The following is a 55,754-nucleotide window of genomic DNA, read 5'->3' as shown; positions in this document are numbered from 1 at the left end:
CCATCTGTGGCATTGTCAGCTCCGAGCACTAATCCTATTACCAATACTAACACCAATAAGACTCTCAAGTATCTGGGTGCCATTGTCTCACTGCGTACTGTTTGAATGCCGAGCCATGCTTATATACGCGGGCTCTTGAAAAGCAAATCCGATATATTGTTCGTGGAAGTCATCGACAAACGTCACATTATTATTAATGAGATGTTAATTTGATCATCTGAGACGAAATATTGTCATACTCACTATTTCTTTTGTTTCTGAAAGCGCAAGGCTCACTGACGACACATTCACTCTGAGGACGTTGACTGAAACGTTTGAAACACAAACAAACAAATAATGTCACACATGTTTTGCGCAGACACCTTTTTGTATTTGTTCAACTGTAAACTTCTAGAAAAAAATTTAAATAATTCGTACAAGAACAGCTTTGCGCAGTAAATACTACAGAGCAAAAATAGGAAATGCGTAATATAAACTAGAAAAGTCTTTTCCCGTACCACGTTTGGGTATTGCGACTGGGAAATTGAATCTTCACCTGATGTAAATAATTATCATGGTGTACCATCTAAGATGCGTTGTGCGCTCAATTGCATACATACTTCTTTTGCCTCAACAAGCAGGCGAATATACAGCCCTTGTTGGTAAGCGGTACCTAAATTGCACTGCTCGCTTCGGCTCTCGGAGCAGTTGCTACGTATATAATGGGTATTCGAATAAAGCATTTGACACGAAATTTATAAGACATATTTACTGTCGGTATGTCAAATATTGACTCCACTCCACTTTTGCTACAATACAATCATGTGATCTCATTTAAATGATGGGAACAGGCATTTTGCATTACAATTGAGACTTCGATGTCATGTCTCAAGATGAGTAGCGGAACCTATGGTGAAATGAATGAGCTACGGTCAAGCCATCTGGGCTATGGCCTCGTCTGCCCATCTACAGGAATGAAAGAACTGCTACTATAAATTGTTACGCCGAGCCTTCCGTACCTAGAGTCATCTATAGTATACAGCCCACTAAAACATAGCACAATAACGTTATCTATTAGGAAATGGAGGAAAAATATAGAGCGATCGAGATGCTACCAGAAATCGTATTGACTAAGGAGCGTTCAGGAAGGCTTAACTACATTTCAGAAACTTGCGTGGGACACACATTTAAGCGGGAATGAGCGAGGCAATTGAACCCTTCAAACAAACAAGCGATACGAAATAAAGTGAAAAGCGATCCAAAATGAAGTATTATTATTTGTTTATTTTTTATAGCAGTTTATACATATATTGTTTATAGATGCCTGGATAGATGCCTGCTCACGGCTCACCTGGAATTAAGTGGTTACTGGAGCCCATGGACTTCAACAACATAAGAAAAATAGGCAGGAAGGTGATACCTACCCATCTGGACTCACCGTACGTATTCTTTTTTCTTATTTCATTCGATGATTGGTACCCGCCTGCGGGATTCGAACGCCGAAGCAGTTGCATCGCGATTCCAATCCGGTGGTAAATTCTGCAAAGAACTGCTCTTGCTAGGGGTGGCGTTAGCAAGTTGTCTCAGAGTGAGCCCGTCGCCTATCCGTTCAGGCGTAGTGGGAATAGCCTCTTAGGCTACCAGTGAAAATGTAGGGGAATAAAAGCCAGTCGTCTTATCTGTTAGGCCACGATGACTTCAAAAACTGTTATTGACTATTACTGACTATTAAAATTTGTGTGAAACATAATGAAGTTGTGGCGGGTAGCCATCATACAACGCAAGATATTTGACAGATGCCTGAATCTCGCTTACGACATTTTCAAGATAAGCTTGCATATATACAAGTTCCGAACAACAACATTTGGAGAGCTGTGTACTCTGCCGCAAGCAGGGACACACGGCCAACTACCGTGGATGCCCCAAGGCTCCACGGAAGCGCCCGGCAAACGCGCCCCCTAAAACCGCTGGCCCAAAGACTTCGGCGCCCCGCGCGCCGAAACCGGCTTTCGTACCGGCTCCGGTGCCCACCGTCTCCGCGTGGGCGAAACCGTTGCCGTTCACGAAGGCAGGAACGACACCGGCACCCCAACCGCGGTACGCGCCGCAATCTCTACTCGCGCCGCGCCCCGCCCCCGCGCCCGCGCCCGGTCCCGCGCCTCGCCCCGGCCCCGCGCACTCAAACGATTTTACAATTATTCGCGACTACATCGCCGCGATAAACATCGACCGCATGCGTGCGTTCGCCGACGCCATGCGCAGAGCGGTCACGGCCGAAGACCGCCTAAACGCGACGTTCGAGTACATCGACGTCATCGAGTCCGTCCAGCGCACGCTGGTTTGATTACCGGTAATCAATGGCGTGCAACGCGAGATTAAAACCCCATTCTTTGAAGTTAGCATTCTACAATGCTAACGGACTCGCGCGTCAGCGCGACCAGGTTTATGAGTTTCTACGTGACAATCTCATCGACATCCTTCTGGTGCAGGAGACCTTCCTAAAGCCCTCGCGTCGCGACCCCAAAGTCGCGAATTACGTCATGGTTAGGAATGACAGACTCTCCACCCGCAAGGGCGGGACTGTCATTTACTATAGGAGGACCCTGCACTGCGTCCCTCTCGATACTCCCTCGCTCTTACATATCGAGGCGTCAGTGTGCCGCATCGCGCTGACGGGACACCAGCCGATCGTCATCGCATCCGTATATCTCCCTCCTGACAAACCCCTCCTGAGCAGTGACCTCGAGACACTGCTCGGTATGGGGGACGCGGTCATTCTGGCAGGCGATTTAAATTGCCACCACACTAGGTGGAACTGCCATCGCACGAATGTGAACGGTAGGCGTCTCGACGCGTTCATAGACGACCTCACATTCGAAATATTCAACCCCCCGACCCCCACGTGCTATCCGTACAACGCCGCGCGTCGTCCGAGCACAATAGATCTGGCACTGCTGAGGAACGTAACTCTGCGCTTGCGCTCCATAGAGGCAATGTCAGAACTCGACTCAGACCACCGACCTGTCGTCATGCAGCTCGGTCGCCCACTCAACCGCGAACCAGATACGAGGACCATGGTGGATTGGAAGAAGCTGGGCACGTGCTTAGCCGACACCGCTCCACCAATCCTCCCTTGCGGCCCGGATTCAACTCCATCCCCCGAGGACACCGTCGAATCCATAAATATCTTCACTGATCACGTCTCGACGGCGATCACAAGATCTTCAAAGCAAGTTGATGTGGAGGACTGCTTCCACCGCATCAGACTTTCCCCCGATCTTAGGGACCTCGTTAGAGTTAGGAACGCGGCAATCCGGGCCTACGATCGATATCCCACGGATTCAAACCGGACTCGGATGCGTCGCTTACAGCGGGAGGTCAAATCCCGCTTGAGCGACGCCCGAAACGAAAACTGGGATAGTTATTTAAAAGAACTCGCGCCCACTCACCAAGCATACTGGCGACTAGCTAGGACCCTCAAGTCCGAAACTATCGTCACTATGCCGCCTCTCGTACGCCCCTCAGGCCAATCACCGGCTTACGATGACGATGACAAGGCAGAGTTGCTGGCCGATGCACTGCAAGAGCAGTGCACCACCAGCACTCAACACGCGGACCCCGAACACACCGAGTTCGTCGACAGGGAGGTCGAGCGCAGAGCTTCCCTGCCGCCCTCGGACGCGTTACCCCCCATTACCACTTCCGAGGTCAAGGAGGCGATCGAGAGCCTGCAACCACGGAAAGCTCCCGGCTCCGACGGCATCCGCAACCGCGCGCTTAAACTGTTACCAGCCCAACTGATAACGATGTTGGCCACCATATTAAATGCTGCTATGACGAACTGCATCTTTCCCGCGGCGTGGAAAGAAGCGGACGTTATCGGCATACACAAGCCGGGCAAACCGAAGAACGAAACCGCGAGTTACCGCCCCATCAGTCTCCTCCCGGCGATAGGCAAACTATACGAACGGCTCCTTCGTAAACGCCTCTGGGACTTCGTATCCGCGAATAAAATTCTTATAGACGAGCAGTTTGGATTCCGCGCCAGACACTCGTGCGTCCATCAAGTGCACCGCCTCACGGAGCACATCTTACTAGGGCTGAACAGGCGGAAACCCATTCCGACAGGAGCCCTCTTCTTCGATATAGCGAAGGCGTTCGACAAAGTCTGGCACAACGGTTTGATATACAAACTGTATAACATGGGAGTGCCAGACAGACTCGTGCTCATCATACGAGACTACTTGTCGAACCGTTCGTTCCGATATCGAGTCGAGGGAACGCGTTCCCGGCCCCGTCACGTCACAGCCGGAGTCCCGCAAGGCTCCGCCCTCTCCCCGTTACTATTTAGTTTGTATATCAACGATATACCCCGGTCTCCGGAGACCCATCTGGCGCTCTTCGCCGATGACACCGCCATCTACTACTCGTGTAGGAAGAAGGCGTTGCTTCATCGACGACTTCAGACCGCGGCTACCACCATGGGACAGTGGTTCCGGAAGTGGCGCATCGACATCAACCCCACGAAAAGCACAGCGGTGCTCTTCAAAAGGGGTCGCCCACCGAACACCACGCTGAGCATCCCCCTCCCGACTAGGCGCGTCAATAACCCCGCCCCCGCCGTTCGCCCAATCACGATGTTCGACCAGCCCATACCGTGGGCCCCGAAGGTCAAATATTTAGGCGTCACCCTCGACAGTAGGATGACATTCCGCCCCCACATCAAGACGGTACGCGACCGTGCCGCCTTCATTCTAGGACGTCTCTACCCGATGATATGTAGGCGAAGTAAAATGTCCCTTAGAAATAAGGTGACACTCTACAAAACTTGCATACGCCCCGTCATGACCTATGCAAGTGTAGTGTTCGCTCACGCGGCCCGCATACACTTAAAATCATTCCAAGTCATTCAATCCCGTTTTTGCAGGATAGCCGTCGGAGCCCCGTGGTTCGTCAGGAACGTCGACCTCCATGACGACCTGGACTTAGAGTCCACCAGTAAGTATATGCAGTCGGCGTCTACGCGCCACTTCGATAAAGCGGCAGGACACGAGAACCCTCTCATCGTGGCCGCCGGTAACTACATTCCCGATCCTGCGGACAGAATGGAAAGCAGTCGACGTCGCCCAAAACACGTCATCTCGGATCCTCCCGATCCACTAACGGTGCTTCTAGGTACTTCAAGCACCGGTCACCGTTCTCGTCGAACCCGTCGCTTGCGACGAAGGGCTCGACGAGTAAACTAACTCTCAGACACAGCCCACTGAGTTTCTCGCCGGATCTTCTCAGTGGGTCGCGTTTCCGATCCGGTGGTAGATTCTGCGAAGCACGGCTCTTGCTAGGGTTCGTGTTAGCAACGTCATCAGGTTTGAGCCCCGTGAGCTCACCTACAAAAGTTAGGGTTACGCTGACATAGCCTCTCAAGGCTCTCAGCTTAGGTAGAAAAAAAAAAAAAAAAACAACATTTGGACCATTCCGATAGAGGCACCCGTCACGTGCGGACGTGCTCATCGTCCACTCGATCGCCCGGTCTTTGTTCGCCCGGCTTTTGTTAGCCCGGCCATTGTTCGCGCGGCCTGTGTTGGTGATACATCTGCCGACCAAGTGTGTTTCCTGGAAGCTTTTATTTGTTTTGTTTTAGTTATTTTTGTGTTCGTGGAATATTTGCCGACAAAGTGTTTTCCTGCAAGTATTTATTTGTTTTGTTTCTTTTTGTAATTTCTGTTTTGTTGTGCTTTTTCTTTGTCCTATAGTAATCGCGCCGCATTGCCACCTGTGTTCAATAGAACCGCTCAGGTCCGAGAAGTTGGGGCCTGTTTTCAAGACCCGGGGCCGCCCCACCTGGGTACTCAGCGATCATGGACGCTGTATTCGCGGAATTCCTCCGACTTCGCCACCCACAGCTCGCCTCAGAGTTTCTGGCCTTCAAGGCCAATCACACTGCGAGCCCTCTCGAGGACTCCGCCGCGCTCGCTGCTCCTGCGTCGCCTGTACCTGCGTGCAGAGCTTCTGCATTGAGCACCGCAGCCTCTATCGTGCCTGCCGCTCCCGTGTCGCCTATACTGGCGAGAAAAGCTGCTGCGTCGTCCGCCGTGACCATCGTTTCAGCTGAGCGATCATCCGCGGCCTCCGTCGCGCCCTCTAAAACACCTACACTTGCTCGTAGGTCGCCTGCACCCGCCTCCTCGTGCTCCGACTCTGACTCGGACATGGAGGTCGACCTCGCCCCCGCCTCATCGACGGATGGATTCACCCTGGTACAGAAGGGTAAGAAGCGTGCCGCGGAGTCTCGAGCTCCCGCGGCCGCTAAAATTAGCAAAGCCGTGAACGCGTCGCGCCCCCGCCCTCAGACTCCCGTTATCCTTCAGGAGAAGGCAGCTTGGGATCGAGTTTGCCTGGCCCTTAAGGCCAAAAATATAAATTTCACGAATGCCCGTAACCTCGCGAACGGCATTCAAATTAAGGTTCAAACACCCGACGACCATAGGGCCCTCTCTTCTTACCTCCGTAAGGAACGTATAAGTTTCCATACTTATACGCTCCAGGAGGAGCGCGAACTCCGCGTTGTAATACGCGGAATCCCTAAAGAGTTAGATGTAGAGCTCGTCAAGGCCGATCTGTTAGAACAGGGCTTTCCAGTGAATTCTGTGCACCGTATGCACACCGGTCGCGGTAGGGAGCCATATAATATGGTTCTAGTCACCCTCCAGCCTACCCCCGAGGGTAAGAAAATCTTCAACACACAGACCGTCTGTAGGCTCTCCGGTATCGCCATCGAAGCCCCCCATAAAAAAGGCACTCCTAGCCAGTGCCATAACTGTCAATTGTACGGGCACTCTTCCCGTAACTGTCACGCGCGCCCCCGATGTGTTAAGTGTTTGGGCGATCACGCCACGGCCCTCTGCGCTCGCGACCAAAAAACCGCGACGGAACCGCCTAGCTGCGTCCTGTGTCGAACACAGGGTCACCCCGCGAATTACCGTGGTTGCCCCCGAGCCCCTAAAATAAATCGCCGCGTCGCCCGCCAAAACCGCCTCCGAGCTTCCGGCCCAGACATCAAAGCCTCGGCACCCTCTGCGTCGCAGGCTAAGCCAGCGTTCGTTCCGGCGGCGGTGCCCAGTGTCTCGGCCTGGGCAAAACCGCTGCCGTACACGAACACGGCTATAACTCCCTCCTCCGCGACTCGTCCCTCTCCCGCGACTTGCCCTCCGACCGCGTCCGAAAATCTCGCTTTAGCGATCGACTTCTTTCAGTCGATCAACTTTGAACGCGTTAACGCTTTGGGCGACGCCATTCGCGCTGCCTCCACTGCACAACACTTTATCGCCGTTGTGCAGGAATACGCCGACGTATACGCGTCATTAAATACGTACGTCCTCCCCTCACTCCGCCGGTAATCAATGGCGTATATAAGTAGAATAAAGCCCCTATCCGTAACGATAGGATTTTTTAACGCTTACGGTCTCGCAAATCAACGTGATCAGGTTTCTGACTTTTTGCGTGACCATCAAATTGATATCTTTTTAGTGCAGGAGACCCTACTTAAGCCCGCGCGCCGTGACCCTAAAATCGCGAACTATAACATGGTCAGGAACGACAGGCTCTCTGCCCGTGGTGGTGGTACCGTCATTTACTATAGAAGAGCCCTGCATTGCGTCCCGCTCGATCCTCCCGCGCTCGTTAATATCGAAGCATCAGTGTGCCGAATGTCACTGACGGGACACGCGCCGATCGTTATCGCGTCCGTTTATCTTCCACCGGATAAGATCGTTCTAAGCAGTGATATCGAGGCGCTGCTCGGTATGGGGAGCTCTGTCATTCTGGCGGGCGACCTAAATTGTAAACACATCAGGTGGAACTCACACACCACAACCCCGAATGGCAGGCGGCTTGACGCGTTAGTCGATGATCTCGCCTTCGATATCGTCGCTCCGCTAACCCCGACTCACTACCCGCTAAATATCGCGCATCGCCCGGATATACTCGACATAGCGTTATTAAAAAACGTAACTCTGCGCTTACACTCGATCGAAGTAGTTTCAGAGTTAGATTCAGACCACCGTCCCGTCGTTATGAAGCTCGGTCGCGCTCCCGATTCCGTTCCCGTCACGAGGACTGTGGTGGATTGGCACACGCTGGGCATCAGCCTGGCTGAATCTGATCCACCATCGCTCCCGTTTAACCCGGACTCTATCCCGTCTCCTCAGGATACCGCTGAAGCCATAGACATCTTAACGTCACACATCACCTCGACATTAGATAGGTCATCGAAACAAGTTGTAGCGGAGGACTTCCTTCACCGCTTCAAATTGTCCGACGATATTAGGGAACTCCTTAGAGCTAAGAACGCCTCGATACGCGCATACGACAGGTATCCTACCGCGGAAAATCGTATTCGAATGCGTGCCCTGCAACGCGACGTAAAGTCTCGCATCGCCGAAGTCCGAGATGCCAGATGGTCTGATTTCTTAGAAGGACTCGCGCCCTCCCAAAGGTCTTACTACCGCTTAGCTCGTACTCTCAAATCGGATACGGTAGTAACTATGCCCCCCCTCGTAGGCCCCTCAGGCCGACTCGCGGCGTTCGATGATGACGAAAAAGCAGAGCTGCTGGCCGATACATTGCAAACCCAGTGCACGCCCAGCACTCAATCCGTGGACCCTGTTCATGTAGAATTAGTAGACAGTGAGGTAGAACGCAGAGTCTCCTTGCCACCATCGGATGCGTTACCACCCGTCACCCCGATAGAAGTTAAAGACTTGATCAAAGACCTACGTCCTCGCAAGGCTCCCGGTTCCGACGGTATATCTAACCGCGTTATTAAACTTCTACCCGTCCAACTCATCGTGATGTTGGCATCTATTTTCAATGCCGCTATGGCGAACTGTATCTTTCCCGCGGTGTGGAAAGAAGCGGACGTTATCGGCATACATAAACCCGGTAAACCAAAAAATCATCCGACGAGCTACCGCCCGATTAGCCTCCTCATGTCTCTAGGCAAACTGTATGAGCGTCTGCTCTACAAACGCCTCAGAGACTTCGTCTCATCCAAGGGCATTCTCATCGATGAACAATTCGGATTCCGTACAAATCACTCATGCGTTCAACAGGTGCACCGCCTCACGGAGCACATTCTTGTGGGGCTTAATCGACCAAAACCGTTATACACGGGAGCTCTCTTCTTCGACGTCGCAAAAGCGTTCGACAAAGTCTGGCACAACGGTTTGATTTTCAAACTATTCAACATGAGCGTGCCGGATAGTCTCGTGCTCATCATACGGGACTTCTTGTCGAACCGCTCTTCTCGATATCGAGTCGAGGGAACCCGCTCCTCCCCACGACCTCTCACAGCTGGAGTCCCGCAAGGCTCTGTCCTTTCACCCCTCCTATTTAGCTTATTCGTTAACGATATTCCCCGGTCGCCGCCGACCCATTTAGCTTTATTCGCCGACGACACGACTGTTTACTATTCCAGTAGAAACAAGTCCCTAATCGCGAAGAAGCTTCAGAGCGCAGCCCTAGCCCTAGGACAGTGGTTCCGAAAATGGCGCATAGACATCAACCCAGCGAAAAGTACTGCGGTGCTATTTCAGAGGGGAAGCTCCACACGGATTTCCTCCCGTATTAGGAGGAGGAATCTCACACCCCCGATTACTCTCTTTAGTCAATCCATACCCTGGGCCAAGAAGGTCAAGTACCTGGGCGTTACCCTGGATGCATCGATGACATTCCGCCCGCATATAAAATCAGTCCGTGACCGTGCCGCGTTTATTCTTGGTAGACTCTACCCCATGATCTGTAAGCGGAGTAAAATGTCCCTTCGGAACAAGGTGACACTTTACAAAACTTGCATAAGGCCCGTCATGACTTACGCGAGTGTGGTGTTCGCTCACGCGGCCCGCACACACATAGACACCCTCCAATCCCTACAATCCCGCTTTTGCAGGTTAGCTGTCGGGGCTCCGTGGTTCGTGAGGAACGTTGACCTACACGACGACCTGGGCCTCGAATCAATTCGGAAATACATGAAGTCAGCGTCGGAACGATACTTCGATAAGGCTATGCGTCATGATAATCGCCTTATCGTTGCCGCCGCTGACTACTCCCCGAATCCTGATCATGCAGGAGCCAGTCACCGTCGACGCCCTAGACACGTCCTTACGGATCCATCAGATCCAATAACCTTTGCATTAGATGCCTTCAGCTCTAATACTAGGAGCAGGATTAGGGACCCCGGTAACCGTACTCGTCGAACTCGACAAAGAGGTCGACGTGCAACCTAACCTATGCATCAGCCCGCTGAGTTTCTCGCCGGATCTTCTCAGCGGGTCGCGATTCCGATCCGGTAGTAGATTCATTCGCGAAACAATTGCTCTTGAGTTGTTAGGTCTCCTTCGGAGGCGCTCGGGCAGTTGTTAGCAAATCCCACCCCTCTTGGCTGAGCCTTTGCTCGCCCACCTGTCCTGGTGAAACTGGAAAGGCCTTCGGGCCACCAGTAAACTTTCAATGATAAAAACAAAAAAAAAAAACATTTGGACCGTCGGTCTACCGAGCAATATCACCCGCTCGGTGGAAGATCTATCCTTCGTCGTTATATCTCTCCACAAAGTTAATGATAATGAAAGGATTATCAGAGCGTTTTAGTGTGAATTAATGCTTTATCACCTCTAAATATTGACTTTTAGTTTCTACAACTAACAATATCAATATCTTTGATCAAATAATAATCAATAATTTTATACGGAACCTTAGCTGGTGGTAACAAAGCAAACAATTCCGTTTGAAACAAATATAATAATTTTACATTAGCTTTATATGTGGCGATATTGTAAAAATGTATGAATACGAGTTGATAAGAGCTCACTTTATAAAGTCCTTTTGATGGTATTGTCAACCGGCACTTTACTGAAAAGCCAGTAAAGATTGATAGGTACTTCCGCTACCCCGCTTCGGTTTCCTTGAAAAGACATAAGGGCCTCTCGACCCTTTTATCCTACAATGAAATGATTTTAATATCGTTAACATTAAAATAGATTCACGTTCATTTTAAAAAAGATAACGGGTTGCCAAGGCGTGAAGACGGATTCTGAATAATAGTACGGTCGTCATGCGACAACCATATACTTCTCTAACACCGAGAATTAGGACTAGTTTTGGAGTTTTCGTCGTGGCCTAAACTTTAGGCCCTAAAGGATGAGACGTCTAGTGCATTCGTATCTAGCGATGCAACGGTGTTCGAATCCCACAGGCTAGGCGGGTACCAATTTTTCTAATGAAATACCTACTTAATAATTGTTCACAATTGACTTCCACGATGAAGGAATAACATCGTGTAATAAAAATCAAACCCACAAAATTATAATTTGCGTAATGACTGTTGGTAGGACCTCTTATGAGTCCGCATGGGTAGGTACCATCACCCTGCCTATTTCTGCCGTGAAGCAGTAATACTCTTCGGTTTGAAGGGTGGGGCAGCCATTGTTACTATACTTAGACCTTTTTTACGTTGTAGATGTCTATGGGCTCCAGTAACCACTTAACGTCAGGTGGGCTGCGAGCTCGTCCACCAATCTAGGCAATAAAAAAGTTTTAATGAGTCATTCAAGATTTAAGTAACCCTGCATACGGCTAATCGACATGATGTATTCGGAATAAAACCCTCAGCTGTAAAAAGTGCACCGTTCGTTAGTAAAAACTGGGCTGCCAGATTTCGTTATATAATTCCGCATTAAATAAGATTGTAATAGGGCCCGTCTTTTTTTAGTACTTTCAATATGCAAATTAGCTTACGGTAATCCTATATTACCGACTGCCGATGGAGCAGACGCTTTCTAGACTGGAAGCCTCGTACCGGTGAGCGCATCGTTAGGCGTCGCCCCGCCCGGTGGACCGATGACTTGCGGCGATATGTGGAAAACGATTGGATGCGGATGGCGGAGGACCGTTCATTGCGGCGGACTATGGGACAGGCCTACGTCTAGCAGATGATGATGATTATGAATCTTATATTAAGTAGCCAAACCGATACACATTACAAAGCTAATACCATTTGGAGACACGAGATTCAAGTCTCAATCTTTTATTATGTAATGGTTATTCCGAACTTCAATCTGGAACGTATGATTGCTTCGCGGAGCAATAGGCAAATAAAACTCATCCATACGAACTGCCGGTAAAATAGCCGTGTGTCACTATTTACACGACTCAAATGACACACATTAAAACAAGATACTTAAAAGAAATTAATCTAATAGCCTATTCAATAAAAAAATAAAACGTAACAAAAAAAATTAACACATTAACATAATTTACAATCGACTGACTTATTGGGTGTTCTTTCGTAACTAACATAATTCCAGTTAATCGAAACATAAACACTTCGACAATCCTCTTAACAATTCGTATAAGTTCGGATAATTTGTAATTGGCATATTTTCGCTTGGTACTATGAAACCAGAAGCGGCAACATCATTACCACAGTTACTAACTACATGAATTATGCATCTAAATGAAAATATATAAAATATTGAAATTTTGGTTAAAAATTTTGTTAATTTTGAGAACTTACCTTATTCTCTCCACGTTATTGATTGTAAAACTCCGTAATTTGGGTAAGCTGGAGTGCACTATTGAAACAGATACTAATATGTATATTTTATCTTTAATATTTGTAAGTCTTCGTGTAATTAATTACTTTTATGTATTATATTATAAATATACATATAGTCTTTACTGCTCTATGATATTTTTTGTATTGAGAATATCAGAGCGCTTTATTTAAATAACTTTATTTCTTTTATTCGTGTAAACCCCAACATGATAGCTTCACCTTGATTATGTACATTTATTCGTCTCAGGATTCGCTTCGCTTCGCTTTGCCTATAATGTTTCTTCTGTCTGGTATATGAAACTGACAAGGAAATATTCCGGGTTAGGGTTTGATACCGGATGGTACCGGTCAATATTCTGTTAAACTTTGCTGAAGAGATTATTCACTTCCTCCAGCCAGAGAATAATACCTTTTGTCATCGCTGGATCCACCCGCAACCCACCCCGAGGACTTTATCATGTTACTTTAGTTAGGTCCGAGAGTGACTAAATGTTAAAGGACCTTACTTTCTGAGGACTACTAAGTAAAAATCCGGGCTTCTTTAGTTTCAATAAATTTTTATTTTTTAAATAACTTCATACATATTTAATTTCTTATAATTATCGTAGTTTATTTTATAATCAAAAAATCCCTATTAGATCTACTGAACCGAGTTCACAACGTAACAGCTTTTTATGGTGCCCATGCACAACCCTAAAAGTACGCTACAAGCGAAAATCCTAATAATTATTGTGAGCTGAACAGTCTGAACCGTCCGAGTCCGGAATATATCGTCACGGTAGACAATATTACGTAAGAGTGCATTTCACATAAATTTTCCTGCTTATATCACATTACATGCTCGTTGCGGAAAAATAGCACGCGAGGCTCTACCCTACACGCCTTGCATCTACCACTTGAAGCCTAGTCTAGTTACAACGCTGCTAGCAGTGTTTCACTAGCAATCGAAAGCTATCCCTCTACCCGATGATATGTAGGCGAAGTAAAATGTCCCTTAGAAATAAGGTGACACTCTACAAAACTTGCATACGCCCCGTCATGACCTATGCAAGTGTAGTGTTCGCTCACGCGGCCCGCATACACTTAAAATCCTTTCAAATTATTCAATCCCGTTTTTGCAGGATAGCCGTCGGAGCCCCGTGGTTCGTCAGGAACGTCGACCTCCATGACGACCTGGACTTAGAGTCCATCAGTAAGTATCTTCAGTCGGCGTCCATGCGCCACTTCGATAAAGCGGCACGACACGAGAACCCTCTCATCGTGGCCGCCGGTAACTACATTCCCGATCCTGCGGACAGAATGGAAAGCAGTCGACGTCGCCCTAAACACGTCATCTCGGATCCTCCTGATCCACTAACGGTGCTTTTAGGTACTTCAAGCACCGGTCACCGTTCTCGTCGAACCCGTCGCTTGCGACGAAGGGCTCGACGAGTAAATTAACTCTCAGACACAGCCCACTGAGTTTCTCGCCGGATCTTCTCAGTGGGTCGCGTTTCCGATCCGGTGGTAGATTCTGCGAAGCACGACTCTTGCTAGGGTTCGTGTTAGCAACATCGTCAGGTTTGAGCCCCGTGAGCTCACCTACTAAAGTTAGGTTACGCTGAAATAGCCGCTAGGGCTATCAGCTTAGGTAGGAAAAAAAAAAAAAAAAAAAGCAATCGAAAGCGAAAATACTCGTAGTTAACGAACGCCATCCACATCAACGCATCAATTTTCATAGACCACGAATCTCATTAAATTATTAAGTTTTTTTTTTTTGTATTGCTTAGTTGGCTTTACTAGCTCCCAGGCCACGTGGTGTTAAGTGGTTACTGGAGCCCATAGACATCTACGACGTAAATGCGCCACCCACCATGAGATATAAACTCTAAGGTCTCAAGTATAGTTACAGCGGCTGCCCCACCCTTCAAACCGAAACGCATTACTGCTTCACGGCAGAAATAGGCAAAGTGGTGATACCTACCCGCGCGGACTCACAAGAGGTCCTACCACCAGTAATTACGCAAATTATAATTTTGCGGGTTTCATTTTTATTACACGATGTTATTCCTTCACCGTGGAAGTCAATCGTGAACATTTGTTGAGTACGTATTTCATTAGAAAAATTGGTACCCGGCTGCGGGATTCGAACACCGGTGCATCGCTCAACACGAGTGCACCGGACGTCTTATCCCTTAGGCCACGACGACTTATAGTTAGAGCGGCTGCCCCACCCTTCAAACCGAAACGCATTACTGCTTCACGGCAGAAATAGGCAGGGTGGTGATACCTACCCGCGCGGACTCACAAGAGGTCCTACCACCAGTATATATGCAACTAAGAACACAAAAACATTGGCAAAAATTTTCGGCAGTGATTTTTTTTATTTCACAATGTCCCGTATTCAACCTCCATTACTGACTAGGTACCTATTTGTCCTCGTTTACCGGATACAGCTGTAAATGTAGACTCTTAAAAATAACTTTTGTTATAACGATTGTCAGTGGCGGTCTAAAAGTACTACAAAACTATTCTCAAAGATAGCATTTTATGATCCGAATTTACAGCATTCTCGAATAGCAATGAAATTGAATTATCAGATTTCGGGTAAAAACAGAAGTGAAGCGCCTTTCAATGTTTTTTCAGCTACACCTGCAGAGTAAACACAATATTGAATTATATTATATGCGTACTTTTATATGGAATCCAAGTCACACTGGCTAAATTAGCTAAGTGAAAATAAAACGTCATCTCTGTTTTAATATTGTCACAATTTGTTAAAGCATCTGCTTTATTATATCATCAAGTATAAAACAATCATTTTTCATTATTTATAACAAAATAATAATAGAATTGTTCGTTTTTTACCTTTCATTTTGTAACTATGAACAATTTAAATGCCGTATATTCAGATATCACAACACTATGATAAAAACTGAGCCATGACACAAATCCAAAATTTGCCGTCCATCTGTAGTATATTCTGTGACGTTATCGAAATGACAAAACTGGGAGGCTTAAGCTAAGACATGTTGACGGAGATCTACACAATTTAAACACGGAAATGCGGTGGGCTTATTCCGGTAAGGATGTCGCTTTCAAATTCCTTGCAACACCCCACTTTAGACAAGTTTTTTTTTTTTAAATGCAGATGTACAACAATTTTAAGGTTAATAAAAAATTGTAAAATTACTTTTTTTAAACTTTATCTCTCTTGATAATATTGTGTGTGTTTCAGTTCTAGGACCGTAAGTTGAATAATATTATAAATCCCTAATATAGCACCATTTGCTTCTAATATTTAAAATATTATATTTGAATGTTTATTTGTTTGTGAGCTCATCCTCTACGCGTTCACGCGTCTTCTACTCCATTAAGCTGAAATTTTGTGTAGTTGTCGTTGACATTGTCAAAGACGAGGTGTCACGTGAATTATTTTAACGAGTATAACTATTTCATATTTTCAGCGATAAGCGTGAACTATACTTTAAATCGCGTGGGGGTAAGCCCGTGCTCAGAAGTGGAACGTAAGCCTTCTTTTCCAAGGATCAAGCTGTTTTCATACATGGTTTCGTAAAAATCTGTTCAGTGGTTTGGTTGTGAAAAAGCAACAGACAGATGAGTCGACTATTATCAAAGCCGGCAATCTGACCTTTGGACAATGATTGGTAAATCAGAAAAACGAATTATTGACTTTGTATTCCATTGGCAGTCACAAAACTCTTCGGAACGACATCTTAGATAAATAACAGGTTAACTATTAACCTTTATTTAATGCAGGTTTTGAACCGTATTCTTTGAAGGAGGCGATTATATTCAAATCAATCTGTATTCAAATCAAATCAAATCAAAAAATTTTTTATTCAACATAAATGAAAGTACATACTTGTTGAACGTCAAAAGAACTACCGCCAATTCACAAGAACTAGCCTCCGTCCTGAGAAGAATTGGCAAGAAACTCAGCGGGCATGTTTTTTTTTTTTTTTTAATAAATTATTATTTATTAATTTTTTAATATTACATTATTTTTTTTAAATATGAGTTTTTTACAATGAGTATTATAACGTAACAATTACTACAATATTGAAATGCCCGGAGCGAGCAACTCATTCCCACTTTGTGCAATCTTCTAGATAATCATTGACTTTATAGTATGCTTTATTGCACAGATGTTCTTTAACAGTTTTCTTAAACCTATGTATATGTAGGTTCTGAACATCTTGTGGGATTTTGTTGTACAGGCGCACAGACAAACACCCGAATGAATTTCGTATCTTATGTAACCTAGTCATCGGCACAACAAGCTTGTGTTTGTTCCTAGTATTTCTATTATGTATGTCTGACTTTTTAGGAAACTCCTCAATATGTTTACGAACATACATCAAATTTTCAAAAATGTACTGGGATGGCATAGTGAGAACTTTAATTTCTTTAAATTTCTCCCTCAGGGATTCCCTTGAGTGCATGTTATAAATAGCGCGTATAGCTCTTTTCTGCAGAATAAATATCGTTTCTACATCGGCCGCATTGCCCCATAGCAAAATGCCATAGGACATGACACTGTGGAAGTAACTAAAGTAAACTAAACGAGCCGTGTCCGCGTTTGTTATCATTCTAATTTTTTTTACTGCGTATGCTGCAGAGCTGAGCTTACTCGCCAATTTATGAATATGAGGTCCCCATTGCAGTTTGGAGTCCACTGTTATACCAAGAAATACGGTTGACTCAACAAGCTCCAATGATTCCTCAGAAACAATTACATCACTATCCACTTGTCTCACATTTAAAGATGGTTTAATACATTTTAAAGTAAATTTAATACATTTAGTTTTCTTACTATTCAATAATAGGTTATTGATACGGAACCAATGAACCACACACGAAATCGCATCATTCACTTCGTCATAGACTTGTAATTGTCGTTTAATTTTAAATAATAAAGATGTATCATCTGCGAATAATACGACCTCGTGTCGGGACTCAATAAAACTAGGTAAATCGTTTATATATATTAGAAATAAAAAAGGACCCAAAATGGAACCCTGAGGTACACCCATTTTCAACAAGGTACCTGAAGATCTATTGACATATCAATAAAAATGTTTTGTCCAAATGCACAGATTGCCACCTTTGATAATAGACGACTCAGATAAAAGTGATTTTTGTATTAATAATATGATTTTCTATATAACTTCTAATAGTATAAAATTAAACACCAAAAATTTTAAATGTCGATTTTATTTAAGAAAAGCTATCTTTTGCTATTATAATTAGCGCGGGTCTACCTGTGAAAACTTCATAAAAATCCGCTTAGTAGTTCCACAGATTCTTAAAACATACCTCAGTGTATCAAGAAGAAAGTCCTTGACTAATGTGTGTTGCCAGTGATGACATATGCTATATGTCATATGGCACTGACACTAGGTCTCTCAGAATAGGCCTTGGGATGCTCGGAGTTTTCCTGCGAGATCAAATCAGGCATAAGGAAATTCGCAGGAAAACCATGGTAGCCTACGTAATCCAAAAGATTGAAACGTTGAAGTAGCATTGGGCAGGGCACATGCTTGTAGAAGTTCTCAAGTGGGGACCGCGTACTGGAAAACGTAGCGTGGGAAGGTCTCCCACAAGGTAGACCGACAACATATTGAAGGTCACGGAAATCAGCTGGATCCAGACAGCGCAGGACCAGTCGTTGTGGTGAGGTTTGGAGGAGGCCTGTGCACTAGTGCACGTCTGAGGGTTGAAAGAGAGAGAGAGAGAGAGAGAGAGAGAGAAAGAGAGAGAAAAAGAGAGTTTTGTGTCAGTACAAATAATTAATTACTTTAGGAAGACAAAAGAGCATACGGCTTCAGCGAAACCCTAGTGCCGAATCAACAATTTCTAGAGGTTGCTAGAAGGCGATTTCACTGCATTATAAGGATTTTTTTTGTTCCACAAACCGAACAATACGTTACGGATTTTCAAATTTTTATGCATTTGTTAAAGTTTATATTCCAAAAGCGTTTTATATATTCCAAAAGCGTTAAAATTTGGTAGAAAACGGATTGTAAATAAGGCAGGAACTACATAGTATGCTTCAACGTTCGTTCCACAGTTCTGGTATGGATATATAAATAGGGTCGTAATACAATTTGAGCAGTTTCGAGATGCTCCGGGAAATTCAGCGCGCCTTATCCTTTCACGTAGAAAATTAAATGTCTCACGGTAATATCCGAGGGTCCCGTGGCTGGTTTTGGCAGTTGATCTACTGTTGTTGTGCTTGTCTTACGCTGATGCCAGATAAATACTGTTATATGAATAATTATTAGGCATCTTTCGATCCAAACGAAGCTCGTTTTATTCGAAATGACTCTCGGTAATTCTATAAAGTAATCCATAATTTATATGTATTAAGATTAAGATGTTAAGTTAATTTAATTTGATTTTTTTTCGTATTTTTTTCAGAAAGGAATTCCTTCCGTTGCCGCGTTGGTTGGTGGTTAAAAAGAATTTTGATTTAACACGAAGTTATAATCTTTGACATGAAATATCAGCATTCGTTTTTTTTACTCACCTCGGCGAGGTATGATGCAGTGCGGATGCTGCATTTGCATAAAAGCGTCCATTATCCACAGCTTCAGCCGAATAAAAATCAATAGCCAACAGGCAAATACGCACCCGTTTGTCTACCCGCATAAATACAATAGATATAATTTGTTGTATAAAAAAGCGAGCAGGCTTGTGTTATTTTTTCTAGAATATTGGTTCTAGAATTGTTTGTTTAGTAGCTCGTAACATCACATGACTTAAATAGGAACGTATCCAATTTTAGTTCTCGGAAATCGAAGATAAATTGAGATTCAGTAGACGATATACAGATGTATATTCATTATTACAAATATATACGTCATCGAGATAATGTTTCGTAGGTATAATTTTATTGAATGATAAAATGGTCAATTATACATGCCTAAATTATACTTTTTTCATTATACAAAGAGCTATAGATAGCTTATTAAGATGCCACAAAATTGGTGCTTGATAAAGAGGAATACAATATACCTTATTCTGACAATAAACATGATTTCTTAACGTAATGTTGTTTTGTTTTTATAATGAGAACGACATGACTAACCCAAAGCTTTGAAGCTAAATGTAGGATACGTAAATGGTATCATTATATTTTCTTGAAACCATAATCAAATTTGCTTGTCGACATCCTTAATAAATTTTAATAAAAATGCTCAAGCTATTATTTTCACTTCTCAGAAAATTTTGGCTGTTAATTAAAGTATCCAGTAAAACCAGTAAGAATTAATTTTGTTTTACATAATCTCTCTCTATAATATCAAACAGCTTTTCAACGAGTTGATTGAAATGTTATTCAAAGCTTCCGTAAACCTAACTTAAAAGGACAATGGAAATAACAAGCCTACTCTAATTTGACAACAGAAAGAGAATATTCAGGACCTTTGGTTAGCAACGAAATTACGTGTTCACTAATCCATGATAGTAACATTTATATAAAATTAGTGAGTTGTAAAAGCCGGCCGGGTGGCAGCACCTGTTTCCGGCCGCGGACGAGGCACTAAAGGTACGCGTCCATTGGCCCGCGCCGGACGCACCGCACGCAACGGATTTTATTTTGCTTTGTATGATTTCACATAGTGCTGCGTCAACTATTTTAAGATACGCGTCCATTGGCCCGCGCCGGACGCACTGCACGCAACGGATTATATTTTGCTTTGTATGATTTCACATAGTGCTGCGTCAACTATTTTAAGATACGCGTCCATTGGCGCCGCGCCGGACGCACTGCACGCAACAGATTTTATTTTGCTTTGCATGATTTCACATAGTGCTGCGTTAACTACTTTAAGATACGCGTCTATTGGCGCCGCGCCGGACGCACTGCACGCAACAGATTTTATTTTGCTTTGTATGATTTCACATAGTGCTGCGTCAACCATTTTAAGATACGCGTCCATTGGCCCGCGCCGGACGCACTGCACGCAACAGATTTTATTTTGCTTTGTATGATTTCACATAGTGCTGCGTCAACTATTTTAAGGTACGCGTCCATTGGCCCGTGCCGGACGCACTGCACGCAACGGATTCTATTTTGCTTTGTATGATTTCACATAGTGCTGCGTCAACTATTTTAAGATACGCGTCCATTGGCCCGCACCGGACGCACTGCACGCAACGGATTTTATTATGCTTTGTATGATTTCACATAGTGCTGCGTCAACTATTTTAAGATACGCGTCCATTTGCCCGCGCCGGATGCACCGGATTTTATTTTGTTTTGTATGATCTCATATAGTGCTGCGTATAGTAGACGCACGTAGTTTTGCTTTCTATGATTTCACATAGTGCTGCGTCAACTACAAAGCAAAATGAAATCCGGTGCGTCCGGCGCGGGCCAATGAACGCGTACCTTTACTCAACGATCCCGGATCCTACCAACGCTACATTTAATTCTTATGTTCGGGCCATAAAATGCGCAATTTGCGAAATTGAGATGAAAAGTTTAAAACGTATAACTATGATGATAAATCCATTATTATTTGCTTCTTTCGATTGTGGCTTTCATTAAAAAAAAACCTACATTATAACAAACACAATATAACCAATAACATGGACATTGTCCATAAGATTTATGTGTTTACCCAATTACACTACGTCTAGTGCATTCGATGAAAGAGCTTACGGCCCTCCTGAAGTGTTTTGTTCCAAAATTACAAGCTCCAAAGAACAACATCGGGATTTTCGATGTATCGATTACCGATTGCTAACACCGCTTGGGGGTGATCTTCAATTTCCAATTATCTTCAACTATTTCACTGGTGGTACGACCTCTTGTGAGTCCGCAGGGGTATGTACCACCACTCTGCCTATTTCTGCCGTGAAGCAGTGATGCGTTTCGGTTTGAAGGGTGGGGCAGCCGTTGTAACTATACTTGAGACCTTAGAACTTATATCTCAAGGTGAGTGGTGCATTTACGTCGTACATATCAATGGGCTCCAGTAACCACTTCACACCAGGTGGGCTGTGAGCTCGTCCACCTATCTAAGCAATAAAAAAAAACAGTTAAACGTGCTACTTATTCCATAAAATTTACGAATTAACTTATAATGTTAAAAATATTTAAGAATCGCTATTACTTTAATTTCCTAATGCTTACAGGCGTTGCGTGGCCACGTCTCAAAGTTGATGCGGTTTCTGCTGGCCGTTGCTGACTATTAACTTAAATCTAAATTTGCATTTTTCTATAATTAACGCCTACATTGTTTGAGTTAATCGTTTTATAGTTCATTTAGTCTCTATTCTATCTAAAAATGGATACAAAAATGCGGACAAGTCATTGTTTCGTCTCCCTTGCACTTTGATCAATTGTAAGGATTTAACTCTTATATTCTTGTGCTCTCTAATTTGAACAGACATCAAATCTTTAATCAATCTTTCGCGACAAAATCAATACAACTCTTACAATAATAAATTTAAAAAGCTATTAAAAAGTTCAACAAAATCAATTTATTAATCATTAAATTGAAACCTGTACGTATATGTAAAATAAAAATCTGAAAACGTTTTTGTGTTACTAAATAATACGAAATATCAAAAATTAAGTGTGGCCAGCGTTTCTACGTCCGCTGAGGCAAGCGGCCGGGATCACGGCTGACCCCAGGTGTCCTGTGGGGACATTTACACTATACTATTAACAAGCATATTTACTAAAAGATAAAAAGTAGTTTTGTTTTTTGGGAAAACTATTAAATAGTTTTAATTGAAAAGAAAGTTTAAATTAAAAAAGAATAAATTAAATACACTCACATGGAGTTAAAATGTCATGGAACCTCTGAAATATAAACTTCGACTTTTAAAATTTCACATCTGTTTCGAGTATAACATTTTCCCATAACAATATGCCCGTGTAGGTACTTTAAGTTACTGATATCAAGTTTAACATACGTTTTAACTTTATGATTTGCGCTTGCCATTATAATTATACAAACAGACCACGAAAATGTTCTGCCAGTTAATTTGAGTTAGAGAGAGTGAACTCAAACAAAAGTTCATAATGTTATTGTTGGGCGAAATTCGTCTCAAACAGGAAGTTTAATTTTATCTAAAACATAAATTCAACCAGCAAGCGTACTTTACCTTCGAATCGGAATATGTAATAACTACTTACTGAAGATTTTCTATAACAGGTTAAAAACCTCTCATAGATGCTAATCTCGAGAATGAATTTCTTTATTAGGTAAATTAGTTTATTTTTTCTTTAATTAATTTAAATAATTGCGGTTATTTTAAAGACGTTTCTTTTAATTCTCCACCATAAACTTACCCATAAGGTGTTTCTTTATCGTGGAAGTCATGTGTTAGTATGAGCAACAACCATAGAATTACTCAGAAATATTTTCGTAAATAAAACCACTGACGTGGTACTGAAACGTTACTGCAAACCTAGGTAGCAATATGACCTGCCACAAGTACAGTAGATACACAACCTAATATTTCAAAGTAAATCGCTAAGAGACATCCGAAAGAAATCTATAAAATAAATGACTGAGTCTAAAAAAATAATACTATATAAAATCACACCAAATCATACTCAAGTCGTACGGTATAAATGTCTTTCCGGCCCCTTTCAAAACGTCTACCAAGTGTTCAATCACCCAGGTGTCCTTATATTTTTATTTAGTTTCGACATCAGTTTACTTCAAAGAATAATGTTGCAGCAATCTTTGTTTGTTGAGATGTTATGTAAGTACTAGGAATTTTTATGTAAAAATATATTTGCGTAATATTCATGTTAAGAATAAAATAAAATTATGGGCTAAGTTAAAAGTTGTTGCTTTATACTTTAACTCGTTGGAACGGTTTATTTATTGAACAGCATTATACTGAAGTGCTCTTTACGTGCGTTTTCCAGAAAAACCTTAAAGGTTTTAAAGGGTAAATTACTATATAGGAAAATTTGTTACGTACTGGGACTCAAAATCACGTTTTGTATTAATTTTTTTACTCAAAAAAATTAATTGTTTTATAATTCCAAGGTGTGAATAACAAATAACATAAGCAACAACGGCAAATGATGTTCATCTTAACGCTTTACTAAAATTAACATTCCATTTTAATGATTTCACGAAGGCGTTCCGTGGCCCATGAAAAGTAATTTGCAAATTTAGTAGTTATTTCGCTCTTAATTATTCAGCAAAGCTGTCTACTTTATATTAGACTAATATTTAAATAGGTAGAGGGATGTTTTTTTTTATTAAATTTTGGGCAAATATCAAGTTAAATAGGCATTGAGTTTGCTCAACTTCTGCTGTTAAAAAGTTGAGGTAAACATATGACTTCAATGTAGCGTTAATTTAATTTTAACCAATAAAATCTAATGTTCATATTCAAATTTTATCACTGATATTATATTACTTAAATGCATAATCATTTACTTCTTACAAAATGTTCACATCCAATGCCGAAATGCCATAACCAAACAAAACCAACAGTAATTAGTTTGGAGCTTAGCGAACCAATTTGGCAAATGTAAAAAAAAAAAACTTGTAAAACAATTCTCATAATGCGGGTCTGGCGAGTTTCTAGTTCCTTTGAGGTGGAAGACAAACTTTTGGGTCAGGTACGAACATCAACGACACTATCACATTAACGAGTCACTTTGTTTGTGAACTGGCTTCCAATTTAATTAGCTGGTCCGACCTCTATAGTTACCTGAAGTCGAACGGAAGGAACTTTATGTTTTACGAAAGCTATTTTCGGTAACGATCACTCACACAATTTAGAATTGCTCTTTAAGAATCAACTATTCATAGAAACGTTTTATATGAAACACGATATAACAACTGAAATAAAGGTAATGAAAGCCAATTGAAACGACTCACATTCAACTACCAAGCTAGGAGTTGCTCCTGTGATATTGTAGGTATACGACAAAGGGGAAATCTTCTACCCAGCTGCTGAAATTGCTCGGTAGACCAACGGTCCGAATGTTGTTTTACGGATCTTTTTTTATTTTTATTGCTTAGATGTGTGGCCGACTCACAGCTCACCTGGTGCTAAGTGGTTACTGGAGCCCATAGATATCTACAACGAAAATGCGCCACCCACCTTGAGATATAAGTTCTAAGGTCTCAGTATAGTTACAACGGCTACCCCGCCCTTCAAACCGAAACGCATTACTGCTCAGGGTAGAAATAGACAGTGTGGTAGTACCTATCCGTGCGGACTCACAAGAGGTCCTACCACCAGTAAAAACTTGTATATATCGAAGATTATCTTGAAAATGTCGTAAGCGCGATTCAGGCATCAGTCAAATATCTTTGTATTGTATGATGGCTACCCACTACAATATTAAGGGAATACATATACGAGACAAGAACGACAAAAACAGATATCTTGGAGTAGCGTCTTGACTGTGCTCGTGGCGCCTATGTCCATCAGCGACGGTAACCATTCATCATCAGGCTGTCTACTTTAGTAGGAAACAAAAAAAAACTAAGACACTGATTTTGCCCGAGAATGAAACCCGTGAGTTCGTAGTCAATTTCAGTAGCCATCTGACCAACGGGTAACCGATATCATTATTATACCCAACATATAGATTTTAGGATGCTGAAATTAGATAAATACCAGTGCAGTATGTGTAGTTGTAAAATTACTGATAGAACAATGGGTCAGAATAAGTTATTCGATGCGGCATGAACCGAAATGGGCACATTAATCTAACGCCAACTAATGTGTCGTTGCAAGTCCAAAACCGCAGGCGTCATGCGTTCCTGCATGAATCTCCAAATACTAAGTTTTCTAAAGGAAGGAAAGAATAAAGGAAGAAGTAAAGGATCTTATCTGTTCCGTAGTAGTTTCCAAAACTACGCGGTTATTTGCGTAGGTACATTATTTTTCATCGTGTCATTTGAACTCAGCTGTATAAACAAAGCAGGTAACACGACGTTAATATTGTAATTTAATTAATAGGTGATAACTTATTTACATATAATTTTGACTTGACTTATATTCACTTGCGACAGCACATGAGCCAGCTGTTTAAACGCGTAGCTATAAGGCTCACAGGAAGGCCTGCAGGAGAGTTACACGATAATAAATTCATCATTACATTATATTGTCAATGTATTAAAATATTTCCATTGTTGGCCATGAATACATTTAGTTTTTTTAAATGGTAGCACTTTATGTCATGATATATGTACGTTTTATGTATGAGCAATAACTTTTTATTTTCTAGTTGTTTTTTTCTATTTTGCTCACATCACAATTTGCAGTTTGGTTTCTTCTTTAAGACTGTTTTTAATAACGAAATAGTATACTATCCAACAAATTGGAACGTATAATTTTCAGTAGGTAATTTCAACATTTTCAATAAATCAAGATTTTATAGTGAAGTTCTTACTCGCGAAAATGTGCAAACATCTATTCCTGACCTCGAGCTGTATCTATAAGCATCGCGGCGTGAAGTCCAATGTCCCCATTTGAGGTATGAGGTCCAACTCTTAGTTTCTACACACCTTTAGCCGCTATAATTGCTATTTCAAAATACAAGTTGTGCGTTTGTGTAAATCTGTTTCTCATACTACGCCCGCTAGCTTTCTTTTGAAAATTTTAGAGACAAATGAAGAAATATTTAAATTTATGTTATTCATGTTAATATTAACCCGCATTTCTTTTAAATAAAATTGTATTGCTTACAATACAGTATATATAATTTTGTAAAGTAATATCTTCTTAACCGTTGTGATTTCCGTGATCAAATAGGTTGGTGGATACCGACCAACCCTTCCAGCAATAAATTTACAAATTGGTTGGCCTGATTTGTAAAATCAAATAATATTCTATCGTTATCGTGAGAGCCAAATTTGTAAAAGTGTTGGTTTACTCACATCAAATCCCATAGATATTTACCAATTTTTCAAAGGAAATACGTGCGCTGTGAAGGAATAACAACATGTAATAAACAAAACCCGTAAGATATATACGTAAGTTTGCTTAACTGTTAATAATATCTATCGTGTGGAAATCATTAATTCCTATTTTAAAGATGGGACAGTCACTGTTCAATACAATTAAATTTGACCTCATGCCTATTTTAATGTATCTTGACATTAAAGAAGCTATTAACAAATTTAAGTAACAATCACTACGTACACCAAGCGTCTTACCAAGCGGGACACGGATGCTTCAACCACATGTACAGGTTAAGTCCGTTAAGCGTTGTTCGCGACAAGCAACGTGTTCGTGGTAATTATGTGACCACAACCGCTCTGAACGCCAGTGTCGCTGAACGCACCAACGCTATGTTAAGTGCACTTGACACTGTGGTTTGTATGAAATATGTTCTCGTGCAATAGATTTACTTTAAAGTAATTTTTATAGGTCGCTGATTAAATTACATAGAAGGAAAACATGTTGTTTTTGGAACGAAGTTCCTTATGGGACGATGCGGAGGGGTACCCTAAACGGGAAAAACGTCCGTAACGTAAGATTTTTATTATTTATGTATAGTCTTAGTATGATGGCTATAGTGTCTAATGTGTAGTCTACGTGATGGCGGTTATTATTATTATTCATATAAATTGCTGTTTCTTTGTATATTATTATTACATATTTTTTATAAATCATTGTGAATAACATAAAGTTGATACCTTTTAAAAGTAGATTTTTTTTTTTAAATAAAAAGAAACATAATAAAAAATGTATACCCGAATAATTATTTTCTTTATACCTCGAATAGGACTTAAAATTAATAATTTTATAATAAGGAACTTCGTTCCTATCCGGTGTCCCACGACACCGCACATCTTTTTTTTGTTTTTTTATCACACGAGAAACGACTGCCAAAAATGTCAACATTTAGAACAGACGATGAAAGTAGCGGTTCTTTTAAAATTATGGTATATAATGCAAACCATGAATCACTTGAAGCAATCAATGACGGGTTTCGGAAACGCCACTAAAACCTCGTGTACGTACGCGATATCTCATTGCAGGAAATTAGGCTTTTCCGAAACCGGATAGTGAGCGATAAGGGTTCAGAAATTTATAGACATACTCTTTAGTTTAATGTAAGCGATCGAGAATTATCTAGATTTAAAGTAATTCAATTGTTTTTTATTGTTATTGACGGACAGATGACTAGCCCGCTTATATAGTTATCGGAACCCAACGATATCATACATAAATTCTATTCTAAACTTCAAGCATGTGAATAGTAATTAGTACCTAGTTATCATAATTGATAAAAATTACACAAATTATTTTTTGTCGATATTTTATTAATTTATAAGCTGTCGATTTGTATTTGTATGTATGACACCTCAGTGGTCCGTACCCGCGAAAACTGCGAAATACTCTAAGCGTTGAAAACAATAAAATGAAAACAACAAACACTAGATTAAGTCGTAAAAGTATTTTTATTCATTTCTATCATTCGTAAAAACCGAAGAAAACTAAGTTGTCATACTAAATTAATACAAGTTTGTATTCAATTAGTCGTGATTGGCACTAGAAGAGTTAGTTAGTGCGTGTGCTTGAAATAACAAAATTAATACAATGCTACGTACAATATAAGCTGCGTGACTCGGCAAAGAACGAGCCGGTCGCGGGAGACAGGCGAGCCAGGTTCCATTAGCCACTACACACGTGTGGCTATTTGTGTGGAAACCTCGTTATCGCACCCGATGCGCTACTCACTCACTTCTTTTGCCATTATGAAAGGAAAGAAATGCTATCAATTTTCCCTACTACCACGAAAACACGAATCAGAACATAAACTCTTTTTATATCCATCCAAAAAAAAATATGTGTTACTAGGTAAAAACATTTCACAAAAAAAGTTATCGTTTGCATAGATCGGAGGCTTACTGAAGCCCATTAATTTCACAACGTGAATGCCACCACCCACTTTGAGATTTAAGATCCAAGTCTCAATTGTATTGTAAAACGGTTGTTCCATCATTCAAAGTGGAATGAATAACAGCCTCGGAGCAGAAATAGGTAGGACGGTGGTACCTAACTGTGCGAGCTCACAATACGCCCTACGATCATTCAAATAAACTCAATAGCTTAGACAAGACGTATTTAATAAGATAATATCTTTTAGTATTTTACGCAAGAAACGTACGCAATTTTTTATTTCACTTTAAATACATAATTTAATAACTTCGTGTCAAAAATCAGTATTTTTACGAGGTAAATGAAATACTGTTACGCCGTTAAGAGTAACGCCATCTATCGCCGAATAGTCGAAGGAATACCGAAGGATCTAGTAACACCTAGAACGCGCGAGAAGTACAACGCCATCTATTGTCAGATAGCGGAAACACAATACTAGAGGTGTGTGGAATATTCTCGATAATGTGTAATCTAGGGATGTGGTATCGACTATAAAAGCGTTGCAGGGATGGCACGCAGTCCGCCAGTAATCGGAACTACTCGAAGCGAAACAGCGAACGGATCACCCGAAGCGAAGCGGAAGAAGCGAATTGCGAATTTTAAAGTGTTTGTTGAGTGTTTTAAGTGTTCTAAGTGCTAATACAGTGCTAACTTGCAATTCGGTAGAATTTTATTTATCCCGAATCCCAGCGCGTAACAATACCTTTTACGGTACCTACAAGGCTTAGTTAGTTATAGTTTAATTCAATATCATCATTCTCGGTATATACAACATAAAACCACAACATGCCCGACTAAAATTTTCGAAAATGTATTTCCTGAAACAAAATGAATGTTTCGCGGATACACAATACGTCATCATACGAGTACGTGGAGTGTAACGAAGCATATTATCGTTGAAAGTGCCGTGAAGTTCAACACTAAGTAATGTGACACTCGAAATTTTGCGTAAAGCAACTGACACTAAGTAACACGTAGAAATCACATAGCAATTTACATAACGAGACGCTGCAGGTACCGAGGCTCTTTGACACGGCTCTCGGCGCAGCTGCAAATGAGAGCTGCGATACTTCATCAAATTACCGCTTAGTGTGGGTTGACATAAACAACAAAGTTACTCATGTTGAAAAACGAAGACTTGCATATAGTACACACTCAGATATTCATGCTTGTCTTAGTAGAAACTAGTTTAAATTTTAATTTTATTCCAACACTGGCTCTGCGTCTATAGCTTCGCCTACGTGAACTACGCTTTTACTGTAAGCTGAGAACCATGCTCAGCAGTTGTAATGAAAAGTAGCCTTTTTCCGAGGGCTCGAACTACTTTTATACCGAAATTCGTCAATATTTTTTTTTGGAACGATGTTTCTTATGGGCCAATGCGGAGGGGTATCCTAACCGGAAAAAAACATCCGTAACGTAAGATTTTTATTAGTAATGCACACAGTGTACGACTTAACTTTGTAATAACGTACAAAAAATAACATTTTTTTTTTCATTCATTGACCACGATCTCAGAGCGTTCGTTTGCGCAATACACTGACTCATATGCAAACAACCGTGAATGAAGTGTACCACAGTAAGTTCGCACGTTACCGAATGAGCGTGGGTTGTTGCGAAACCTCCAGTTTTATTTTCTTTATACCTCGAATAGAACTTAAAATTAATATTTTTATAATTAGGAACTTCGTTCCTATCCGGTGTCCCACGACACCACACATTTTTTTTATTGCTTATATGTGTGGACGAGCTCACAGCCCACCTGGTGTTAAGTGGTTACTGGAGCCCATAGACATCTACAACGTACGTGGTGGTACCTACCCGTGCGGACTCACAAGAGGTCCTACCACCAGTGATGTCAAATTATCAATTAAGTGGTTTGTGCGTAACAGTATAATAGCAAACATGATCGTTATAATAATATTATTATTGTTTTAGTAATTCGTTTGCGAACCAATTGATTTGATTTGATTTGATTTCATATTTAATGGCCCACCGGATTCTACTCTTTTGATACTTGTATTAATGATAATCAATTTAATTTGTACCTTCTACTCTCGTCATATTGGCGCAGAAAAATATATGTTTTTTTCAGGATACTTTTTAATAATTCTAATTACAATATCATCAATTCATCAAAGTTGGCGATATTGTTTTTCATGAGGCTCAAACGAATAATTATACAGGCTTAGATAATCTTTGCCTGGGGTTTTAATTTCATTATTTATGTCTAATTTAAAACTCGGGTTCCCATAGTACAACAATTTTTTGTTTGGCCAGACGACAGTGTACTATCGTGTTACTAACTGTTACTAACTTTAATTGTACTGTATTGCTACCGTATAAGTGGGTATCTTCTAGCAATTTTGAATAAAAAAGTTGCCAGCCCAAAAGCGTCATAACATCACAAAAAGAAACTACTTGAAGACATTTCACAGGCACCACATCGGTATACCTGTATGTGATTTTAGAGCGTATTGTATTTTTTTTTTCTTTTATTGTTGAAATATCCCTCTGGCTTCGTGAAGTAATAACACATTTATATGTTAAGCACATAAAAAATCACATCCGCTCATGGCAGAGAGGTAGTGCGTGAGGTGTTTATGTTCTCACTAGCGTATTATACGATTTGTTGATATTATATATAAGTTATGAAACTGTATACCTACACCTACCTGTAAACGAAGCGAATACAGTAAGTTTAATTGGGAAAATGAACCATTTTCATATAATACTCGTAATTGTTAGAAGTTAGTCGACTATTATCAAAGCCGGCAATGTGACTTTTGGACAATTATTGGTAAATCAGAAAAACGAATTATTGACTTTGTATTCCATTGGCAGTCACAAAACTCTTCTGAACGACATCTTAGATAAATAACAGGTTAACTATTAACCTTTATTTAATGCAGGTTTTGAACCGTATTCTTTGAAGGAGACGATTATATTCAAATCAATCTGTATTGACATATCAATAATTTTTTTTTGTCCAAATGCACAGATTGCCACCTTTGATAATAGACGACTCAAGTAACAGTCGAGAATTAATAACGTACAGATTTAGAACGTAATAGTAATACGCAATAGGTGTAGATACATCGAAACAATCGAAGAAAAGCTTTCGCGAAAAGATTGCTTCAACGTTACTAAAAAAATGTTCGAGTTAAAGGCGAGTGAGTCGCGTTCGTCCAGGACAGATGTCAATCAAGCTATATCGAATCAACATTGGACATCTGTCAGGTTTCTTGCTATCGCGACCCTCATCTTTGGAGAAATTACTTCCTGCATCCATGTCGCTGCCAACCACTGACGCGCGCTCCTGTATTTCGGTCGGTTTGCCCCATTTAATGTGCCCACATCACACCGCACCCTTCACATGTCTATTAATACGGCTTTCACATACACAAATTTTCTTTTTTGTTATCGATTCAATTTCAGGTTCAAGTGTCCTTATTTTTTTGCTTATGCTAAGGGGCTATCGAGCTCAAAGACACCTTATAGCAAAATTCTACCTACCGCCACAAAATTTGAAGTCGAAGTCTCAATTATATTAAAAAAAAGGGTGCGTGTACGCGCGTAAGAAGTTATACTGTATTTTTATATTTTTTAATATTAAATAATTAATAATAAATATTTAACGTTAATAATTTAACAATATTTAGTATGAATTGTATTAAATAATTAATTTTGTCATTTATATTACTAAAAAATGAATGCTAATAACACTTTTTTTTACGAGTGTACATGCGCGAAAGTTCACCTGCGGCCATATTCAGACTCGCCAAGTTACGTCGGTCATATTGTATTGAGCGATTTAGTGGGCAACTTCATTTCTGTTAATTTTGTGTCACGGTGCGCGCACATCGTAAAATTTCACTCTCATCAATTTTTCACAACGCGCCTAAAGAAGTATAACTTCAAAAATAACAACTGCCTACTAGTATATTCGCGTGGCTAGAATAGACAGAACGATGTTAAAAAAAGTGCGTGAAGACAATAATTAGGGAGAGGAGTTAGGTTGGATAATATGAAAGGAATACTACTTATTACTTGATGGAGAACTGGTAGTATCGGCTCGAAGAGTTCAAAGTGGCATACCCGTCCAAAAATTAGACTAAAAGCCCAAGAAACTGGTATCACTTATCATATGGAATCACAATAAATTATTCTGTTTATTTCATGAATTCATTACACGAATTCTTCTTTGTCCCCACCTTATCCCACTAGGTTTGGTTGGTGAATTTTTCTATTCCATTCTTTATCTATTCTATTACATCAATTATATTATTGAGCCATTACAAAAATAACTATCATTTTGACATTTCAAATAAGTTATACGCTTTAAATTTGACTTTGTAAAATGAAAAGTATAAGGATGAAAACATTCAAGGAGCGTCTACACTTGAAAAATATGGCTCATTAAGGAATGTTTAGCCAAGCTAATTTAACTAGAGGCCTTAGGTTTCTCCGGGGAAATTACGAGCATTGTGCGTATGTACCTACTTCGAGAAGTTCTGGGGTGTTGTTTTGAAGTAATGATAAAAATACCTCATTAAAACGGCTTATGTGTTTCTTGGAGTTGATAACTCTGAACAAAATAATTTAAAACGGTAATGGGTTGCGTATGCTGAATAAAGTTAAATGACATAGGTATCGGAATGAATGGGGCCTGCATTTTCCTGTAATTGTAGCTGTCGTCCGGATAAATGTGCTGTCCAATGTGTGCCAGATAGGCAATCTAACTGCCGCTATTAACCCAGTAGGTAATCTTAAATTACTACCGACGCACTCAATTTTAACCTCGCCTCAATAGTGTATTTTCTTATATTATTTTATCGTTTATCGTAATATCTGGAATTTCATTATATAAATACAGTTTCAAAACATACATTCTTGAACATTCCTCGTTGAATTTAATAATTCAGATATTTTTTTTTAGGGTAGAGATGTAAAAAATGTTTTTTGCTCTACTTGGGCAGATAAGCTCACGGCCTGCATTGTTTTAAGTGTTTATAAGAGCCCATTAGACCACTAAGTCTCTCGTCGGATCTTCTTCTTCTGAACACCCGCTTGAGCGACTTCGATCCCTTAAAGCCAGGTTTAAAAAAAGTACTTTGTTTGGTTAGCAAGATGTCTCAGACAAGAGTCTACCGGATTGTTAAGAAATCAGGTATTATAATGTATCAATCACATGACAGAAATTCACAGAAGATATTACCATTAGCAAGGTGAACATATTATTACCATTAAAGAAAGACAGTCTCAATTATAAAAAAGCAATACGATGTACATACATACATAAATATATCCAATGGGTTTTCTTAGAATTTTTATTGATAGAACCAGCCTTTTGTAACCAGTACTTTTGTTTTAAATTCGACAGTAATTTTCGCATAAAACTGCTTCATTACGTACTTAATAATTTGGGTATACTTTAAAATATAATACTACAGTATGACTAACAAGCAGTTTGTGACAAACGAATATAGACTTTTGAACAAATACAGCGGTCTCTTGTAGGGTATTGTATTTGGCTTGTTATCTCCACGCGACTCCTAGTTATTTAGTGTTATAGCAATGTGCTTCGAACAAAGCTAACCGTAACTTAATATAAAGCATGTTGGGATGTCCACAAACTTAGGCGGTGAGTTTCAAAGACAATCCCTCGTGTCTCCTTTATGCAAATCTGGGGTAATTTCTTTGGTGAGAGTCACAGGGGACCCTTTGCCAAGATTGGGTTGACTTTTCAACCGTACCGTACCTACGTCTTATTTCGTCTTAGTTTACACAAACACGACGTGTCGGGCCACATCAGCATATCAACTGGTAGCGAATCCTTTTCAAACAAACACGGAACATCTCGCAGGCACAATATGGTTGAAGAAATCGTTATATTCCTCATATAACGCTACCTTCATAGGAAGAGAACGGAAATTGCGACGTGAAAATGTGAAAACTTCCAAATAGAGCGAGAACAGGACTTATCTGGAAATATCATTATCACAGCATACCTGTTATATTTTCAATTCGAACGTGAATATGTTCACAAATGTATTTTCAGCATTTGTATGAATACTTTTGTATAAACATGTGAATGTATTTTCCATTTTTGCAATCCTTTATACACACGTTACGTTTGTAAATTAAATATTCTCGGTTATGACAACGAACCAATATATTTTACGGCAAATACACTACGCAGACTTCATATAAAATTCTTATATTACGGTGGTTTTATGTATTATAACGTATTATTCATGGCAGCGTCAAATTACGGGACTCGACTTCGCGGCAAGTCAATTTTGGTGACAATGTAAATTGCTTCAATTACGTGAAGTTGATTTTTTTGTGCTATATTAACAGAGTTAAAAATTATTTTTAGTCCAAAGCGGCGACAAAAAACGTTAAAGTTAATTTCATGGAAATTTTGAGTGTGATAAGTGATTATAATTAGTAATATTATAGTTTATTGTGTCTGCAATTATTTATTATCCTAACATAATCCCTTCGTAATGTAATCGTTCCAATATTAACGTAACAAATCAATAACTTTGAATTGAAATCTTCGAAGTTCGTCAATTAAATTAATTTTGGTTAATTTGTTTGTTTATTCGAGGTAAATAAACTTTCACACCCTACTCATTCTATTGAGTTGAAATTTTGTACAGATGTATTCGTGATTCTTAGAAAAAATTTAAAGAGTATTTATTCACACGGCCACAGGTACATACTCAATTATTATCTATATATTAATATGTGAAGCAAAAACTTCGTATCCCTTTTTACGAAAATTGCGCGGACGGAGGAGTATGAAATTCTCCACACTTATAGAGAATATAGAGAAGAAGTGCACAATGCTAATATCTTTTTAAAATAATGCATAAAAGATACATTAAATCAATAAAGAAAACATTACACACACTACATACCATGTATTTGACGCACACGCGCATGCATACTATTTATTGTCAAATATATTTCTTGAGATCTTTTGTCAAATTGAGAATAGATTAAATATTGTTTGACTTTGTTAATATTTTTTATAGTGTAGTCTTGGCGAAATTTGTGATTATAGAAGTTTAAAATATAATTATAATAGTGTACAAACTTACAATTCCAATTAATTATTATCGAATTTCGACTACTGCGGGACTTCTAGTTTTCTTAATTTCGCGTGTAAATTTGTTCCTAACTCGGTAAAAAAAATCATGGTTGATGCAGCATTGTAACTCAGGAGCTTCGATATATATTTCATCGACCATTTGGCCATTAGTCAATACGTTACCGATAAGGTATTGTTTATGTTGATTTACCATTCGCTTTCAAGATATTATAATGCATATTGCAAGGAACAATTGCGTGCATTTTTTTAAATTTTAAACTTTGGAACCGTGACCTATAAATAGATAGAAAACTATTTTATGCTCCTTTAAAAATCAATACAAGATCGAACTCAATTCTAAAGAGCATTATTTACAATCTAAGACTATTATTAGAACATTATTTGTGTACATAATATATTATATACAGTTAATTATTCATTTATTTATTTACTACAAGAAGAACTAACAGCCAAATAACATAGTATAATAATAATATTTTATAACAAATAAGAGAAACAAAAAGCCAACTAAATTCCTCACCAATATAAACAAATTAAAACACTAGAGAATAATAAACTAAACATATATATAATATTACTTACAAATACCAATTTTAATCAACTAAAATTTGAATAAGTATATACATATGTATATATATATCTACTGAAATATTTGTTTAAAAAAATCTCAATAATAAATTAATAGCTTAGTGTTAATAGAGATTATAAGGTACCACGTGTATGTAGCATAATTTTATGTGTCTATTTCATATATGAAGCAGTGGTGTGTTTTAATTCGGGTGGAAAAACTATTATACAATGTATGAATATTATTTTTATTGCTTATATGTATGCACGAGCTCACAGTCCACCTGGTGTTAAGTGGTTACTGGAGCCCATAGACATCCACAACGTAAATGCGCCACCCATCTTGAGATATAAGTTCTAAGGTCTCAGTATAGTTACAACGGCTCCCCCACCCTTCAAACCGAAACGCATTACTGCTTCATGGCAGAAATGGGGGGCGGGGTGGGTACCCACCCGCGCGGACTCCCAAGACGTCCTACCACCAGTAAAGAACGTAGGAGGTAGCTTTTAGATGAGGTATGTAAAGACTTTGCTAACCACTAACTATATACCAGGTGGGTCGTGAGTAGTAAATGTATAGAAAGAGAAATAATAAAAACTAGAGGTCCCGCAGTAGTCGAAATTCGACTATAATTAATTGGAATTGTAAGTTTGTACACTATTATGATTGTATTTTATACTTCTATAATCACAAATTTCGCCAAGACTACACTATAAAAAATATTAACAAAGACAAACAATATTTAATCTCAATTTGACAACAGACGTCAAGAACAAAAGTTTGACAATAAATAGTATGCATGCGTGTGTGCGTCAAATACATGGTATGTAGTGCATTATGCACTTCTTCTCTATATTCTCTATAAGTGTGGAAAATTTCATACTCCTCCGTCCGCGAAATTTTCGTAAAAAGGGATACAAAGTTTTTGCTTCACGTATTAATATATAGATATTCTAACAGTATTAAATACATAAAGCAATAAACAACATTGAAAAGACTCACAATTCCATCATAGGTACAAAAGCGTCCCAACACAATTTGTTTTGGTGTGCGAGTGCCTATCACGGTTTAAAAAGGTTAATTCGGTACGAGAGCAGCCAACCATGATATGAATCAAGAGACCTGGTGTTCGCAACGAAACATAATTATCATATATGCTAGCATAAACGTTCATTAATTTAGTTAGCTTCAAACATGATTACCGATTCATTTTGAATCACATTCGCTGAAAATCATATTACCACAATATAATTTTTTTAATTCATACAATTATTGAATTCCTTTATTTTGCTTTGTGAAACATTAAATTTAACTTCATAAAATAACTACGAAAATACTACGAAAATTTAATAACAGACCATGGTACACAGTTTGCGTATTATTCAATGAATGGAACACATATTTTACTGGTGGTAGGACCTCTTGTGAGTCCGCGCGGGTAGGTGCCACCACCCTACCTATTTCTGCCGTGAAGCAGTAGTGCGTTTCGGTTTGAAGGGTAGGGCAGCCGTTGTAACTATACTTGAGACCTCAGAACTTATATCTCAGGATGGGTGGCGCATTTACGTTGTAGATGTCTATGGGCTCCAGTAACCCCTTAACAACAGGTGGGCTGTGAGCTCGTCCAACCATCTAAGCCATAAAAAAACCTTATAAGTAAGTATGAAATGTTTAAAAAAACAAAATATATTCATAGATTACGTATTATAGGCTACACACATACTCGACTCGAATACGAAGGTATTGAGTGTGCAATGAATCGGCAATGATTCAGGTCGAGCTCCATCATGTCCGGCCTCACAAACAGTTGACCGACGCCGATAATCCCAACTCACGGGATTCTGTGATCTCTCGCACTTGAAAATCAAGCTTAACAAAGAATTTAATTTACATGACATTATTCGGGTTGACCTACCAGTTACCGCTCATTTGAAAAATATTTTAGATTCTGACTTCGAAATTTACTTTCAGAATTAAAATAATGTTGATAATTAGTTGTTTTGTGGCTGTTGTTCTTTTTTTTATAGAAGGCGTTTTTATAAAATGCTACTTTTTTGTTATATAATTTTGTGACAGATGTAATAAAAACATCAATATTATTCATTAGATTTAAAACAATCTAGTTTAGGTAAAACAAAATTTGCACGTGCCCTATTTAACGCCATTCACAAAAAACCATCAGCTGAAACATTTTTATCATTTTTTAAAATCCTACATACTATGAAAAAAAAAAAAAAAAAACATATTTTAATATTAATTGTCAATCAACAATGTCAATTATTATGAAGCAAAAAGCATTGCTGCATCGTCTTCTCAAATTTGTCGTGTGTATTGCCAAGCTTATAACAGGAAAAAACCTGTATACCTTCGGGAAAACTCAAAAGGTAAGCTAATCTAATAACTTCTGGAAAGGTCGCATCTATATGCCCCCATGGGCTATAGTGTTTCTTGTCAATCCAATGACAAAAAGACATAATTTAGTTTTCGCTCTCGTAATTATCTGTAAAATTTAGCAAGATTACGCTAACAAGATTAAATTAACGCAAGACAAGCGTTAGTAGTTAACCCTAGTATCAAAAGCACCAGAAATTTTCTGATAAATACTTGTGAGGGTAGTAAACTTTCCCATTCGACGGTCCTATCGGGGTGATAAGTCCCGCTTTATAACGGTACAAGGATCGTAATATTGTAATTGTCGCTATTTATAGCACCAAAGTCAAAACAAAATATTTAGTTTAATTAAGTTAAAAGAGAAGTACAGTTCATCATCGAGAATCAAAAAAACAGATCACATTTAGCAGAACGCGTCGATATTTTAAAGTAATTTATTGTTTAATTATTTGTTATGCTCGGTGTATTTCGCGTACGTAAAGTTTTACTGGAACAAAGGGGTCCCAGAGAGCGTCGAAATACATATAAGTGTGACAAGACATGTAAGTAAATAATTTTAAGATCTCCATAACAGGAAATTACCTACATATAAACACAGAGTTTCTTTGTATCTTTTATTTCGTAATTTCCCTAAAAATGTCTTTGACAAGTTTGATGTCAGCAAACACTCAGAAAGTGCTCGCTCGTGAATAAACACGCAGTAGGTAATATAGGTAGGTGGTTCCAAGTATTTCAAAGGACTAATTTACTTAAAGAACGGAATTACGGCGAACATAAATTTCACGATTTTAAGAAAAATTGGGTATCGCACCTGTGCTACGTAGAAACGAAAATGAAGGCCATTATCCCACACCATAATCTTAAATCACTTCGGCTTAGTGTTTCGATTACAGACAAAGGTTCGGTACGAAAGCCCACATTATGATGGTAGTTGAATAATTGTGTAGATAGGTGGTATTTATGGTGTTCTATCGTAGTTCGTCCAACGAAATTTGATTTTGGGCCATTGTTAATTCCCCTTATTAAATTGAACTAGATTTGTACAATCTCAAAATATAATGAAATATCAGTTGTTATTGTTTGTAGTAACTTACTCTAAAACCATTTCCACATGCAGAATTTATACAAAGCGAGGATGTACTCGTAGAGCAAACAACTTCATCCGATAACACTCTAGCTTTCGCGTTGTCGACTATTTGCCTTTCTCCTCGTATGTACTTCAAAATACTTCGCTCCTCAACTTATTATAAATTTATACCACGAGAGACAAGGCATATTCAAAATGTCAAGAAAATAAGAAATTACTTTATTTATTCGGAAATTCTTGTTACGATAATGTCGTGTATTTCGTTTAGTCCAGATCCGTTTAATAAGGAGCACCGCTGGGAATACGTATCTGTACTAAGAGATGGACGTTTACAATACATAAATTCTTTAGGATTGTTATTGAGCTACAAATAATAATGGAATCTCAAAGTCCTTCGTAGCGAACGCACCCAACTTTTCTCGTTATGTCTTTTTGAAATGTTTAGAGATTTGCACGAGAGCCTCGATGCAACGGCCACAATGGTTCGTTCTCTTATCCTCTTTGCGGGAACACATCCATTTCGACTTTTTGTTGAGGTTCGAAACAGTTGGTCGCGGGGCACGTACGTTCGCTCGTCGCCGACGCGCTTAGAATTCAATATCCCCATTTTGCGTTGCCTTCGCACACACATAAAACAACCAGCCGGCTTTGTGTATCCATTTGCTGGTGTTCCAACTAAACTGACGTAAGAATATGTTCGACCAACTTCGCCTCTTTTACAACTCCGATTGTTGGTAATTTGTTTTATTGAACTTTCAGAAGTTTTGCTCCTAAAAAACAAATTTGTGAGAACGTACAACCTCTGCGACGATATTCAAATCGATCTTAAAAACACGATGTTTTCACACCAAATATTTTTCACACCTACTTATTTACATCCAATTTGATTTCAGGTTTTTTTTTCTTTAATTTTAATTAAACTAAATGAGCAAAATAACTCATGGATTACTTGAGTATCGATAAATGTAAATATAAAAATAACTAACACAGTTACGTATGATAACTGGAGGAGCTAGGGTGGCAAAAATTAATACTATCATTTAATTGGTACTTTTTACGATTTTTTATTTTAATGAGTTCGTGATATCGTCACTGTTGCAAGCACACGATCACGGAAATTGTGGAATAATATCCACTTTTCATGATTCAAGGAGGTAAATAAATCGATAAATGAGCTCTTTCACTACATCGTGCTACTAGCCCGGTTAACCTAACACCAACACTCAAGATAGGCGTAAGATATGAATTATATAAAAATTTAGCGAGAAAGTTGTCTTTGTTTGAACGCTCTCTGAAGGGAAGGATCCCCTCAATGGGTACTAATTTGTCAAATGAAATAAAAACTTAACGCATGTTCACTAATGAATTCCCACAAAAATTTGAAGCTAGAGCGTCAAATGAACCGCACGGTGGGTAGGTTATAGACAATATAGATATATATATATATATATATACAATATAATATATATATAGACAGATAGGACAGATATGTATTTTAGGTCTATAAAGTGTCTATTTCTATTTGATTAAAGCTGGTTTTCTTGTTTTGTATTGTCTCTTTTGTAAAGTCATTATAAAGTCTGTAATGAAATACTTAGACAAAACGCACGTATAGTTTCGAATATTTATCTTTTTCAGCCTTTTTTTTTATAAAACCTTTGATGTCTCTTAACAAAGTCAATACAAAACGTCTAGCCGTGACTGACCTGAACCGGAATGCTTACATCGATTTGCATGAGCAAGTTATTTCATTAAAACTTCACGGAACCCCGCTTTTTTACCCTTTAATATGCAGCTATGAGCTCTATGGAGTGTAACTTTGCAATTTAATTACTGAGTGCTCGTAATTGTATTCAGTCTGGTCACGCCGGGAACGGTCGTTCACAGGTTGGTACTAGCGGTGGGTTTATGAGCCCTCTTCACTCATACGGGATTTATACACACCTTTAGTAATAATAGAATGCGTTCAGTCGTTTTATGAGAAGCTTTTTTTTTTATAACGCCAGAAGTTGTTTCTAAAAGCTAGATTTGGGTAATCTAACAGAAAATTACCGTATGTCCGTTGAAATTGAATTAAAGCAACTCACGTCAAGTGCGCCTCGTAAAACGTTTATACGCTTACATAAAACACGGGTTACTAAAATTAAAGACCCTGTTTAATGCCCCATTCCGTCCGTACGCCGAGACGTAGATAAACTTACTCGTCGCGTTTAAGAATCTATTCTTCGAAATGTAAATAATTATAAATTATCCACCTGAACAATTCGGATGTTGATCTCTATAGCTCTAGAGCCCTAACTCACTTAAGTTGGTAAGAAATCCAGATTGAAAGTTTACTGGTGGCCCGGAGGTCTTTCCAGTTTCACCGGACAAGTGGGCGAGCAAGGTCAGCCAGGAGGGATGGGATTTGCTAACAACTGCCCGAACGCCGCAGCTGCTTCACCAATGTAATTTTGTTAAAATTCTGTGCAAAGTATCTAATCTAGATAAATACATATATGCCATACATTCGTTCACAAACGACATACACTGTGAAAAAAGAACATGATATAATTAAAAACAAATCCAGGCTTTGTAGGTTTTTTAGGTAGCGTTCGTGTTCTGGCTTCCAAAGACTCCAATAATCATTTCACAAATGAGCCTTAAGCCATCTACTTATCGACAGTAATGAAAAAAGCAGAGTATTCCACGCATTTAACATTTTTTGTCATAAAACGTCAACCTAGTAATATCTATATGCATCGTGAAGTATGAGGTGGAATGTTACAATGGCAGTCGGGCATCTCCTAGTCTGCTTCATCGCAACTTAGTACAATGCGACTCTCCAAACCTTTCTCATTTCGTTTTTGTTTCGCTTCGAACTGTTGTTGTCGCGGCCACAGATGTTCCAACGAAAACGACGGCTCATCTACGGATTAGTATCCTTTTGGTTTTCATATTTTACGTATCATCATCATAAGTAAAATTTACCCTGTCAAATATTTGACAGTTACAAAAAGCAACCGATTTAGTTTTCGTATATATTATTTCGTATTTGTTCCTTGACATTTATATATTTTAGTACAAAAATACTGAACGGGATAATGACCTTAAATATTTGTTAAGACTGCAACAACTAGTCGTTTTAGGATTTTAAGATTACCGGTTAACCCAAGAAAAAACAATATAAATATAACATAGAAACGTTATTCAGGGATTTCAAAGAAATAAGCAATAATCAAAAACACAATATGTAAATAAACTCTCAATAATATTTTATTTTCCGATTACTTTCAACATTTCCAATCTACTGTTGCTTACTTCCAACAAACTGTATTCGATTACGTTGTCAAACGTTGTCATAAACACATCTAAAAATAGTATGACAGCTCAATCTTGTGCTAATTTTACACGTAAGGCAAACAAATAAATTCCAAAACATTTCGCTTCCGTATTTTGCTATTTTCGTCATCACTGAAAATTTACATTCTTCTGCAATTATTACTATCGGCTTATGTTTAGCTAAGAAAATGATTGTAAAAACGCAAAAAAGCCATAGTATTATTTCAATGAAAAAAATTGTGATGTCCTTCGAAAATTGATGAACTCAGGTAAGTATTAATGAGAGGCCGCTCTTGTTACAAAGTCGGACCGGCGCACTCCCAACGAGAAAATTGCGCGAAAATTTACATAATAGAGAATCCGTGGCTGACCTGGTCCTTTGAAAGTCGGCACTGTGGGCCGCTTCGAGTGACACTGTCGTACATTAAATTAACATCTCTCTTACTTTGTTTGTGAGGGATACACTGGCGGACCTAATTTTGGATGTCGAAAAGACGAAACTACGTGCACATCATGTCAAATAAACTTGTTTAACACACATAATAAATCGAAACGATAGAAAAATCTTCATAACACACATGAATAAGGTTTTTTTTTTTGAACGAAGTTCCTTATGGGACGATGCGGAGGGGTACCCTTTTTTTTTTTTTTTTTTAACGCTGGGGAATCCATTTACGGATACCCGGTCAAGGGGGGTAACGGACTGGGTTATGTCGGACTCCGGCGCCTCCTGAGAGAAAGAAGGGGAGAAGAGAAGAGCCGAGGTCCTTCACCTCCCCCAATTTCTCACAGGAGACTACGCCTTGAAAAAGGCGCGCGAAGCACTTGCCCCGCAGAACGACTACCGACTAAACCCCATCGAGCCCCACCACTCCGACTCCACGAAACCCACGGTACCGCACAGTGCGCGCCGAAGGCTCGCCGTCGCCGGTACCCATCCTGTTAATAGGACGGCACTCCATCCCCGGGAAAATCCCGCAGGACGTCGTCTCGGAGACACACCGTGAGCGGTGCACAGGAGCCACCTTGCGCCGCCTCACCACCGGACCAACAGCCGAGTACCGGGCACCCCCGCACCCGGCACCCGACAGCCCCTACGGGAGATGAACAGGAGCTTCGCGCCCGTGCCGCCCACTCCGCCTTCTTCGTTGTGAAGCCGAAGAGGGATCCCACTCCCTTTCGCGCTCCTCAGCCTCACGGAACGCGGAGGGGTACCCTAACCGGGAAAAAACGTCCGTAACGTAAGATTTTTATTAGTAATGCACACAGTGTACGACTTAACTTGGTAATAACGTACAAATTAGTAATGCACACAGTGTACGACTTAACTTTGTAATAATGTACAAAAAGTAACATCTTTTTTATCATTAATTGACCACGATCTCAGAGCGTTCGTTTGCGCAATACACTGACTCTGATGCAAACAACCGTGAATGAAGTGTACCACAAAAAGTTCGCACGTTACCGAATGACCGTGGGTTGTTGCGAAACCTCCTGTTTTATTTTCTTTATAACTCGAATAGAACTTAAAATTAATATTTTTATAATAAGGAACTTCGTTCCTGTCCGGTGTCCCACGACACCACACATTTTTTTTTTTGTAAACGATCAATATAGTTAACCAAAAATACCTTATAAGTAAGTATATGTTCACCAATAGTAAAAAAACGATTTTCACTTACGTTTTAATTCGTAGATTTCGGTTAGTTTTCAGCGAATGTGCTCACTGAATTATCGGGTAAGCGCGCGAATCAGCGGAACTAAAAACGTAAATGCAGCAGTCGCCGTAATTGGGTAACCGCCGCGCATCATTAGGTAATTGCAGCTGCGGCTCGCTCGCCCGTTCCACTAACTACTATCAACCTCATCCTCACCGCATACTCGTTTCTGGAACCACTGCTCATTTCTATCGCTATCCGCCGACACAATTACTTTAGAGCTTTGTGCGAACATCCTGTGAGCTCGCAGCCAATGGTAACTCTTGATCTTTTGATTATGATGCTACGCTACTCACGCCGTGGTCGTTGCACCTTATGTCCACTGTAAAACTCTGCAGTGATCACCTCACTTTAGCAGATTAAAGTGGATTAAAGGCGCTCCTCTCAGTTCAACTTTAATGAATAAAAATTATATTTTTTCCTTTATTTTATGCTTGACAGTATAGCGATGCCTGTGAACACCAGTAGCTGTTTCACGCAAGGCCATCGATTAGTTAATTTTCTTTCCTCATTAAGCCGATACAATAAAAATGATTACAATATGTCGTTTAGCCAGATCCGTGAATAAACGATTGGATTAAAAAAAAATTTTTTGTCTTTGCAGGCAGACGAGCATACGGCCCACCTGATGGTAAGTGGTCATCGTCGCTCATGGACGTCAGCAATGCCATAATTTATATCGAAGCTTTATTAACAAAATAAGTCGGAAATATAAAGCTAAATTTAATTAGCGTGAAATTACGGGAACTTATTGTGAAATTATTACTTAATAGGATTAAATAAACCATTTAATTTTGCATGTTTTAGAGAATCGTACCGTGCAAAATAAACGAACTAACCATGTCATTATCGGGCCTAGCGGTCGCTTGAGGAACTCACATTAAGTTTGCGGTTCAGCTTAAGTCGGATGCTTGCATCAGATGGTTGTACTATTACGCTACTCGACTGCGCCATTTTAATCATAATATAACAGAAGATTTTTTTTTTATTGCTTAGACGGGTGGACGAACTCGCAACCCACCTGGTGTTAAGTGGTTACTGGAGTTCATAGACATCTACAACGCAAATGCGCCACCCACCCTGAGATATAAGTTCTTAGGCCTCAAGTATAGTTACAACGGCTGTCCCGCCCTTCAAACCGAAACGCATTACTGCTTCACGGCATAAATAGGCAGGGCGGTGGCACCTACCCGCGCGGACTCACAAGAGGTCCTACCACCAGTAATTCAGTAAGCAGATGTCATTTAGTTTGCTCCTAGATGGCTGTCGTTCAAAATTCCTTAGCTCAATGCTTTGTATAATACATTTCGCAAACAGCTCCTTTTGGTTTCTGACATCAAATGGTATACGATTTTGGTGTAGTTAGTGCCAGGAATAACAAGTGAGTAAGCCGAATCGCGATTTATGCGATACGAGACCATCGTTCACATGAAGCTCCATGAAAGCTACAAGTGACTGATGATCTACTGAATGCTCTAACAGTCAATTGGATCGTAAATCACCATGACTTGTTTTAAAAAAACTCTAAATTCAACACATAAATACAGATAATTTACATTTTTATTAATACGATGATGTAGTAAATCGACCTTTTGTGCGATAAGAGGTAAACCCAATCAAAACTTTATTGGGATTATTGCAAAACAGTTTTCATGCATTTAAGTATAACCTAAAAATAGAAACCTAAAGATTTAACTATATTTTATGTATTTTCTTCTTTGTAATACTATATAATAATATTCAATAAACACATTGATATTTTAACAAAAAAATGGCAAGATTTTTTATTTATTGCTTAAATAGGTGGACGAGCTCACCAGCTCACCTGGTGTTAAGTGGTTACTGGAGCTCATAGACATCTACCACGTAAATGTCCACCACACCACAGAACCCACCTTGAGATTCATATCTCATGAATCTCAAGGTGAACTCATGTTCTAAGGTCTCAAGTATAGTTACAACGGCTGCCCTACCCTTCAAACCGAAACGCATTACTGTGCAATTCTGTACTGGTGGTAGGACCTCTTGTGAGTCCGCGCGGGTAGGTACCATCGCCCTGCCTATTTCTGCCGTGAAGCAGACCCCCTCCACCCGAAATTAAAATGGATGTTAACATTTATGCTCTGATGTCTATGTATATACTCTTTATACGTCAGCAATTTTATCTGTTTACAAAACAACCAGAGCGCATGTTACAATGACAGAAGATAAATCGAAAATCAGCACAACACGTTCAAATTACGCAAGTTCAGGGAGTTGTAGTATGTCGAACAGGGCCGTGGGCAGCACTTTACGAGGCAGAAGTTATGTCCGAGAGCACCGGCACACGAAGCGTAGGTATACGATCGTTTTGTCATATAATTTATAGCAAGATTTTATGAAGTGTTCCGTGCTCAAGGTGCAAACAATAAAAATCGGTGATTATTCGCAGCTCCTAAATTGATTCAAATCAATTTATATTATAAACTCACGGTGTTTTCAACGGACACAAATTGAGTTTTTGCGTTTCGTGTTTTTCAATTATCACGCCTGACCCTTTTCGCGTTTACAACTTTCTGTTGACTCAAAAGCACTCTGCTGAATGAAGCTCTCATGAACGATTTCTGCAATCAATAAATAATGTAACAGTAAAATTATTAAAAACGAAATTTATAATATGGGTTATTGAAAAGGGTATAATGTAGGTATACAGCCTGAATACACAAGCGTGCCATTCTGCCTGATTCAAGCTTATTTCTTCTTCTAATCTATTCTTCTATTACGAAAAAAAGCATATGTTTCGGTTTAATGGCAGGGACAGACATTATACTCATACAATACAATTGAGATTTTAACTCAGTGGTTGGCAGCCATCACATTGTGATGTATATGAGCTTTAATAATTAATTAATACCCAAGCAAGCCTGAAACTTGTCGGAACATTAAGACAATAAACTTTTTTATACAGTCGTAAGACTTTGCTTTCCATCAATATTTCCCCTTGAGCTTTCTACAATCACTCGACGAGCTCCACGCTGACGTCTAGACCTCGTTTAATTAAATGGGAATCTACTCGTCTAGTGCAGTTAAGCTCGTGCTTGCACTCCATCTCCAGCCCCGCAACACTCTTGTATTTACCTATGTAATTGCACTGCATTTTCTCTACCAACTTTATGTAACAGTAAGAATGACTTTATAAAGTTTACATGTGTCTTTATGTTTTGTAGAAGGTATTAAAGAGAAGTGATTTTTGTCAAGCATATATTTGTTTTTAATTCCAAAATTATATTTAACATTCTGAATAAATAAAATCAGTATCTAATGTAACATACTTATCAAATTTATGACTTTAGAAATATTTTTTTTATATTTGGCATAACCTTCACTGTATTCGAGATAATCTCATTTTAGATCTAGTTTATGTAAATAGTAAATCATTTAGATAATTCTAAAAACAATGTTAACTTAATCTAGTGTGTATATTTATATTTTTTTAGGTCTTCTAGTATTTGCTGTTGTGAGTTGTATGGAACATTTTTACGTGTAGCTGTCTCTACAATGAAGTTACGTCGATGCTTCGTAGACGGCGAGAACATTGTACAAATGAAAACGTAGATAAAATCTGTGACTTGTCTCCGTTCGTGTTCTCGCAAATAGTTGTAAAAAAATTCCACTATTCCAAAAAGCATTAAAGAATTTTATAGTGCAATTTTACAAAATTATAGTCTTTACGTGCTTTTCTACATATTCACGTCTCATAATGACGTGATTTTTCTTTTATTAATATGCCTGTGTTTGATCTAAGAATATTTCTCCAAACACTATTTTAAAACGACATATATTGGTAATACTCTAAAATAAAACCACATTGTAAGTTTATTTTATAATGAACTAGCTGACCCGGCAGACTTCGTACTTCCTCAATCGATAAATAAAAGACCTAAACTTTTGTATAAAATAAACTTAAAACAAACAAAAGGAATCCGTCCGACGGGGGACACATCAAAGGAAAAACAAAATTGTTATTTATATTTAATTCTGAGCATTTTCATATTTATCTACCTTTTAAACCTACTTTGTACTTCCACAAATAATTCAAGATCAAAATTAGCCAAATCTGTTCAGCCGTTCTGGAGCTTTAGCGAGACTAACGAACAGCAATTCATTTTTATATATAGAGATAAATAAAATATATTACAGTCAAATTTCAACTAATTCACGTATAACAATATTGTGATAAGGGCCACAACACAAGAGTGCAAAGAGCGTCGTTTTAAATACACAAATTCGCACTTGACTGCCAGCCGAGCGAGTGTAGACCGTACCGAGTGAAAAGCCTACCCCATATGTGTACATTATTAATCATAATAATGGCACCTACTCCTCAACGGGCGGCTTAATTTAATTAATTAAGCAGTACTAAATATTGTAGACGCGCAGCTCACCAACGACGATGAAATGTTAACAATGTTATTGTTCTAGTGGATTAAATCTAACAGCGGATGGCTCTGATATTAATTTGAATGTTCGGGCGAAATCCTTGGACAAGGTCGCTGACTTAACGATGTATTAATTTAATGGAGCATGAAGTTTGCGTTTACGATTAGACGAATATAACGAATAGCTTCACGATATAGGGGCACAAAATTAGTATGCATTGTATATATGGGCGCAAACGCCACTATTGGCAATAATTAACATAATAATATATAGTTTAATTTATTCTATGTTATTGTTTATTTATTATTAGCAAGATGAAACTATTATTCTACCATATTTAATAATTAGCAGACACTGTTTTGATGTGAAAATGTCCAGAATACGTTTAATGTTTATATTATTGTTTAAAAACACAAATGATTGTATAAATAATTAAATATGAATAAAGCATAAATATTAATAACAATTTATATTATAATTAACAGTAATAATTTAATTAAGTATTATAATTGTTATGCAATGATGTTGATGGCGCCATCTATCATTAGGCTGGTTAATAACAATGTTAGTTTAAATTAGTTAAAAGTAATTTATGTAACATAAATTAATGTCAGAGTCATGTAAAAATCACTAAAATATGTATTGTGATGTGATATTAAGCCATATTTTGTGAATTGTTTCGCAGTAATTACATTCGTTTGTATAAAAGAAGTTGTATTTGCAAAATGGCTAATTGTGTAAGAACTAAGACATGGCTTTTTGTAAGAAACAAGTAATGTTAAAATTTTATAGAATTGTATTGTATTTTTATTGTAAAATAACTTATGTGTGAAAACCCTGGCGTAATGCCGACATATACATATATATTTGAAACTGTCTTATTTTGATACAAAATGGCATTCAGATTTATTTCACGATCACTGTTCACCATGAACGTCTTACACAATGGAAATATACGTAGCATTTATTATTATAAAATAACGTGTCTTTGGTTTATTAAAATTTGTAAAAACAATATCGAAACATCAAAAAATCAACTTTTAAAACGTATTTTCAAAAGAAAGTCACCCTCGTTTATTCAGGCCTGCTTGTTCTCTTCAGTAGCTTAATTTTCCTTGTATCTCGTGTGTACTTACTACATACCAAATTAAATTTCTTGTTAAATGAAGACTTATGATAACAAAACATACACAAAGAGCTTTAATACGTTATCGTAAAAGTTACATAACTAAACCAAACAGAGTTCTTGGAGAAATTCAAAATATTGTTATAACAAAAGTGTATATAATTAAAATCGATGAAAAACTTTCCGGTACTCCTGAACATTTGTATGAAGCAATTCTGCCGCTAATGATAATATCTGTTGAATCTTAAGTTAAATGTCCTCTATTTTGATGATTTAAAACTTTAATGCTCATTGCTCGTCAATTTATTTTTTGGTCAAAGAATATAATTTGGTAACTATCTAAAATTACATTTATACATTCTTCATTCACTATTCAGTCTATTCTTCTGTGGAATGCGCTCCCACTCAAAATAAGGTCGGCCACTACACGTGAAGCGTTTAAGACGAAGGTTCGAGAACTGTTTCGCGGAGAGTTAGCAGAGGCATCTAATTGATAATATTTGTTTATATATGTTTTATATGTATATATTTATGATATGTATATGTATATATTTATGTATATCTATATATTTGTGTATATGTATTTATTTAAGTACGAGTATTTGTATCTATAAATATTATGTATGTTATATATACACATATGTTTAAGTAATATCACCTTCACACTACACCTACCAAGCTTCATCTCTGCACTCCCCTAAGGTAGACTGTTAGAGAATGCCTATGGCATTAATTCCGCCTTTATACTTTCTAGTATAAGAAGTTATAAATAAATAAATAAAATTTCAATTCTTCAATAGAAATAAACAGACCGAGGATATAAAAGGTGTGGCTTCAACACATTGTGAGAACCCTTAATAATGAGAGAAAATGATAAAAGGTCTAACAATTATTGTTAATTATTTTTGTGAGTAAAAAATTTATCCTTCATAGAAACACAGCAACCATGTTAAATTATTTCCTTCGGTTTTCACTAGACGTAGACACCATTTCAGATCATTGTGAGAACCTTTAATAATGAAGAAAATGTGTAAAATCCATTAATCTAAATATTATCATACATTATTTTTATCCCTCATGATCATAAAAACTATAAAGTATTCTCAGCGTAGAAAAAGAATAAAATGAAAATAAAAAAGTAAAATTTAAACCTAAAAGTTGGTTTTACTTCACCTATTTATTATGTCTGTTTATATGCAAAATACGATTACTTTTCTAATATGAAAAGATTGTAAACCATGCCGTAAAATCAGCTTTGAAGAGTCACTGATATTTCAAAGTTTAATTAAGAACGGAAGTAGCATTTTTACGACACAAAGAGAATATGAAATTAAGGTTTTCCCTTGTGGCTCTCCCCTGGTTATAGGCTGATGGCTCAGGTTATAATCTCATATGGACCAAGTGGGGAGCAAACAGCGGTCGAGATTGGCGTACGTCCACCGTACACAATACGAGCCCCCTGAACAAGGGGTCAGTTAAACAGCTTACGAAGTGCTATGCTATACTATACGCTATGCAAGAATACTACAATTTCGTAAATTGTATTGTAAGTACAAAATACTTTGTATAATTTTTACTTTTTAAAGCGCTTGATAAATGAAAGTTTAATATTTCGATTGTAGTGTTGAATAGCCTGTTAGATGTTTAACTTTTTGATTTTTTTATGGGATTAACCTACCCGGCTACCGCTGCCTGTGCATGTAAGGTAAGCAGTAAAGAAAAGGTTCGTAGCGTTCTTATATTTTGTGACGCGGTCTCGAACGGAAGCTATGTCGGTTTTGACTCAAAATTTGATTTCTAAGTTCCGTTCCGTTCCATTCCAAGATAGTTACTTAAGGCCCCTTTTGGGGGTAAATGTTGTTTTTTAACAACATTTAACGACTGGTTCCTAAAAATAGATTCTAGATATTGTATAGTTTAAATTATAGTTAAGTATAGTTAATAGTCGCACAACGGGCGATGGAGAGAGCTATGCTAGGTATTTCTCTAAGGGACAAAATCCGGAACGAAGAAATTCGACGGAGAACCAAAGTCGACGACATAGCTCTCAAAGTTAGCAGGCTAAAGTAGCAACGGGCCGGTCACATCCGTCGAGCCAGCGACGCCAGGTGGGGGAAGAAAATTCTCGAATAGAGGCTATGGATGGGTTCCAGGAGCGTGGGGCGTCCTCCAACCAGGTGGACCGACGACTTAGTGCGCACAGCGGAGTGTCGTTGGATGCGGAAGGTGGAGGACTGCATTCTGTGGAAGGCATTGGGAAAGGCCTATGTCCGGCAGTGGGCAGATAAAGGCTCATGATGATGATGATGATGATGATGATTGTATAGTTTTATTTTCTTCATGTCATGTAAAATATAAATTCGTAATATCGAAAATATTAAAAAAAAAATTTTTTTAGATTATTTGTTATAAAATCAACTGAGTACTCGAGTAGTGAATGCTCTTTCATATCTAACACTTTACTAACATTTTCAGTTTTGAACAATGAAAATTTAATGAATTTCACCATCCACCAACAGTTACAAATTGGACTTTCACTCGAATAAACATGATTAATGTACCGTTAAGATGTACGTTTAATGTGTTACCCATACGTCTTAGTTGGACTAACAGAGTTACGTCCTCCCAAAGAGTTACGCTTCACAAAGTTTTTGATTCATATGTTTCATCCGCAAAACCCCAATCAACGGAGGCTCGCATAATTTCAGCATGTCAAATTGGATTCGAAGATACCATAATTTTAAAATACAACCGCGTCATTGTTTAACTTATGGTTTTTGTCGTACTAAATTAGTATACAAAGGCCCGTTTGGTGTTAAATGGCTACCGACATCCATAGACTTCTTGACGTGAGACTTTTTACTGGTGGTAGTACCTCTTGTGAGTCCGGACGAGTAGGTACCACCGCCCTGCCTATTTCTGTCGTGAAGCAGTAATGCGTTTCGGTTTGAACTGCTGAGACCTTAGAATTTATATCTCAGGGTGGGTGGCGCATTTATGTTGTAGATGTCTATGGACTCAGTAGACAGTACTCAGACAGTAACCACTTAACACCAGGTGGGCTGTAAGCTCGTCTACAATTCCACACATTAAATAAAAAAACTAACCTTGAGACATTAGGCTGAAGACACAATTATATTGTACAATGGCTGTCCCACCCTGTAAACCGGAAGTTTTGGCAGAAACAGGTAGGATAGCGGTACCTACATCGGCGGGCTAACAATACGCCCTACCAGCAGTAAAATCGACATTTTGATAGAAAAGTATCAGAGTGGCTCATTAAAAATTGGTATTTCTAAATAACAGTCGAATTATTTTCTATAAAGTTTTATAAATTAATAGTGGAGTACTACTTACTAGCTTACTAAAACTTATTGATACAAACCTCAGTTTATTATCTCGAGTTAATACTAAGTTCATATTCGCTACAGATAGTTAGTGGCAATATATATATAGGGTGTTGTATAAACAAGAGGAGGCCGGGTTGGCGTAAGGGGACCTAGTATTTGTATGCGAGGTGCGATACTCGTTACTGTGTGCGCCCGCGGGGCATTGCGATGTCTCAATTATGTTTAACTTCATTGCTCAGTCTCTGTCATGTTCTAACATACTATTTGACGCAGAGTCGAAACAAGTTTGTTTGTGTAATTAATTTGATTCCCGCATTGTGTAAGGAAGAGAAATAGCGAGAATCTATACGTTTAAACATGATTTTGCGAGCGGTATGTAATTATAAAACAAAGTTAACAGTTAAAGTCTTGAACTAGATGCGTTTCTGTATTTATTCTGTAAGATTTAAACAGCATAGGATATCATAACATTTTTGAAGAGAAAACTTCTTTAGAATCGTTGTGATTTCAAACCGGATGCAACGGAAAAAACGACAGGTAAGAGACACAAATACAAAAATGTGTAGGATGAAGCCAGCAAAGAATGAGACAGAAATATACATACTATTTAATACAGCGCTATCTGTGAGATTTTTTAATACTAACGTGTGTATGAAAGCTCTTGTAGTGAATTTTAATTTAGGATTATACGTGAAATTAAAATATCAATTCACAGAGGGCGCTACCTTACAATTAATTACTAATGACAAAATTTTACATATACTTAAGACGTTTAGGATAATTGTATTTTAATTTTGGAAGGTTTCACTTCTACCACGTGTGAATTGCACACATTTTGTTTTTTTTATTTATTTCTATTTCTTTAATGAGCACCCGAAGTTACAGCGTACCTTGTGCTAGAGGTTACCGAAACTGTACATACATTTATTATGTATGTAGAATCTCATGAATAATAAAATGTGTATCCCTCCCCTTACCCTGATTCATTTTACTTAGCTTTATAGGAACTGGTGGTTATACGTATTGTGTGGGCCCACGGATAGGTTCCACCGTCCTGTCTATATCCACCGCAAAGACAGATATGCATTCTGGTTTGAAGCATGCGACAACATCCATAGAATACAATTAAGACTTGACATCGTATCTCGTGGTTTCGTGCCATTTACATTGCGATGTCTACAGACTCTGGTGACCATTTAATACCAAAAGGGTCGTTGGTATATATTTATGCATCTATAATACCATTAATAAAGATAACGACGCCTCAAATACATTATAATATTGGCTTGCATTTGCTTCGCTGAAAAACATATTGTTACTAACATACCTTTAATGTTAATACCTAAGCGTGCCTGCTCACAATCCATTCTACTACCAGATTCAACAGACATCAACAAAATTTTGTGAATTTCATTTTATTAAAGTAATTGATTAATTCGTTAGTTCTTTATTTTAATACGGATTATGATAACAAATAGCTTACGTAAGCGCAGTTTATACAATAGTAGCGACCGGCTCTCGCTTCGCTTCGGAAACTGTAATTTATTATTGATTTCTCCACTATTTAATGGATTCTATTATACATATAAACCTTCCTCTTCAATCACTCTATCTATTAAAAAGAACCGCATCAAAATCCGTTGCGTAGATTTAAAGATTTAAGCATACATAGGGACAGACAGATATAGGGACAGAGAAAGCGACTTTGCTTTATACTATGTAGTGATGTTTATAAATTAGCCGATCGCAGGCACGGCGCACATACCCTACTTACGACCTGATAGAGAAATCGAGTTGATGCGATTAAAAGTTTATTGCATAATATTACTAACAACCTCGTCCGACTGCCGGTGGTTCTATTTAAACTTCGACGTCCTATTTCCGCTCAATATTTCCCAATGGGTATTTTACTAACTTCTAGAAAAATAATAACTAAACTACCATAGTAGAGGAATTCTTAGGACATGTAACTTGTTGTTGTTTTTTTTTTTATGGCTTTGTTGGGTAGGACGAGCTCATAGACTTCTACGACGTAAATGCGCCACGCACTTTGAGATATAAGTTCTAAGGTCTCAGTATAGCTACAACGGTTGCCCCACCCTTCAAACTGAAACGCATTACTGCTTCACGGCAGAAATAGGCAGGGTGATGGTACCTACCCGCGCGGA

At 38.9% G+C, this 55,754-nt stretch overlaps 4 long non-coding RNA genes across 6 annotated transcripts; 2 read left to right on the top strand and 2 right to left on the bottom strand.

The window, feature by feature from the left end:
• Positions 1–13,126: 13,126 nt before the first annotated feature.
• On the bottom strand, positions 13,127–15,537 carry LOC134199983 (uncharacterized). Its single transcript, XR_009974703.1, has 2 exons — positions 15,437–15,537; positions 13,127–15,220 (listed from the first exon to the last, which is right to left on the bottom strand). It is a non-coding gene; the product is annotated as an uncharacterized LOC134199983 (long non-coding RNA).
• On the top strand, positions 15,344–19,644 carry LOC134199980 (uncharacterized). The gene is made up of 2 exons (XR_009974700.1): positions 15,344–15,651; positions 19,013–19,644. It is a non-coding gene; the product is annotated as an uncharacterized LOC134199980 (long non-coding RNA).
• Positions 19,645–38,301: 18,657 nt separating this feature from the next.
• On the top strand, positions 38,302–51,393 carry LOC110385542 (uncharacterized). 3 transcript variants are annotated; one of them, XR_009974698.1, is made up of 3 exons: positions 38,308–38,558; positions 46,876–47,024; positions 48,168–51,393. It is a non-coding gene; the product is annotated as an uncharacterized LOC110385542 (long non-coding RNA). The 3 variants fall into 3 exon arrangements; XR_009974697.1 differs by having other exon boundaries at positions 38,309–38,558; positions 46,876–47,028; XR_009974699.1 differs by lacking the exon at positions 46,876–47,024 and having other exon boundaries at positions 38,302–38,558.
• On the bottom strand, positions 42,886–44,747 carry LOC134199982 (uncharacterized). Its single transcript, XR_009974702.1, has 2 exons — positions 44,656–44,747; positions 42,886–44,189 (listed from the first exon to the last, which is right to left on the bottom strand). It is a non-coding gene; the product is annotated as an uncharacterized LOC134199982 (long non-coding RNA).
• Positions 51,394–55,754: the final 4,361 nt, after the last annotated feature.

This window comes from Bombyx mori, chromosome 13 (genome assembly GCF_030269925.1).
Source record: "Bombyx mori chromosome 13, ASM3026992v2".
Classification (NCBI taxonomy): domain Eukaryota; kingdom Metazoa; phylum Arthropoda; class Insecta; order Lepidoptera; family Bombycidae; genus Bombyx; species Bombyx mori.
This window is presented reverse-complemented; position numbering and strand designations above follow the sequence as displayed.